This window comes from Melanerpes formicivorus, unplaced genomic scaffold, assembly GCF_026170545.1.
Source record: "Melanerpes formicivorus ecotype bairdi unplaced genomic scaffold, bMelFor1.0.p_v2 SCAF_18, whole genome shotgun sequence".
In the NCBI taxonomy this organism is placed as follows: domain Eukaryota; kingdom Metazoa; phylum Chordata; class Aves; order Piciformes; family Picidae; genus Melanerpes; species Melanerpes formicivorus.
The window spans coordinates 7,437,676-7,509,764 of record NW_027142370.1 but is presented as its reverse complement, the minus strand read 5'-3'; the positions used below and the strand labels follow the sequence as shown (position 1 = coordinate 7,509,764).

Genomic DNA, 72,089 nt, shown 5'->3' with positions numbered 1-72,089 from the left:
CTCAAAACGACTGAGGCTCAGGGGTCGTAAATCCTGCCATAAAGAGATCTTTCAATTACCTTCTGTTCAGTGAATCAGAGGAGAGGAACCCGTTCTCTGGCTTTTTCATGCAGAACAAATTTGACTCCCAAACAAATATCAATCACCATAACACACTTTATATTTTGGCCTCTATGCAGACCTAACTCCAACCTGGTTTATATGGGGGTTTCTTTTAAGATGGTGTCAACCCAAAACCTTGCGTCTTTAGTGTGACTGGAATCTGAACACAGTCTTGAATGGCTCCTCCCTTTGTGAGCTGCGCCAAAACTCCAGAGTAGAGGATGTTTGAAACCTGGAGCCAGATCTAGATCTTATTTAAGAATTATTTGCTTTCCTTTGAAATTTTCTTTCTTCCTCAGTTCTTCCCTGTCATTCATTCCAAGCATCCACACTACAACTACAATGTATGACTGCTTTCTCCCCAGTGTTTCCACAGCATGACTTTTTCTAATAGCTACATTTCTCTTCACCTCCTTGCTTGACTTCTGGCTTTTCTAACATGCAGTTTCTTCTCCTCCTTTGCTGTCCCCAGCTGTTTCAGTCTGCTCTATAAACCATCTGCCCATTCAAAACACTATTGCTTTGCTTGTAATCCACAGTATTGACCATGGTATCAATCACAGGCACCTTGAATCCTTTTCATTAGTTACTCTCATTCCATTGCATGAAATTCACACTTTATTCCCCTCATGATGCCTTGAACCAGTCTCCTCAGCAGCCAGATTTTGTGTTACCATCCTTGAGTTTTGTTGCACAAAACACTGGGAAATTTTTTCTGTCTGCTTCTGCTTTGATCTTCTGAACAGATATAAGAGCAGACAGGAACAACATCTCTTTTCACAGTTCTTTAAAACTTGTGTGAACTCCTGTGTCCACAGACCATGCCTTGGCTGAGAGTGTTTGTAGCCAGCATAAGGCTTCAGGCAGTACAGCTGTTGGAACATATATCCACTCTTTGCATAATCTGTAGGACATCTCAGTTTTCTCACTGCACACTGGTGATTGTATAAGTGGTGTTTTAAAGTTTCTGTATGACGCAAATGAAAGGAAAGAAACATCTCCTCAGGTATAAAAAAGCCATTGCCCCAAAAAATCCCTATTTCTCTGACATGGAAAAATCCTTAGGTCCATATTGAAATATTATTTGAGTCCATATTTATAACAATACATATTCCAGCAACATTTTATGCAAGTATTTATCATACAATCATAGAATAGTCTGAGTTGGAAGGGCCCTCCAAACGTCATCTAGTCCAACCTCCTCTGCAGCAAGCAAGGGCATCCTCAACTATATAGTTTATTGTGTATAAGTTCAATGAAACAACATTTAAAATGTAACTTCTCAGCAAAACTTGCAAGTAAAGTCCACAGTAATCAGATTAAATCCTTGGTTTATTCCTCAAGTTAAGTATTTGGTTGCATTCTAATTGTAGACATGCATTTTAGCACAGAATAAATGGACTGCTCTAGTTTCTAGTGCATTTAAATGGGAATGTGCTTTTCAAAAACAATGGTGTGACTGCAGTGCCAGTGAAAGGTGCCAAATAACTATTTTCAGAGACTGCAATTTTCTGTGGGTTTCATCTAGAGACTACTACTTTGCACCAGTTATTATAGAAGAAGCACAGGTCCTGTGGTTAGGGACTAGAAGTGTGTGGCAAGAGGTCAGGTCTCCATTCCCCATCCTGCTGGACCTGCTGCTTCACCTCAGGCCAGTCACCTGATCGCTTTGTATCTTGGTTTGCCCATCCATAAGGAGAGCTTAATCTCTCCTGCCTACACTGTGGGAGAGCTACAGGGCTCATTTTGCCAACGTTCATGAAGTACTTTAAAATATTTAGCTTGAAAGCAGAGCGTATCTCTTCTGATGGGGCTCTTATCCATAGAACTGGTACTACAGTCCTGGTACTAGCTCTCCAACACCACTAATAAAACAAAGTTCTGGTGGAAAAAGAGACTCCTACATTGTAACTTTCTCATTTTTTCTTTTCTGTTTCCAGTTTTCCTCCCAGTGCAGGTTATCTATTTTTTAGTTTTTAAATTGGCTTTTTTTTTTCCAGACTAAACCCAAAAGGGTTCAAAAGCCAACAACATACTTTTCAGGCTACTTCTCCCCATTTCAAAAGAAACAGACAGACAAACACCAAACAAAATCCCAAAATATTTGGACTACATACATTTAAATGTATTTGTAAATTAAGCTTTATGAAGGTGTATAGCAAATAAATACAGTGGAAGCAACCACATTGCCATAGCTTAAAGGATAATGTCATTGGTTCTTGAGTTTGTGCAGGCCTACTTAGGTCGTTATCTGTGATTCCACTATCTAAACAAAAGCTTATCTTTCTTTTGGTCTCCTTATCTTGTTCGTCAGTTGATTGTTTGCTAAGTATCTCAGTGAACAAGACCCACATGAAAATGGCTGTTCATGTATAATTTGTTTGGATCAGATTAAATTGGGAGGAGGGTAAAAGTGAGAGACAGAGAAAGTAGAGTGGACCTTTGTAGGTCAAAATTAATTAGCAAACATTATGCTTTTCTCTTTGTCTTGTCTGACTTTTCTCTCTACTTTCTGTGACAGGCTAGCTATAACAGCATGTCCATGGAAATTCTTTAGGTCTTGTGAATTTGCAATGTCTCTTATTACTGCAAAGTAAGAAAATGTCTTGGGAAGAATAAAGTAATTTAACACAATTAAACTAGTTAGCTCCTTTTGTCACACTACTGCCTGCTGACAATTCTTCTAGTGGCTGCTGTTACCTTTCTGTTCTACTGTGCATTGCTCATACTGATTTATTTTAACTGTTGTATCAGTGAAAGTCTTTGAATGTGATCCTACATTTCTCACAATAAGACTCAAAAGTGTGACTGGGATGTGATTTGAAAGGGAGAAGATAGCTACACTGAAGTCCTTTGTTGTTGTTTTGGTTTTGTATTGCAGTAATACCTGTATCTGAGACTGGGTGATTGGGACTCTGTTTTGTTCAGAAGCAGCACTATTTTATGACTTTGTTTCAAATAGATAAGGTAATCAAAGGATGCCAGGGGAATTAAAAGCCTTGCAGGACATCATGACTTGCCAAAGGCACAGCAGGCCAACAAAAGCAGGGCCAAGATTCTGGAGACCTGTTGTGCTTCAACTGCATCTGCAAGCCACTAGTATATGTATCTTTCCCACATCTCACTCTCTCCTCAGCTCCTCTTTACTTCACAATCTCATAGGTATAGATATAAATATAGAGGAAAAAAACACACTACATTTTCTAGTTAATGCTTCTTCATTCTACAAGTTAGATAAGTTTGTTATGGTGTCCTTCTTTCATTCTTTTTGGTCTATTTTTAATTAAGACAGACCCAGAAAGAAAGCCACAACTCCCTTATGTAACCTTGCACAACCTCCTCCAATTTTCTGAAATGGGTGATTTACTTTTATTGTGAATTTGTCAGGTTTTGGTTTCCAGACGCTGATCCTTGTTAAGCAGTTGTCTGATAAGTTAAAATCTCCCAACTAAATGGATGGATTAGAAAGCTCTTAAGCTTCTTTTAGATAAATTAAATAGATTAGTATACTTAGTCTTTCATATAGATCTTTCTAGCCCTTTTCTGTACTTCTACCTTGTTAGTATTTTCTTTTGGGAGAACGAGTATCCAAACTTGGTACAATAGACTGCTGCTGCAGTAGTTCCAGAAAGACCATGTACAGTTGCAATATTTTCTGGCTAGTTTTCTGCTGACACATCTAGAGATTTTTCCAGCCAGTGATGATTACAAGTAGATAACCTGCACATGCTTCAGACCACACAGTACTGCTGGTCTCTCACTGACACAAGAGACTAATATTGCTGGATGACTCAACCACCCCATTTAACTGAATCCCATCCTCCATCGAGTTACCTTCCCTCCTATGCCTAACCTCACAACTCCCTGTCATCCTAATTCTGTCCTTGTTTGGTCTTTCATTGAACCCCACAAACTCCACAGAGCATCCTGCATCCCTGTCGTGAGCATGTCCAGCAAGATGTTATCAGTGCTAGCAGTAAGAAAATAATTTATGTCAGAGATCTTAAAATGAAAAGTCCTAAATCACAATATTAAACAGCTCTCAGTCCACAAAATGCTACCTCTGAAAGGACCTCCTCTGAAACTCCAGGACAGTTAGTAGCCTGACGTTTCCAACAGCACACCCTGATCATCTCTTTCTAACTCCAGTAAAAACTGGACCCAGAAGGCTCATTTCAGTAAGACTCCTTCTCTGAGAACTTTAAACAGTCAGTAGCTCTCACCTTAGCACCTTTCAGGAGAAAGTGATGGAGCACATCCTTTTCCCGAATACTATGGTGCACATTCGAACATGAATTCGACCTTCTCTTCCTTGTTTACTGTGAGCCTCATGCAGATTTCAAAATGCTGCCAGGCAGGCTATTCCTACAGGGAGTATTGTACCGTGAGAGAGTGTATAGAGGAGAACAGCTCATCCCGTTGCAGTGGAGAACCAGCAAGCGTGCCTCTGCTTTGCCTCGGTGTTGATAGACTTATTCTGGCAGAAGGCTGTGGCACTGCATAAAAAGCAGCATTTATAACTGTGTTGGAAACGTGAAGAGTTGTTTAGCAGGACGTTAGAGGTGAGGGCTAGCCCGGGTGGGTGCAGTTTTGCCACTGTATCTCCCGTACAGAGTAGGCTGGGGTCCTTAGCAGCAGCTCAGCCTTGTCCCACGACAGCTCCTCCCGTCGGACACAACCCCGGGGACGGTCCGGGCTGGCTGAGCTGAGCTGCACCAGGCTCCTCTGCCCCTGAAACCCGGCATTCTTCACTTGAAAAGCAGACTTGCACAAACAAATATTTTGTGTAACTGTTATGATTATTGTCAGTAACTGTTCCCATTGTTCAGGCGCAGGAATTCCTTTGGTCTCATAAATGCTAAACCGAGTCCTCCCCTCCCCCCTTTAACTGTCAGATAATTACACAGTTGGCTTTAGAGTTTAACTTGTCAAAGGAGTTTCATTACTTTGTTCCTTTTGGGCAGCTTCCACTATTGTGCTTTCTGAACACTAAACAGAACCTATATTAACTGTCAGTTAATTACACACCGTTTTTCTTCAGTATTTACCAGTCAAAGGGGCAGGTAGGCTGCAATCCTATCATCTCAATCACTGTCTCTGCTCACAAAAGAATCAATAAAGATGAGTCACTTAGTGTCACCCAGTGTCTGATACTCAAAGCCACCCATTCCTAATTGCCTTTAGAGATGGATGATAATACAAACTTTGAAGTGATAATCAGCCTAATGAGTGGCCTTGCTGAGAGGGTAGATCATGTGTCAGAACAGTTTGCAGATGCTTACAGGCAAACAAAGCCAGCTTTCCTTTTAGACCTGAGAGGACCATGGCAAGTCTGGTACCCAGAGCCCAGCACAATGGCAGAGACTGGAGCACAGCAGGACGCTGTAGCCTGCTGATCACAACTGACTCCATCCATCTTGCTCTTTGCCTTTAATCAGCACAGTCAGAACAAGTCCTCCAGATCTCTGCATGTTTATGCTGGATGTTTAGGCAATAACTGTGTAAAAGATAAATTCTCTGATTCTGAGTCATTGGATTTAAATAATAGTGATTGGACTTGATAGGTAATGGCCGGGGATCCCGGCTGAAACTACTGAGTAAATGTAATTAAATACAATCGGGTGCAGTCAGCCAGGCAAAGGCAGAGACCATAAAAGGCTCATTCAGACAGCAATGAAAACAAACAACGTCAGCAACAAAAACAAAACCAGTGTTTGGTTTGCTAATAAGAGCATGATCTGTGGTCTGATCTACACTCATTTTTTTTTTTTTGCACCCAACAATTCGAGCAAATCAATAATTTGAAAAAAGCCAGCAGCAAACAAACAAACAAAAAGACAAATTAAATGGTTATAATCCCTTAGTCTGGCTGCAGTTATATTGTCATAAAGATATTTTCCTTTCAAAATGCTAAGCTGCCATAATTGCAGTTAAGAGTGAACAAAAAAGTTTTGTCCATGTTTGTGCTGTTATAACTGTCTCAATTTAAAATAGTTTTGATTCAACAATCCTTTATTATTTTAGCTAAATTTTGACAAGAGCTAACTGTGGACATGGCTTCAAGATCACCTCACACAAATGCTCAGAATCTGTAGGATTGCACCAATTTGATTACAAAGTGTAAGTGAAACGTGAGTATAAATCAACTGAGGGTGTATAGATGGAGTGGTTAATGTGTTTAGCCGTTCAGATGTAGCAGTTTAAAACTGGTTTTGGGGGGAAATGCTAAAAATCTGTATTCACTTTTGTTTTTAGGACTAGTTTTCAGTGATTGTCTGAGAGTCAGGGAGAGAAAGGTGGTGGAAAAGCTGGACAAGTGAGTTCAGGATTCAACACTTTTAATTAGAAGCTGCCATGAGTGTTACTATTTTGCAGTCACTATTTTGCTTGTAAAACCTGTGCAAATAAGGGAGAAATAAACAAAACCCAAGAATTGTCATAAAAGCAAATGAAGCATTTACAATGAAAAACAAGATTATTGCTGACTTCTAAAAAACTACAGAATGAGACCCATTTCAGATAAAACCAATCACATTTATCTATTTTTTTTTATACCAGCTTTACATTTGATTTTCTTCCTATCTTCAAGTAAAATGCAGTGTTTAGGAAATGAATAGACAGAAAAGCAGACTTCTTTTTTCTTTGTTTTAATTCATGTATGAATATAACAGAAGTGACAGTGGAAAGGTTTTACAGCTGTCTGATTGCATTGAAGCTTTCATTTTGAGCCAGTGCTCCCTAATAAGTGATGTCTATTAATACCTGATGTATGATCATACAGAAACCTACACCTTCAAGGTCTCTGTCATAATTAGTACCAGTAACTAGCCCAACTTAGCACTATCTGAAACTGAACTCGTAATAGGGAGTTTCATGTTCAGTGAAGAACATGAGAAAGAAAACCCTTTACTGAACTCTTCAGTGGGCTCCAGAAATATGTGTCCATCAGAGGTCATGGGCTGCCAGTGATTATGCAGGACACCTAAGATTCCTGAATTCACAGAGCTGAAAGCACATATGACTGCTTGCCAGCCTGTGCTCTTGGGCCTATGGCAGATAAGCTAACCCAGCTCTGCTGAGTCCACTCAGTAGCAGCTGTGAATGACATAAGAATTTTCCACAAGTTGAGGCTGAGAGTTTGTCTCCTGCAGACCAACAGCACCTTGACCCTGCTTACAAAGCAATGCAGAAAACCAGATTTTTCTAACAATGCCACCACAGAATTTTGAGCAAGTGATTCACCTTCCTTCTTGCCTGTGGAATCAGCTGGGAAAGACCATGCTGGCCATACTAACATAATATATTGTTCTCCAAGGCAAATTCTAACCTGCTCTTATAGTTCTCACACAGATAATATTCCTTTCAAATCATTCCCATTTCTATGTTATATGATTCAAGTTATTTTTTTCAGTAATAAAGTTACTAAAATAAAAAAAAAAAAAAAAAAAAAAGAACGAAGAAGAAGAAGAAGAAGAAGAAGAAGAAGAAGAAGAAGAAGAAGAAGAAGAAGAAAAGAAGTAAATATCACTGGTTAGGCCACACCTTGAGTACTGTGTCCATTTAGGGGCCCCTCAATTTAAGAAGGACATTGAGACACTTGAACGTGTCCAGAGAAGGGCAACGAGGCTGGGGAGAGGCCTCGAGCACAAGCCCTATGAGGAGAGGCTGAGGGAGCTGGGGTTGTTTAGCCTGGAGAAGAGGAGGCTCAGGGGAGACCTTATTGCTGTCTACAACTATCTGAAAGGAGGTTGTAGCCAGGAGGGGGTTGGTCTCTTCTTCCAGGCAACCAGCACCAGAACAAGAGCACACAGTCTCAAGCTGCACCAGGGGAAGTTTAGGCTGGAGGTGAGGAGAAAGTTCTTCCCAGAGAGAGTTGTTAGCCATTGGAATGTGCTGCCCAGGGAGGTGGTGGGGTCACCATCTCTGGAGGTGTTCAAGAGGGGATTGGCGTGGCACTTGGTGCCATGGTTTAGTAGTCATGAGGTCTTGGGTGACAGGTAGGACTTGATGATCTTTGAGGTCTCTTCCAACCTTATTGATTCTATGATCACTGCATATGCATTGAACTGGATGAGTTCATAGGACAATGCTCCTTTAGTTACACACAAGCACATTCACAAGCATGCAAATCTGAAAATGCCCTTTCAAGCACAAAATGCTGCTATCATTACATATCTTATCACTTATAATCATATTCAAAGTCCCCACCTGAACCCCAGAGTGTGTTGGACAAAAGGAAAACTTACCTGTGGTCAGACCTATAGAACTGAAGTTGATAATTTGTGATTAGTTAATGGAAATGTGTTGACATATGAATTACAGTTGCAAGTTTAAGCACGTATGTTACAGGCAGCTGTGGGATGGAAATGAAAAGGGGCAATGAATTGAACAAATAAATGGGTTTGATGATGCATGACAGCTGATACCCACTCACATAATCTTGCTCCAAAATTTGGATTGTAGGTACAGATGTTAAAATCCATGTGACAGGATACATTGCAAGGAATTTGCTAAGTCTTTTTTCACACAAAACAAACAGGACTTTTAATGAATCTTTGAAACCCACTCTGTTGATACTAACCTTTGGATGTGAGTTTAGTATTGGTTTCATGTCCCCCATTTGTATTATTGTGTCTCATATTCATAAAAGAGGGGGATTTGCTGCTCAGCTCTGTACAGGTAACAGCCATGTTTGAAAGATTTCCCTAAATATAAAGTCCTAAGAAAGAGAATTTTAGCTCTGACATTTTTATCTGTTTTTCTTTTTCTTTTCTTGGATGATCTCACTTTGAGCACCTTGAAGGATGTAGTTATGAAGTACATGTAGTTCCAAACATGCCTTAAATTAGATACCCATAAACAGAGGCAGCCATAATCACTAGTGGTCCTCAAAGATCACAGGTGTGGTTTCTCTACCAGTTTGTGTCACTCTTACACAGAGTCATTGCTGATAAGGGAATCCTCACCTCCCCTTTGCCTCTGGTTATGCACTCTCACTGCATTCAATATGCCTGCACTCATGGTCATGAGCAAGCCAATCTGATGGAAATATAAGCCTACAGAAAATGCAAGGTGATCTGGTTGACTGAGCAGCCACACAAGTGGTAATGACAGCACATGGGCACAGGCTACCAGGGCTGGCAACAGGCAGGACAGGTCTTTCAGCACCAGCCTGAATTTACATTATCTTAAGAGGGGATGTAACTGCACCCTGAGTCTGTGAGCATTTGCTTCTTGTAGTAGGTAAGCAATCTGCTGGTTCTTTGCCAATAAGCAATGAAATGCAAACAGAACCTCTATTAAAACAAATATTCACTTCATATTAAATTGAAAGAAGAGGCAAAAAGAAAAAGACTGGAAAGCTTACAAAAGAATGTAGAGAAAGTATCCCCTTGATTTAAGCTTTTGATTTACATATTGAGATTTACAACAATTATGAGTTTATACCATCATCTCCAAGGTCTTTTTCAAGCAAGTACCTCTAAGTGTTTCATAAATGCCTTCCACCTGCCAGTGGATTGGAAGTACATCTTGAGGAGAACACAGCGAGGGAAGTAAAACCAATCAACACTAAATAATGGAAATTGTGGGAAGAAATAAAAGAGCTTAAAAATAGTTATTGAAGATGAAGTTTGTCCAGCCTTAATCCTATTAAAAAGTGCCACAAGACTGGTAATGACAATCAGGAATCAGAAGCTCCTTTTGTCTCATCTGAGATGCAAAGTATAGAGCTTGCTTTTAAAATAGTTAGCCCTGTGTGCATTCCCTTTGAGCCAGTGTAAATTTTATCAATGGTTTTAATTGGACCAGATCCTTAGTGTGTGTGTATGTTACTGAAGAGATTACCAGACCCAATTCCTACTTTTCTTGTAAATGTCTCCATTTCCCATACTTAGTCCAGCTCTTCATTGAGCTGCAACTCTGTCAAAGTCTTACAGACAACTAGGGGCAGGAGAGAACTGCACTGTGGTACTCTGTAGCAAATTTTGGACATTTTCTTTGCCACATGCTGTGTGGTAGCGTAGTTTTAGGCAGCTAAACTATACAGCAAAAGTCACACCCACAGAATCAAATGTGGCTTTTGTGAAGGCTTTTCTTATTTTTTAAAGAAAATACAATATATGGTTGCTGTTATGTTCAAATGCAGCTTGATTCAGCACTGAGCTGTATTGCCTTTCCTCCCATTGACTTCAAAATGAATAAGCTCAGCCCGGGTATTTGAGAATTCATCGCTGCTAAGACATATTCTGGCAGGTCAACACAAGCATTATTCACAGGCCTCAATTCAGTCTGTCATCTGAAATGAAAGAGAGCCTTTCTTTAAAAGGCTAAAATCCATCTTTAATTTGTTCTCCTAGGAACTGTATCAAAACCTGTTTTAAAATAAATATTAAACATGAGAGCAAGCTGATGAGCAATTGAAACACAGTGAAACAAATCTGGAAATGACTGCAGGGCCACCAAGCTCATGCTCCAGCTATTGCAGGCAGCTAGTTCACAAGACTCTTTTTCATAAATATATCAAGCTTTGTCTTAAAAGCAGCTAGTTTCATTTCTTCAGTTACTGCCCTTGCACAATTATTTGTATTTCCTCCAGTTAGAGTTACAGAGGTATAGATTATGTGCCATGGGAGACCACTGTGATCATCAAGTTTGACCTCCTCTATAACATAATCTCTAGGATTGCCCTAAGCTTGTTTAAGAAGCCAGTGATTTTGCAGCCATGAGGTTACTGGATAAAGGGCACAAAAGCCATGGTATCAGTGTTAGACTGATGGGATTAATCAGCTCATGTTAACACACTGATTATCATATAGTAAAGGGAAATGTTTCAAAAGAATACTCCGGTCTGAAATGTAAAGTGAAATCATTTGGACTTCCAGAGAGGTCACGGTTGAAATATCACAAAATTCTCTTTACTCAAAGCAGATGCTTATTAAGATTAATTTAGTGTGAAAAGTGAACCAGAATGCATATAAAAGACAATGCCTCCTCAATTATGTAATAGGACACCTCTTCATTATATTGTGTTCACTGAAGATGATGGTATTTTCCTGGGGGATGTATAACTACAGTTTGCCAAAGTCCCTCTCCCTCATTTTAGATTAAGTACCAGACTGCAGAGCATGAAGCTGAGTGAACAGAAACAAGAGAACTCCAGTAAACATCAATTTAAATTTAAAAAGAAAAGGCCTGTTATGTGTGTTTTTTAAAGTCTGTGTGTTCAAAATAAAAAAAACAACTTATAGTGATGCCAGGATACAAATATAAAGAAACAAAAAAAACCCTCTTTCCTGCATTTGTACATGCATGGAAATAAAATGCACTCTATAGGTGCAAATATTTACACAACTTTTCACATAACTGGAACAACTCTTTCTTGCTACCTTTCCTATTTTTTGCTTTTCCTGTCTCTTTCTGTGAGCTCCCTCCAGTGTTCTCAAGGAAGTACTGAATCATTTCATTTTGATATATTCCATTTGTATCACAGGAAGTACCAGGCCAAGAAAGATTGCCTTCATCTAACCTAAAATCATCTGCATCAAAACCAGATGTCCAGTTTAAGATGGAACTTTAAACTAGATTGTGAAAACAGGCACATCAAGAAGAGGATGCATCTCACCAACCACAGGTGTCCCCTAGAAGGTGTCCCCTAGTCTAAAGGACTACTGGCTGTAGAGGTGGCTAGAGAATGAGCTGGGACTGTGTACCAGCTGTGAGGTTATTTAGAGTTAAAGAGTATCAGTTCTTTCCTTCTTTCCCCCTTAGAGACTAAGAAGAATTTCTGCTCTAAACTGGAAGTTCATCAGGTGGAAAAGACAGATGACCAGGAAGGCCTGGACACCGACTCTCAGTCATTGACATGAAAAGAACAAGTTGTCTGTAAGACCCCACCAGGTAAGGTACATTTTGTATAGCAATAATAATGCCTTTGTACAAGTCTCAACTGAAAAGCTAAGGGGATATGATTACACTCTGGCAGAAAGCACTCACACACTGAATCCTGTATGCTGGGGACATCCTAGCCTGCTTGGAGCCTGCTCAGGGATCTCTATACAGCGCTGCCATGCAGACTGTAAACATGCCACAAGTGCTCTACAACTCTACATCAGTTTAAATCCTGCTTCTATCAAGATAAGCAAGAATAGAGTCAGACACTACATGTTCTATGCCTCTTCCACTGGCTTTGTGAAGTTACTAAACTGAACTGACAAAAATACAAATAAGAATAAAATTATTCTCTATAAAGCTAGTCTGCCTGCTTACTTCTGCTGGACTGGGTTATTTTTTTTGGGGGGTGGTGTCTGTTTACTAAGAGAATAAACCAATACAAGCTGGAACTGTTGCAGTCCCTTTCTTTTCTTTCTTCCTCAAGCTGTGTGTTCCTATCCCTTCCCTTGTACCCACACTAGTGCTTTGTGCATCTCAGCCCTGAAGAACTCAGGGAGCTTAGCAGCAGTTAAACTAGGCAGTATTGTGAGAACATGCAGAAACATAAAGTCATGAGCAATAGAACTAAAGAGAACTTAATTTTGAGTACTGCAGCGTCAATTAATTTGGTGTCTTTACTGCTGCTTTAGTTATTGTGAAAGCCACTACGACAAGCCACGGTACTACTAATCTGTATGATACTCAGCAGATAGCAAGCCATTGCCTAACCTCAGAAATGTCAGAATGGAGCTATGGAATTACTCCAGTCTTTTGTGGCTTTGGCAAAGACTTTGTAAAATCTCTGGTGATGTATGTTGGGCCTGATTCAAATCCCACCAACGGAAGTGTCTTTGATTTGGCTTATTGTTATTGCTGACCCTATAAATGTGGGAAGCACTCAGGCATTAAGAAAGATATTGTTTCCCTGACATATCAGCTGGTCATTGCAGAGAACATCAAATGAAAAAGAATGAAAATCCAGGTTTGTCTTTTCCACTTTTATTTCTAAAGCACTAATAACATAAATACAACGCTTGTTCAGCCTTTGTAGTTTGTTATATACACACAAGATTCAAATTGAACAAAAATGGTCCATACTTCACAATTTTCTTTCTTAGACAAATGTCTGTAAATAACTCCAGAGAAGCTCTTTGCTTTTCCTCTCCTCTTCTCCCTTAAAATAGTTCTTTAAATAGGTTATTTTCCCATTTTAATTTTTTTACCCATTTTGCATTTCTACCCCACCACCACTTCTGCCTGTTGGTAACATGGACTTGATAGAAGACTTCATTTAAACACAATTCCTCTTTGGAATCAGTGGCTTTGGAAGGTCATTTTTCATTCACAAAGCATTTTTCTTACAAATATGTGTAATGTGCATGCTACCCCCAGAGATGAAAGGTTTTCAAGGGACAAGAATAACAGCAGGTCTATGAGGTAATTTGTTTCTTTCTCACTTGGAATTTCACCTGCTTTTTACCTCCAAAGGGAGGCACAGTGTTTCCATTTATGTGAGGAAGAATCAGCATGCCTGAAAATTATTCTTGCATGCAGTAGCCAGTTGTTTAACATTTCTATAGTTTAACTGCATTGAACACACAAACACTTCTTTGACAATGTGGTTTGGATAGCATGTATCATGTTAGAAGTTATATTATAAACCACTAGAGAATGGTTTTATACATGATATCTCTAAAAATTGAACATACTTCTGAACAACTGGAAAATCAAGTGTTTTTTTTTCCCCTTAATTTCTATTGCTAGACATCATACATACATACATATACCTCAAGACAAAAATACATTCTACATTACAGATTTCCATTTCCTAGTTATTTTTGGTGTGATGATCTAGTTTCAATAGCAGAACCCTGATGTTACTGCCAATTGAACTGGTTTCTAGTGGTCAATATTTGTTGCCACAGCTTATAGCTGTGCAGTTCACATCCATTTTTGCCACAATATTTTGTTGCATTGTACCCAGGGACCATATTTCCTTTGCACAGGTTGTACTGTCTTCCAGTTCTGCTTGTACATGCCAAATATTTCGTTCCACATCCACAAAGTCATTGTGTTTACTTTAAGCCAACAAGCCTGGATGTGATTTTTCTTAAAAGTTTAAACAGTCATCAAATAGAGCTTCTCCCTGTCTGATTTGTCTTGATTACCAATGCATGCTGCAGGCAAACTGCCTTCCTTTTGATATTTTGTTCAGGAAGTTGCTGGGTTTATGCCAGGGGGTGGGGAGGTGTGTGTGTGAAAGGACAACAAACAAACAAAACATAAAAAAGCCTAAATGCACCACATGTATTGTCTGTGACCAATTAGGACCCATTCAAGAGATTTATCCCTTTTGTTTACCTCTCACACAAAAGAGAAGCACAATTTGAGAAGTTACCTGTGTGTGGGTGGAGATGAACTGGCTCCCGAATGTGGGCATGTTGGTTGATAACCACAGGGTAATATTAACTTCTTCCCACTGACAAGTTTGTCCAAGATATTTTACTGGACATGCCTGTTAAGCAGGTACACCCAGACCTGGTGATTACCATGCTGTTCTCACACTGCACAGACACAAAAATGTTGTAGTTTACAAACTCTTAATTCTTCCTCTCCCTCAGACACAACTGAGTGCACAGTGCATGCTTTCTCGCAGACTTACCTGTGTTGCCTGTGGTGGGACTGTAGTCCTTTGTATGTGTTCAGGAATTTTACTCCAAATCTTACATTTCAAGGTTAGTGTTTTTAGCAAATTACAGGAAGTTCCAGCATGTGCTATGGAAACCTATCTGCTACAAAGTAAGCTTTAAGCTTTCAAAACAAGATGGCTGTGGAAGTGCAAATGACAACTGAGCAGATGCAGTTACTGTATACAGGAAGCTAGGATCAAGTTCAAATAAAAGCTTTGGGCACCAGTTCTTAGCAAATGATTTTAAAGTTGGTAATCTTCAAAGCTATCTATGTATCTCTACAGCAGAGGCCCTGGGTATTATATACCTAATGAATTAGACCATTTGAGCAAACTTCTTTCACATTGAAAAGGTACTTTAACTTTTTGCTTTGCCAGATTAACACTTTAGCTCATTTCTGACAGATGAGATCAGCTATATAGAATTTTGATAGTGCTTCTTTGAAAATGTGCTCCTGTCTAATTCCTGGTGCCCAATTCGAAGTTTTAAGATTGCTGAGGCTCAGAAATGGTGTAGTAATATTACTGTTACTGTTTTGGGGTGATTTGCAGTAACTACTAGATGCACACATAAAGCACAACTAAATAAAAGTAGAAATAAAGACATGATGGTGAGCCCAAAGAATTCCCAGTTAAGGTCCTGATCCAGTACAAGGGTTCTGTGCTTAACTGTAGGTGCCATGTGCAGTTCCATCAACCTCATTTAATGAACTGCAGTTGCTTTTTTGCAACCAAAAACATATAGAGTATTCCAGTTATCTTAAAGTACCTAAATTTCACTAGGAAATCAATAAACTCTAACATCACAAAGGCAGCAACAGGGCTTTCTTTTCTCTAAAAGCAGGAAGGGAAGATTAAAATTTCAAAACAACTTTCACATTTCTACAGTCTAAATGTAGAAAAGCAGCACTCTCATAGTAAAAATCAACAGATTCTTATCCAATGCCAACATAAATGAGAATACTTAAAGGGAGTGTAAATGTTAGCTTCATTAAATGTTGAAACAAGCTATATACCTGAATATGCACAAAACCAGCAGTTAATTCCATCACCTGCACTGTCAGGAGCAAACTACATGGGCCAAGATGTGAATTTCTTATTTGTATTGGCAAGAGGTTACCTGTGCAAGTGCCTATGGAAAAATATTTGTGGAGTGAGGGGTTAATTACTGTAAGGATGGCAGAGCCACAGCAAATGAAAACTACCCAAACATCTAGCATTGGTGAACATGTCTTCAGGTAGATTCAGACTAAGCATGTTGGTGTGATCAATATGTTCCTGGAATTTTATTAAGTGTGTTTACTTTGGGTTTGGTAATAGAAAGAAAACCAACCAATTTTAGGAGACATGCCTGAAAGTGTCTTATTTACTATGTGTGAATGCCACACAGGTTTATTAAACACGTCCTTTGCCAAAGTCCCTTTATACTGACTTTTTTAATCTTGAAAGAAGAAAGGCATTTGGATTGAGGCTCAGGAAAACACTACTGGCATTCCTGGAGTGAAAAGTTTCATTTCCTTTGTTGTCCAGTTTTATAATACCTTAAATGTATTTTGATGGTAAATCCAGCACCGAGGACAGGGACTTAAACCAGGCCATTCCTCTCCTTAGAACCACACATCCCTACCACAGCAAACCCACAATTTAAAATAGAACAATAATAACAAAGTATGAATGAATGCTAATCACAATACAACTATGAGGTAACCACTAATCTGTAGCTAAGGCTGAGCTGATGAGAATTGAACTTAAAACACACTACTAATCAACAAGGGAAGAAAGCTTGATACTCTGGAGCAGATACAAAAAATAGCTGTGGTTGACTAAGTTCCATTCCACTAGGGAGAGATAGAATTTTGAAATTGTGTTCTTTGGAGACCATCTCAGGAAACATGCTTTGGGCCAGTGAGACCACAGTTTAAAACTACATTGTGTCTACTCTGTCCCAGAGTATTATATGGCACATATATACACGTGTGTGTATATATATATACAAAAGTTTTCCCCTCTGTGCCACACAGTTTCACATAGTATACTGCACTGAACATGACAATAAAGTTGCCTCAGAAACAAAGATTATTTCAGAAAGCACAATCAGTTAGATCACAGAGCTCTGTATTTTAACTCACTGTGTGGTACCTCTTCTAGGCACCGGGGTGATACTGTCCCATTGTCGGATGGCAGCAGACTGGAGCATCTCAGAGGATAGGTTCCATTAGATGTCTGGATGAGGTGCTTAGGGACATGGTGTGACAGTTGTGTACACAGAGTTGTTAGGCTATGATTTGATGCAATGATCTTAAGGTGTTTTCCAACCAGGCAACTGTATGATTGTGTGATTCCTGGTGGAGGAGAATTCATTGCTGCATTTCCCAGGCATAAGCAGCTTGCTCCACCTATACAGCTCAGGGACACGTAATGAGGGAACATACACGTGTGAGCACCTCGCAAGGGAATCTCTCCCCAGCGCTAACCCCAGATCCCAGTGCAGATCTGATAACGTGCATGGATCAGCTGTAATTAACCTGGCTTCCCATGATCAAGCTTCCAAGCTCAGACTCAGGAGCCCGCGTCTCACAGCACCACCTGGCGACACCTGCCACCAGGCCGTACCGGGGGTGCTCGGGACCCCGACCTTTCGTTGGACCTTTTACTCCACAACGTTGCTATGGGATAGGAGGAGGCAGCAGACAAGGGGCAGGGGGACAGCGCTTCCTTCTCGGAGATGGGTTGCGGAGGCAGGAGGCAAACGTTTCTTTCAAATTCCAGCTCCAGCTACCCGTAGCTGCCTGAATTCGGCCTTGCACCGCGGTATCTGACGAGGAGTTCGGCCCCGCTGCAGGACGGCAGCCATGGCTTAGACCAGGGCGGAACGCGCCGCGCGGGGCCGCGTTGCGCAGGGAAGGGTGCGCGGCGGCACCGGCGCCGGCCGGCGGCGAGGGGCGGGCCGCCATGGCGGTGGACATCACCCTGCTCTTCAAGGCTAGCGTGAAGACTGTGAAGACCCGCAACAAGGCGCTAGGGGTAGCGGCGGGGGACAGCGCCAGGGATGAACTGCTGAAGCGAAGCATCGCCCGCTCCAAGAGCGATTTCACCAGCCGAGCCCGAGAGGTGGTGAGTGCGGCGTCTGGCGCGCAGGCCCCACGGGGCGGACGAGTGGCAGTCGGGCCGGCAGGCGGCCTGCGCTGGACGGTGCCTCGGCAGCGGCTCCGCCTGAGCGCCGCCGTTTGGGCAGCCCGCCCCCTTCACCCCCGCCTCGGAGCTTTCCCCGGGGACCCTGGGCGAGCGGGCCTCCCCCGGAGTCGCCCGCAAACAACTCTGGGGCAGCTCTTTCCCACACGGGTGTGGGCTAGAAGGGCGGGAGCGCAGCGTGAGAGCCGGGATCCCGGCGGCAGATCAGCGGCTCCGAGCCCGCCTGTCGCCCGCGTTCCCCCCGGGCTGGGGGCCGCAGGGCCGTCCCGAGGGGGGCTTTGCTGGCTGCAGCCCCTTTCTCTGAGGGCTGACGCTTCTGATCGTGCAAAACGCTGCGGTCCTACGTGCACTCACATTACTATTTCCGCATGCTAGTTGCCACGTAAGAGAACTGACATAGCGAGTATGAGAGTTTGCCACGTTGCATCGTATATGCTGTCTTTAGTTTTGTTTCTTTACCCTGTCATCCAGCGTTTAGACTGCGTTATGAGTTTGTCTAAAACATTTGTGATGTTAGTTGCAGAGAGTGCCGGCGATCTTGTTAAATCGTGACAACTGATCCATTTGCCTGGGGATGCTCTTCTAAATCAGGTGCTATGGTCATGAACTTAGGTGAAGATTTTCTCAGCCCCAGCAGTGACCATCACTGTTTATGTAGTTTGGGTATTTTTGGTCTGCAGCTCCATTGTACAATGGAGTTGTCTGGTATGCAATGGAAAATGACTAACGTCCTAAATATGGTGAGTGTTTTTGCATCTCTCCACCTGTTTGCCAGTTGCATATTGACTAGGACCAGGTAAGAAATGATTGTTGAGGGGTTCCTTAGAAGACAAAACTGTAGGCCCAGTTTGTGACACTTGCTTGTAGCTTTACCATGGTCTTAAACTTGCAGATTTGGATATTTGGATATTAAAGGATCTATAGTTTGGGGAGTTGCTTGGCACTATTTTAGGCCAATCTTAGAAAAACTGAGTGTTTAAGGCTTTCCTATTAACTTCCTGTATCATCTCTCAAATATCCTTGCTTCTTAGTTATTTACAAATCTTGAAGGAATGAGAACTTTTTATCCCTGCTGACTGTTCAGTGTATATTGGAGAAATGGAATAAGGGCTGGTACAGCCTATGAACAGAAATAAAGCTATTTTAATGGCCAAGCAAAATTTTGTGGTGGGCTTGATTACAGCCATAAATGAAATTTTGTGTTTGCTAGGGAGATGGTTTTCTGTGAAGTTTTGCAAAGAGCTAAAAAACAAAGTGCTGGAGCATGAATTCTTCATAAAGCAATACTGAACATATCTGGAAACGTATCTTTGAGAATGGAAAATTTGAAAGGTTAAATGTTTCTAAGTCTTTAAATGCCAAATTTCAAAATGATCAAATGTCTGTGTTTGAAGCTGTTGAACACATAAGGATGCCAGATTCATGGGGCTACAACATCTGTTATTCATATAACCTCTGTGTATGGATTCTGTAGGATGATTAACTGATTCTTCAAAAATTTGGTATGATAGGCCAATATTCACATCAAAACTATCTAATGAGGAGGAAAAATCTCTGCATAAAACTTGTCTACAAAACTAGTTCTTGTGACAGAAGAAATGACACTGAATATAACTTTTGAGCAAACTTGTTAGTTACAAGGGCACCTGACTATCATAGTACGCTGCTCTGGTTACACATGGGTGAGTGGTGGCCTTTTTGTCTGTTGTGTTTTTGTGGCTTTTTGTTTGATTTTGTGTGCTGTGAGTAAAACAGATTCTCATTCATAGCTGCATAAATCCAACGTATCTCATTGTTCGGATGCGGCCCATGGGGTATTTCAAAAGAGCATTGCTATTAGAAGAGATGGAGAGCCGGTGCGTTCGGCCTTGTCCTCAAAGATGGGATCTTCATGTATGTCTTTGTACATTTTGTTATTTGATAAGAGAATTCTTGTAGGACAGAAAGTGGGGGTACCAGTCTGCAGGGAGCAACATCATCCCTGTCTTAAAATAAAAAACTGTATGAATAAAAAGGCCAAGTATGAAATGTCTCATTGGAATATGGCAATAATTATGATGATGTTGGTTCTGACTTTGGTTCAATTTGGTGTCCCCAGAATGTATCAAATAATAGCTAAGCTTTTTAAAATACTAAGAAATAGCCAAAATCATGAAATAGCCAAAATCATGCAGTAGCCAAAATCATGCAATAGCCATCTTGCTATATTAACTTCTATAGGATGGGACATCCATGTGCCAAGTCTAGAGTAGCCCTGAATGGGGCTTAACCCTGAAAACTTCCGTATCGAAGAGTGGCACCGTTAAATTCCATGGCAGAACACAGGCAACGCACTAAAGATTGCACGACCTAAATATGACTGAATAGCTGATATGAACCAGTGCTGTAAGGGAAATGGCCAGAAATGGTTAAAATGGTGTTCTTTAATGGTTTTGGGTTTATACTCAAAAAATTCTGATTTACTAAGGTAGGTTCATGCTATTGATTTCACTCTGCTGACTGCGTAACAGTAACCCCCATGAGAGAATATTTGGATGCAAAGGGAAATATATACTGCTTGTGGTATAGCCAGTTATAGTCTTCATTAGAGATTAATGGCTATGCCAAATTTTGGATGGCAAGTGATATTTCAGTTTACTTAACTTTTAATGAGAAGTAAGTTCTAGTAAATTAGGTCTATAGCTGAGGTAGTTAGAACTAATTCTGACTTCTTCCATGTACAGCTATGAAAAGCCATTTTTTTCTTCAAAGTTCACCAGTGATGCTACCTTTTGTACTTGCTTACATGCACATGGGTTGCCCTTCTCCTTTTTCTAGGCAGAAAATAGGATTCTGAATTACACATTTTCGAATGAGGATTAGGTGTTCTGCTTTGTGATGTTTCAGATTTATCTCTTTCCCTCTGCAAACTATGGTTAATGTTAGGTTCTTACCATGAGCATTTATTGGTTTTACTTCTCATTTCCTTCACCTTTGTTAGAGAAGAAATTTAGCCTCAGAGATGGAAGGGAAAGATGTAGATGATTTTAGTAAGTAGAGGAGAAACACATAGAAAGTTAGTTGTGGCAAATGTTGTTTTAATTTTGGTTTTTTTTTTTGGGGGGGTGGTGATGAATGAGATGCTGACCTTGCTTAATGCAATAGGATTAAATGTCAAATCACTAATGTTCCCTGTGCAATGCAGAACTCACACCAGTAACAGTTGTGAGGGTATAGGCTCACCTGGAGGGAAGAAGGAAGAGCTTACATTTTGGGAAATGTCTGTGCAAATGTCTGTCCTTGTCCCTCCTGCGCTGATTGTTTGGTTTTAAGTACATTCTTAATTCCATGGGAATTGTTTTGTGAATATAATTCAGCAGCAGGATTGAAAGTTTGCTATTAGTTTTCTTTTGACTAACTGCACCTTGTGTGGTGCTGAGAGTCCAAAAGTACCTAATGCTCCAGTTCCTATTCTGAGGACTTTGATTTCATCCTTTCCTCAGCTGTCACGGCTGGTTGTGGGAGTTTCTTTCCTGACTTACAATTGTTGGAGTAACTGTTTTGCCATATACATGGTCACTATGAATTATTTCCTGACTATGGTTGTCCATTAAACTGACACCTCCTGTGAATTCTTATTTGTTTCCTTCTCTGTTTCGCTTAACAAACAATTTCTGAGTCATCACATGTTGATTACTTTGAACTCTGAAGTGTACTGAAATATAAAGTGGGGAGCTAGTGCCATTGAGCGTGCTTGCTGCGCTTCACAGGTATGATCAGCAGGGAAAGTTTCAATTCTCTTAATCTCAGGGAACAGTTATTTCAAAGCATAAAGACTTCAGCTTCTCACAAAGATCAGTTACAAATCTTTGCTTTCAACAAGTAGCATTGATGCTTGTGTTTTTGCTAATTAGGATGGGGTTTGCTCATCAGGATTAGTTATCGCTGTAATGCTGAGCTGATTCCTTGTGATTTTTGGTAATGAGTGGATTGTGTTGTGTGTTTCACCATGGACACAATGGTATAATTTTTCAGTGAAGTATTACGTAACTGTACTCTCTTTGCAATGTCACACCACTGTGCTTGGAAGTCTTTCAGGCGGGCAAACATTAAAAGCTGATAGCTGAGATGATCGCTTCAGCAGTGAAAGCAATTAAAGGGTGAAAATTGGACTGGTGAATAATTTCTAGCAATTTTAGGATTGAAAGTACTCCAATGTGATGTAACTGCACAGAATTGTAAATGATGGGTACTTCTTGAAAATGCAAAATTCCTGACTTCAGGGTGGTGTGTCAAAGCTTTGTCTACCAAAAACCTACATTTTTATAGTGACAAGGTATCAGCTTCTAGGTGTGTGTTTGTCCCTTTTTACCCTTTCATTCTGACTCTGCTCTCCTTTTTTCAGGGAGCATGGTGAGAGCAGTAGAAAAGCTGAGGTACTGCATCGGCTCCAGTTTAAATCTATTCCATTTCCATAGGTATTGTCTAGCATTTGAGAAACAAACAAGCAAAACAAAAACCAGATACAGTTAAATGTAATCCAGCTTCTTTTCCCTCTTTGCCTTTCTACTATTAATAGTTTGCTTGATGTTTCCCACTGGAGATTTCCTTTTTTGGTTTATATTTAAACAGTTTTGAATCTGGGTGCAATCTCACTGATTCTAAGTTGAATATTTCATTTCTGTAGTACAAATGCAGCTGTCTGGTGTTTCCCACCTCTCCATGTCTCAGCTGGCTAGCAAGGGTGAAAGTGATAGAAGGTTTTCAACTGAATGTTCAGTGGGGTTCATGATAATTCTGTGGGGATATCTGTCAGCTCTTAATGTGATTTTGGTCTGTGGTTGAAAATAAGAGAAGGGGTCTTGGTTTGACTCAGTTTATTCGAGCTCCAATGTGGAATCATATTTTAGTGTTCTAATAAAGATTATAATGTGGTCATTCAATGATTTTATTTTTCTTAAAGTGTATTTAAATAATACCAAAAATAGCTTGAGTCCTCAAACAGCGTCCAGAGAAGGGGACAGGAGAGCAGGGGAGCTTGTCAGACACGTGTTGAAATCAAGGTGTATTGGTAGAGTATTGGTAGTTTGGGGAGAAAAAGGGACTTTTGGAGTTCTAAGTTGCTCTAGAAGTTTTACGTTTGTAAAGTACAGATGTAATTGCATTATGTTTGGGGTTTTTCTTGCCTATTTTCGGGTAGTTTGGGGGTTTTCTTGCCTATTTTCAGGTAGTTTGGGTGTTCTTGCAGTATAGAAACATTTTGAAATCTTAGGCTTTTTGAGACTTCTTTCTTGAAGAAGTTCCAGGTTTCCTTTGAGAATTATTGACTGAACTAATGGTCTCTTTTTTTTGCTCCTACCTTATCTCCCCTTTAACAAATACTGTGTTTGGTGGTTTCTTTTTTGTCTTTTTACCCCCCCCCCCCCCCTTTTTAGTCTTACTCTTTCCTGGGAAAGAAGGAAAAACATGTGCAGAGGAACATACTGCTTGCTCTTGTGACACTTGATGTATAACATAAGGCATGTTCTATATTATATCTGCTTTTTTTTATATCTGCTTCACTTTTATTAAAAAGAAATGCTGATAGGGAGCTGACATGTGGAAGACAAACATGTAATGGTGATGAAAACCATTAGCAGGGAAACAAATATTTATTGAAAATAAAAACCATGTCTAAAGGCTCTAATGCTGACTTTTGGAAACACTATCATGTTATGGCGTTTGCAGTATTGTATGTTCTGTACAGTAGATACTGTTTAAAATTGCTTGGGAACCGGAGCTTGCAATTGTGAGCTTGGAATGTCCTGCAGATAATTATGTTGTGGTCAGGCTTTAGGAAAAAAAAGAGAAAGTTCTCGAACTATGATTTTATAAACATGCTACAATAACATTTCCTTATATTTAACAGTTCCTTATAGAAAGTTGATACTCTCACAAGGCACTGACCAAAGGTAAAACATCAAGAAAGAAAAAATATTAAATTAAAACTTCACTTAGGATGTTGACAGTTGGCTTGTAATATTAAACAGATGTGTGTGTTCTTGGGATATTCTTCTTTCAGAACCTTGTTCCATACCCATTCCCAAGTGACAGCTACAAATTTTTGATTAATTCAGAATTCTCCTTTATTCAGTTGTCTTTGTTATGGATACTTTCTGTGGGCCCGTTCAGCTGGACAGTGTGCTGTGTGCATACTGTAGTTTCTGCTGTGATATTCAAGGGCAAGTGTTTCTTTATGTAGGCTTAAATTGAGGCATGGCATATTCAACTGTGTGGAAAAAGTTATTGCATGTATGCAAAGGTTCTTGACTGTGGTATTGCCTTTGTATGTGTGAGTGGGGCATTTATCAGTCTGGACTGTTGACAGGACAGGGCACAATTTGAGCTCTTTGGCTCCCAGTAAATACTGCACATAGAAATCAATGGCAAAATAAACTTAACTTTTAATACTATGTAAGTTTAATGTGGCACAGAGGGGACTACCAATGAAAGGGTAGGCATATAGCACTGTGAAAAGGACAAAATGCTCTCTCCAGTTCTGCTACTGAGCTTTTTTAGAAATATGGTGGTGGAAGGTTGTCCTGGTTTTGATAGAAAAGGGCTACAAAAATATTCTAAAATCTGAAAAAAATCTACTCAGAGAATTTTTTTCTTTTCCTGTTAGGGGACATGATCACAAGAAAAAAAATCTCCAGCTGGCTCATAGGTCTTATGAAAAAGTGAAGACACAATGCTGAGAAGATTCTGCTGGTCCTTGTTTGGTGGATTCTGCATCAATTGAAATCTCAGAGTCAGGTGCATATATTGTAAAATGTACGCTGTTCTCAACTAGTACTGCAGGAGTTAATGCACAGGGGTGGCTCAGGAATTCCTTTTTACATGTGGGACACTAGGTCATACCAAAGCAATGAACTAGATACTGGTTTTCCAAATCCCAGACTACTGCCCCAGTGACCTATGACTGATCAGTCTGCCCTTAGACTGTGTGAATGTATGAATGATCTGTCTATATTTTTTAATATGAAGTGAACTTACAGGGAAATGTGTTAAAGTATTCCTTAAATGAAATACTCATGTTAGCATTCACAGGGTGCTGAATCTTAGTTATATACCACGGAATTTACTTCATGTACAGTAAGCAAGTGTCTTTTAGTATTGTGGGTTAGGTTTTTTCCTGTTTCTGATTTTTTCCTCACAAATTTCAGTGGATGAATGGATCTACAGACAGTTAATTTTTTGTTTTCAAAGACTGAGGGAGTTGCTAACCAATGTGAGGTATGCATTGGCTAAATGCTACTACATTGCTGTACTCTGCATACTCACTGATTTTATGTAACTGAAATGGACATCTCCTTACTTTGTTTTTAAAAGATTTGTGTAAAGACAATGATACAGCATAATGTGAGCAAGACCAGCTTCTTGTAAGCATGCACTTTTTCTCTTAATGATGTTGTTTCCAATTCCTAAGATTTGTAGCTCATAGTGGAAACCATTAAAGTGTAGATGTGAAATACTTCTGAGACTCAGATACTGCTTCTTACAGTTTTTAAGACAATGTGAAGGAGCATTCAGCAAATGCAGGAAAACACTTCTTTAAGATAATAAAAATATGAAGGAGAAGAAAAAAGGGGAAAACAAATCAAAGAGATAATAAGTTGGTCTAAACCAGCCTAGTATAATTTGTTAGATTTCTTTTTCTTTCGTGTCACGGCATACAGAACGCACAGCGCTGTGGTCTGGCTGTTACTTCACCATGTCTTCATAATTTATTGTCTGAAAAATTGTAGTAGTTTCAGGAGCAGTTTGTGGGTTCACACAATGCTTGAACTACTATAATTTCATTTTGTAAGGGGGAACAAGGGATGTGCATTTATTTGGAAAGAAGCTTTTTTGTGTGTGATGAAGGGAAAAAAGCCTTTCCTCTATTGCTCTTAAAGACTGGTTCTTGTTTTACTGAATTAAGCATATACACCCAATGGAAATTCTAATCTCAAGGTCATTCCAATTTAATAGAAATACACTTAAAAGCACCTATTAAAGATACAGGAAGGAAGATAATGCTAATATTACATGGATTTTAGCTTTTGAGTGTATTTGTGAGTATGTTTGTGGGTTTGAACACTAATAATCAGAAGTTACTTCACAGACCATTAAAATAATTTGTGTATATGTGGTTATTACTGATGCTTCTACATTTATAAAAGAGCTGCTGTTACAAAAAGTAACAAAAAAAAGTTTGTTTGCAGCATCTTATGGATTGAACTAATTAAAACAAATTAATTTTATGTTAATCAATTCTTAAAATATAGTGGAAGAGCTTCTTCCTTTAGCAAGGCCTGCAAGTTGTACTGGGAATTCTGAAGAGCTTGGTGATGATAGTCATAGAATCAACCAGGTTGGAACAGACCTCAAAGATCATCAAGTTCAACCTGTCACCCAAGACCTCGTGACTACTAGACCATGGCACCAAGTGCCACGTCCAGTCCCTTCTTGAACACCTCCAAGGATGGTGACTCCACTACCTCCCTGGGCAGTACATTCCAATGGCTAACAACTCTCTCTATGAAAAACTTTCTCCTTGCCTCCAGGCACCATCTTCTGCCAGAGCAGGCACCTGATTACCTCTGTTACTAGCATTCATCTTTGTGCTGGGGATTTGTGGTGGTTGATTTTGACTTTGGATTTTGTTCCTTATGGGGAGGACTTTAATATGAATAAATGTTAATGTGGAAATTACATGAGAGAACTTGCTGTGCTCTTAAGCCTCTTACATTGGCACACTTGGAAGCAAAAGATGGTAACACTAAAATATCTTCTACTGTCCTGATTACCAGTGCTTAAATACTACATCTCTGGCAGAGCAACTCTGTAGGTGTCCAATCTTGCAAAGACAATCGTTTGAGGCTGCTGTCAGTAAGATGTTGTTGTTGATTAAATGCAAATGTGTGTTGTAACAAAACATGCTTTCTTACTGGAACTTTATAAACAAGAAGATTGTTGCAATGCAAATAAAGTGAAACTTTTCAATAGCAAGTTTTTCAGAATTAAGTTTCTTACCTCTTCTAAGACTATGAACTGAACTATTGCTTTCTGATTGCATGATGTGTCTTCTGCTTTACATTGCTATTCTGGCATCTCTGAGAGCCCCTAACTGAGATCAGAGCTCCCTTTGTGGAGCATTTGAACTTTCAACTAAACAAGGCATTTTAAGTTGCAAGGTGAAATCCTGGTTGTACTGAAACAATCAGTCATCACTTTGCAGCTTTACCTAAAGGATTTTTCCAAAAAATTCTTACCAGAGTGAAAGTTTAATGCTCATTTTAGGTTGTGACAGTAAGGATGAAAGCTCAAATAAGAAATGACTGACAGGAGACTTCTCAAGTGCTTTTAAGGATTTTCTACAAAGGCATGTTCTGCCATTTACATTTATATTGTTTGTTTCTAAGAAGTGGACTGAATTCCCTGGGACTATCCATACATTGTTGCACTGGGTCCTAAAAGAGCATTCTCAGAAACTTGTGACAAATGGGAAGGAATTCTGCTTAGGGACATTTCTAATTGGTGTTGTTTATATTTCCAAAGATACTCTGTACCCTGAACCAAACCAGCTTTACAAATATTTAAGCATAGAAGCTGTTAGGTAAAACTTGCAATGTTTGAGTGTAGTTTTGAAACTATGTATGAGTTGTAGCAATTAACCTACATGCACATCTGTAATTCTAGAAAATGGACAGCGTATTACATTCAAAGACTGGATCTGATAGACCCAAATTGCTTAAAACATCAGTTATTGAAGATGTCCCCCTGGGACTCTGAGAAACCATTTAACAGATGAAAGTACATTTTGAAAAGTTTGACCTTACAGGCAATCATAAAATGAATCAAAACAGTTCTTTCCTCCCCTGAAATGTACAGAGCCCATCTGTATCTAATCCAGTAATTATAGACTGAGCTCAATTACCTTTTCAAACTTGGAGCAGACTGGAGACTAGGCAGTGAACAAACATTGGGTTTTGTCTAGACCTCGATTGACCACAGTCTAAAACTTGAATTTATATCTCATTTTATTTTTAGCTTCGTTTGATAGTTTTTAAAGGATTTATTTTGCTACCTAGTTGCTAGATCGTGAAAGTTCTTTCCTCTTGCCCTACTGTTTATAGCTGTATTTTTGCCTCAATGAAGTTAACAGAATGACACCAACTCCTAAGACTTTCCTGGATAAATAATTTCAAATCCATTAAAAAATGGCTTAACTGGCTCTTTTGAGTCTTTAATGTTGCTGCAATGAAATGATGAAATAATCTGTGCAGAATGATGTAGTAACCTCTGTGTTTGTATGCATATATTTAATATTCAGATTGAAAAAAACCCCCACAAACTTTGATATTTTCTGCTTTTCTAGAAAAATGAACCCCAAATTTTCCTGTCTGCAGTATTGCCAGTATTAGAAACTGATTAGAAACTATGTGAAAACAGGTTTTGCAGCTATTTATTTCAGTTAGAGCAAAGAGCCATACACATGAGTGTTAGAGAACATGTGCCTAGCTACAAGTTGTAGCAGCTAATATAGGTTACCTCTGACCACCAAGTAAAGCCCAGGCATGTTTAGAAACTACCCCTTGAACAAAACAAAACAAACAATACAGATCTTTCTGAGAAGTATCTGGTGCTGTGTTCCCTGTCTGACACGGTAACATTGCCAACACGATGGTCTTACTCCTGATGTGATTGCTCACTTGAAAAACATTCTTTGCTCTAAAGATCTGTGTGTTGTTTGTAGAATCCAACCACACTGTGCAAGCCTTTTGTTGCTGCAGTAGTGCATTGCCTATCTCTTGGGTTAGCAGTGGAGGAGCAATGATTAAGGACTGAATAAACATTGTATTTATATTATGACTTGCTGGAACGAGTCCAGAGAAGGGCAACAAAGTTGGTGAGGGGTTTGGAGCACAAGCCCTATGAGGAAAGACTGAGGGAGCTGGGGTTGCTCAGCCTGGAGAAGAGGACACTCAGGGGTGACCTTATCACTCTCTACAACTACCTGAAGGGAGGTTGTAGACAGGCGGATGATGGTCTCTTCTCCCAGGCAGCCAGTACCAGAACAAGAGGACACAGTCTCAGGCTGTGCCAGGGGAGGTTCAGGTTGGATGTTAGGAAGAAGTTCTATACAGAAAGAGTGATTGCCCATTGGAATGGGCTGCCTGGGGAGGTGGCGGAGTTGCCATCACTGGAGGTGTTCAGGAGGAGACTTGATGGGGTGCTTGGTGCCATGGGTTAGCTGTTTGGGTGGGTTGGATTGATTGATGGGTTGGACACGGTGATCTTGAAGGTCTCTTCCATCCTGGTTTGGTTTATTCTAAATAAAGATAAGAGAAGTTTTATTCTAAATATATTTTTAGCTTTTAATTGTGCAGTGTGCTTTTGCTAGAATGGTGTCTCTTAGCAAGTGGAGGCAATGGTAAGTGGTGCATTAGTTGAACTTAACAGTAATTTTTAGTGATTTTTTTTTTAATAGTAATCAGTATTTTGTAGCAGTTGCTGTAATTGATTAAGAATGTGGTTCCTGATGACAACACATACTCAGTGAGTAAGGCATACTGTTCCAATGAGTTGTAAATTTGATGTGACAAGCAGGGAGTTTTTGATGTTTAATTGGTTTTCCTTGTAACACTTGAGAAAAAAACTGATCTGAGGAAATGTGGCATAACTGTAAAGCTGAGAGGCCCAAGAGATTACACTGATTATTCTGAATGTATTTTGTCTCTGTATTTCATAAGCATGGGAAAAGTTCTCTAATATTTGTCCTTGGGGTTTGGGGTTTTTGGTGGGGGTTTTTGGTAGTGTATAGTAGTTTTCTGAATGAATGAGAGTGTTCTGAAAATGCAGTATGGAAATATATCAAGTTATTTTCATAATTGTAATTGAAAAGCAAAATTTGTAATAGTAGATGATGAGGAAACATAGTAGGTCTTGGTATATAACATTAGTCTGGTTTTTTTATTGCAAAAAAGGAGGACTGTCATGCAGTCAAGAAGTCAGGAAATCAGGGTTCAATTTCAGTCCTTCATCAAAATACTATTTACAAAAGCACTGAGAACTTCTTGTTTCCTTCCTTCCTTAACTCCACAGCAGGAGCTAGGACAACCTTTCGGTCGTTGCTAATGATGAATGTTGCAATCTCTTGTACAATCGTATTTGTTTTACTAGATTTATGAAAGAAGAGAGGACCATACGCTGTCTGAAAACAGTGGGCACTTCTTAGCACCGTAATAAGAAAGAGACAGTACACCTGGAAATGCTGATGGAGTTAATGTTACCATTCAGCCTACCACCAGAGTTTGTTATTGGAAGTAAGGATGGCTGATAGAAATATCTGAACTTATAATTTATGTAACACAATTGTGCTACATCTAGGACGCTGAATTGGTCACTTGTGCTCCATTTCATTTTATAAAGCTTCAGTGTTACAAAGAACTTCAGAAGGAAAACCTATATTCAGTGGGTTCTAAGACTAAACTAATGGAATGCCTTTAATCTGTAGTTACTTGAATTGAGAAGCCCAGATTTTGCCCTGTATTTAGTCTGATCTAGATAATTTTAGTCCTAAGGTGTAGTGGCATGCCTCCTCTTCACCCCAGCTGCTAAGGTCAGTAAAAGTCATAAGAGTGACACCTGCTACAACAGACAAATTGGGCTACAGCAAAAAGTAGAAAAATTACTTTCTGTAGGCTCTCTTGAGAAAAGTTTTTCATGTCCTTGCCCACTCTGTCCTGGGTGAGGATTGGTTGATACAATTCCACCTCTTTGCTCATTAGCAAGAGGACTTCGTTGTGCGGCTGTTGGAGGAAACTACCCAACTTCTTGTGGGGGGTCACATACAACCGATCCTGCCCAAGAGATTTTCTGCTTGGTGTGATCCTGCCCAAGAGATTTTCTGCTTGGTGTGTAGCACACATTTTGTATTTGTAATGGAAGAGAAAATATTTGTGCTCTGTGCCTCAGTGGATATTTTTGTGTTGACTGCTTTCAAACCAGATTCCTGAAATCAGCTCTTACAATTGTGTCCACATCCTCTGAGCTCTAAAGCAGGCGGTGAGCATGTGACTTTTAGCTGCTTCTGTTCCAGTAAATGAATTTAATTTTCCTTTTAGGATCATTTTTTTAAATCTAAAGGGAACATTAACTATATTATCATTCCTCTGGATTTGACTTTGACAAAAAGTTAATGGCTCTTCAGCAGTCACCCCATTTTCTCCTGTTTCATTTTAAAGGAATAGCTTTCTTTTGCCTTCATTTGTTACTTCCAACTCTTACCTTTTTTTGACAACATGTGCATTTATTTCTGGCTCTGTTATATTTCTGTTGAATTCTTGTTCTCACAATTTTAGTGTCACTTTTTTTCTTACTCTTGGTATTTTCTCCACTTGACTCCTTCCCTGCACATGCTTACCATCAAAAACCTATCACTATACTAAGGTGTGTGCTCCTATGAATTTGAGGCTTTGTAGAGATAGACATAATGTTCTCATAATTGGGCAGAGAAGTAGCCTGTTGCAGTAAACAGGCAAGTTAGGTAGGAGATAGGAGCAGATTTATATGGTCAAGTGTCTTGTGTGGCCTTGCAAAGTTCTCTTCATTGTCTCATCTTTCCTGTTTATATTACAGGCCAAGCTTTCTTACATCCACGTGAGCTTTGAGTTTGGCTGAGTCTCCTAGATCATGCTCCTTTATGGACTGGGGTGAGAGGAGGAGACCAGAAGCTTACATCTTTCACAGAATGATTCATACAAGGGTCTGTGTTGGAAAGGACCGTGAAGATCATCTGGTTCCAACTACCATGGGCAGGGACACCTTCCATTAGACCAGGCTGCTCAAGGCCCCACCCAGCCTGGCCCTTAGCACCTCCAGGGAGGGGGTATCCACAGCCTCTCTGGACAACCTGGTATCTCCTGTGTTAGCACTGGTTAGGATGGTGCCTATTCACATGCCCTATCTTACAAAGTTGCTTAGCTCACCCCAATCACATCCAAGTTTCTTTTCAGCTGCCTAATAATAGTAATATTGCAGTAGCAAGCATCAGTTTGGAATAGTACACCCTGGGCCCTGAATGCGTGCTATTTCTTTTAGCTGTGTTGACATATGAAAATGTTTCCCAGTTTGTGTGGGGTTTGGTTTGGTTTGGTTTGGGTTTTTTTGTCCTCTCTATTCCCAAACTTTTTGATATGAAAAGCTCCTAACATTTTTCTTTTGTGCTGTGGTCTTCTTTGCCTCACAGTGTCATAACAGTTTCTCGTGATTGCTTTTATCATTGAAAAACGTTCCTTGTGTTCAACTTCAGCTTCTTTAATCTGAAAAGTCTTCTGACATTTTTCCTTACTGATGGACATCTGTCTTGAGTGAAATTAAAATGTGCAGAAATTTAGATGCTTTGTTCAAATTGGTTAAGTGAGTGTGATTAAGCTGTGAGATTTTACTTGATGGGCCACTTTTTACGACAGCATACAAAGCTGTCTGCTGAATTAAAAAAAACCAAACCAGAAATCCAACTTTTCATTTGTAATGGTGGTGTTCTGATTTCCATTATATAAATTGTGCTTCACTCTATTTTGTTTCAGCTCAAGATTAATCCCTATGGTTACAGAAGATATAAATCTCTCGGTTGCTTTTAAAAGGGATCGTTTACTCAGAGCTGGGTTGACAGCCTTTCCTTAAGAGAAGCTATTACTTAATTTTATTTTTCCAAGTTTAAATGCTTCAAAAATATTTGTAATGGTACCCCAAAGGCATCATAAAAACCGTAAAAATAATGATGCCCCAAATTTGCCAAAATTACAGGAAATGGACATTTAAAAACTGGTACCGAGATTCGTGGCTGAGGAAAAGTGAGAAAGGAAAAGGGCCTTCCTTCACAACTTAAATCCTTGTCAGGAGGTTCTGCTTGCAGTGATTAAAAATACACTTTTGGATTGTCAGCATGACTCAGATCTGAAAGAATGGCTTTGATTTTTTTTCCTTTTAATTACAGCTGAGGTTTACTGCCCTCAGATTCTGCAAGCACTTTTGGGGGAGAAATTTCTGTGTGGCTATCAACTAGAATTTTTCAAGTAGAAGTTATTCTCCCCTTAATTGAGGGGTGACCATTTTTTTCATAGGCCAAACCAGTTGGCAGATACTCCTAAGTAGATCAAAGTAATCCAGAGGATAAATGCTGGGGTTCAGAGACACTTTTTCATGCCACCTCATACATTCATTACCTTGGGAAGCTAGTGGTCATTTGGTAGTTCACTTAAGTGCTCTGAAAGAGGGCATTCTTCTCAAATGTTACAGCTGGACTTTGGCTGCATCAGAAGATTCTTGAGTGGGGACACACTAAGGTGCCTTCATTCTCAGCGATGCTTTTAAGCCAGCCTGTGCTCTGATACAGAATCATAGAATCAATAAAGTTGGAAGACACCTCAAAGATCATCAAGTCCAACCTGTCACCCAAGACCTCATGACTACTAAACCATGCCACCAAGTCCCATGTCCAATCCTCTCTTGAACACCTCCAGGGATGGTGATTCCACCACCTCCCTGGGCAGCACATTCCAATGGTTAACAACTCTCTCTGTGAAAAACTTTCTCCTCACCTCCAGCCTAAACTTTTCCTGGTGCAGTTTGAGACTGTGTCCTCTTGTTCTGGTGCTGGTTGCCTGGGAGAAGAGACCAACCCCCTCCTGGCTACAACCACCCTTCAGGTAGTTGTAGGTGGCAATAAGGTCTCCCCTGAGCCTCCTCTTCTCCAGGCTAAACAACCCCAGCTCCCTCAGCCTCTCCTCATAGGGCTTGTGCTAGAGACCTTCTAGCCCTTTCTGTAGTTGAGAGCCTGTCATGCTTTGCCTTAATTACCACTTTATAGGACACTTCCATTACTTAGGGACAGAGTGGAGGGAATGGGATGATATTAACAGGCTGGATTTCAGACTGATTCTGTTAGTATCTTTCTGTGGTCCAAAAGTTGTTAAAAGGAATTTTTTTTTTTTAATGCTGCTGTTTTCCTCACAACAGTTTAGCCAAAACTGTGCTGTTACAAGGAGTAGTGGAGAAAGTTCACTTTCCCCAGGGATGAGGAGGGAAGGGTTTTTGCATCTACTTCCTTGGTACTATAACAGTAGCTCGCTCAGAAAACACAACATAGCAATCCATGTGAAGTGGGGGGGCAGGGAAGAGATCTGTGTCCAGATGTACCAAAGCTGTGCATAGCCTCTATCAGTGCATCATTCTCCATCAGCCATGGAAAGACACAGTTACTAACATAAAAGGCAGCTGATCCAGATCTTGGGAGTTCCTGTTATATCTAAGGGCTCTTTGTCTGATAACATAAAGCACATGTGTGTAAACATCTTAATGTGTACAGAATTGGCTTCTTTCTGGTATATTTATTTGCTTTTGTGCCTGATCTACGCATGTCCTTTAAATAAAGAATCATAAAATTCTCATTCCAACTGGGTGTTTCGTTGGTCCTGTCCAGTGTTTTAATGGAGGAGTCACTTTCTTGGCATAAATGCTAGGGCAAGTACTAAAGCAATGTTTCATCTGCATGATACAAATGCAGGTGTTGAAATACAATAAAAAGGGTTTTGTGCTGAGAACACATTGTGCCCATGATGAAAATCCAGAAAAATGCTAGCAAACCAGAATGGTGCTTGTGCCCCTGGGTTGTGTTTGACAGAGTGGCAGGATTTTGTGACACACAGCACTGTGTCATTTTGTGTTGCACCACTGTGTAGGTGTACTCCTGTACATGCACCCCAAAACCAGTGAAACTGTGAATGAAAAGGGCCTGGCAGAGAAACATGGGACTGCAGTGTGTGAGAGGGAGCGAGGGAGGCTGCATTTCAGCTGTGGCTTCAGCAAAGAGCACATTGGCACAGGCTGAGCTGCTCTGGTGCCCGTGATGGCTTCTGCTGAAGCCAGGTCAGTCTAGTCCTGAAGGGAAGTGCTTGCACACATGACTCTCATTGAACTGCGCTGCAAAAAGTTGCATCCTGAGTTTTGGGATGATGGTCAGGCAGAGTAACCTTTTTTAACTGTGTTTCTGTTAAAAGAGACTGGAAATCTCTTCATATTGCAAAAGATCTTTGAGTCAAGAAAATGGAGTAGTAAATGACTTCAGACTGTGAGAACAAGGGACAAGAAAAGTATCTCTTAAAGAAAGGCATAAGCAGAGTTGAGTGCAGTTACTGAAAGGTTGTAAATGGAGCATTTGAACAGCAATGGCAAAGGCCAATTATTGCAAATTCGTGTTTTGACCACTTCACTTTTATCTCCCAACCAAAACATTCCCCACAGTTGTTGTGGGGGTTTATATTTTAGTCAGTGAGGTTTTGGATGATTGTGTGAAAATATAAACGTTAAAGAAAGTTATGATTAGAGTTGGACAATGAACAAGAGAAAGGGAAATAGTAGCTTTTATTAACATCAGATGTTGCCTTTTTTTCCCTTTTTTAATTTTATGTTACTATTGAAAGTATTTGTTTCCACAGAGAAGAAATGAGGACTGGTTACTAAAAACAATTAGCATGAAATTACATTGTGGAAATTTTACTGTTAGTTTATTCTGGAGGTCATCTCATGTTCCTGTTCACTCTCCACAGACCCATTTACAGAAACACATCTCAATATTCTGAATCAAAATTGTGTGTTCCCACATGCCCAAGAAAACAGTGACAAGATTAACAGAGACCTCTTTATCTTTAAATCCTACATGTATTGCAGTTCTCTGGTTCAGGAGTGAAATTCAGGGTGTATAAATAATTAGCCTGTAAAATAAGACCTTTTGTCCCCCCTGCATTTATAAATGTCTGAGATATACAAAGTGCTAAAATGTTGTTAAGAATATACAGTATACTTTAGGATGGAATGGGTTGTCCAGAGAGGTGGCTGAGGTCCCGTCCCTGGAGGTGTTTTAAGATCAGGCTGGATGAGGCTCTGGCCAGCCTGATCTAGTGTGGGGTGTCCCTGCCCATGGCAGGGGGGTTGGAACTAGATGATCCTTGTGGTCCCTTCCAACCCTGACTGATATTATGATGGTTTCCATCTTAAAAAGTTCAGTGGCTTCAAAATAATTTTTCTATGCATTCATTTAGAGTTTGTTGTAGGTACCCTACACACTTCTAAAGCACACAGCAACCTCATCCCTAAATAACACATTAGTAAGACATCACCCACTGATAATATACTAGGTGCTTGCAGTCTTTGTTTTGGTCCGTGGGCACCTGGAGCTTTCAAGCTCTTAGCTCTTCTTTTACTTTTAATAAAAGAGTCTTGAACTAAAAGTAGTTTGCTGCTGTATTACAAAACTCCAAAAGTCACCATGCACTTGACCAAATCTTACACCAGCTCTGGGTGATCTTTTAAGTATGGTAAGAGGAAATGTGAGGCTTTTAGGCTTACAGCGAGTTATTTACTACCACATTTTCCACTTTGTGTAATAAATAGTGAATAAAAAAAATCAAAATTACAAAGTGGCTATCTAAGGTACTCCTCAGAGGGCAAATATTTCCAATGTGACCTGACAGTAGCCAAAATCAGTGTGTGACAGTTTGCAAACCAGAGGCAGTATTTACAATTATATGATAAGGAAATCAAGAATTTAAAAAACAAAAAATGCTTCATTTTTTGTTTCTTCTGCAAGACTGCTTTTTTCTTTTATTTTTCTTTCTCTTCCCCAGTTTGCTGTTAAGCTGCTCCAGTCCAGGTGTCTGGAAATTTGCTTTGCTTCTTCCTGCAGTTTAGAGCTTTCTTAATCGCTTTATTAATGATCACCGAATACTGCCTGCGACAGTTTGCAGGTTGTCTCTTCCACTCTCTCACAATGGCTGATGCACACTTCTGCAGTGATTCCTTAAAATTTTACTTTGCTTTTGCAAAAAAACCAAACCCAAACAACCACAAAACCGAAAAAACAATCAATCACCCCAAAACCAAAAATGCGAACAAGCGATAAAACTCAACAAAAGAATCCCAAACAAAGCCCAGAAACCAAACCAACAAAAAACTCCAAACAACCCAACACTTTTAAATTGCAAAAGTACTGACAATAATATGACACATTCTAGTTTAAAAAGACTTTGAAAAGCTTTGTACCATCTTTACCATGAAGACTCAGAATTCCTCAGACTTTAGTTTTGTGCTTATAAATTCAGTTAATTCCATATTGAATGTTCTTCTGCCCTGGACCACACACTTTATTAATCCACCACCTCCATTCTTGCTTATGTTAATTTCTTTGCTCTCAATGCAAGACTACTAATAAAATGCAATTAGAATGTTTCCCTGCTGTAATTTCTATGCTGATGTAAAGCAGAAACTGAACAAAGTCACAATTTTCCTGAGATTAGGGTAGCCAGGCTGGCTGTCTCCTTGCCTCCTGCTACCCACTTCAGGAATCAGGCCACCCCCATGCCACAGTTTAGAGATTATTTGCTCTCTTGGGTGTCAGATTACGAGAGCAATTGATCTGCGTGACCTACTTGAGAAACTTTCACGTTTGCTGGGGAAACCTAAACCAAATGTATCCCCTCAAGAGACAAATCAGCTGCAAACTGGCCAGTTGACGTTCAGAGGCGGCAGTCAGTGCTCCTCTGGAGTGACTTGTGGTAGGACAGCACCACCTCATGGCCGACCGCCTCATCACCAGCCAAACCCTTTTAACTAAGAGCTTTTCCCACTATAAAATTCAGCTCTGAAGCTTCAGCTCTGAATGTAATCTTCGTCTGATTTTAACTGTGTGATCTTTGTTGCATACCACTGTGTTAGGGAATGATATAATTTCGTCCTTGTAAAGCTGCAGTTTCTGAAACAGACTCCAGGCAGCAGTATTTTAAATGCAAAATTGTCTGTTCTCAGGCAACATCCTGCAGGAGCCTGCATGCATTCAGTGGGCTGATAGTGCTTAAAGTATAACAGAAAGGAAGCTGTGTGGCACCTGACCTTTCATCCCCTGTGTTTTTAAAAAGTAAGATAGTTCATAGTGGAAAACTTCCCCATAGTAATAACTTCTACCTCAAAACTCTTTATAACTAGTCTTTCCCAACTGTCATAGTAAGAGCTCAAGCTCTTAATGTAAGAATTTATTTACTGTAAATTTGGGTTCTCTTTATATTTTCCTTTCTGTTTGGGGTTTTTTGTTTTGTGCCCTTACACCTCCATCTTCTGCTAGTACTGAGACTGGGAGGCGGGGAGTTGGGTTTTGTTATTGGGTTTGTGTGTGGTTTTGTTTGGTTTTGGTTTGGGGGTTTTCTTTGTCTGGAAACATGCAATCCCTATACACCAGCTAATGTCTTCCTGAAATTCTTCATTTCTTCTGAAATAGGCAGTTGGCTATGTTTGGGTTGACTGGAACTGAAAACATGATAGGCCTTTAGGTATTAATATTAAACCAGTGTTAAGTTTTCTGCTTGTTGCAGCAGATTGTAAAATGTAGTCACCTTTTTGTGAGTCTGTGGATGGAATTATTTAGGTAATGCAGTTGAAGATCAGGGTATTTGAGCACACTGAAAAGTTTATTTTTGTGGTTTATAATATACTTCCATCAGCAGTGCTTGCCAGTACTGCTGAATCAACAGTAAGTGCCTCATCTCTCACTCCTTTTGCAAGAGCCTTTCTATCATGTTTTAAAGTAGCAGTGGCAGTGTAGCAGTTTTATGTGGTAAGGAGTAGCTGCTCATTGTTCTGATGGAGGAGTAAACTTGATAAAGCCCTAGGTTTGTTCAATGAAAATGACTATTCAGCGCCGTTGACTTCTCCCCACAATCTGTCACGGGAGCCTACTCCAATCATTTTAACCGTAAACAATGCTGCTGCTCCTTGCAGTGGGTTAAACGTATGCAAATTGGAACCTACTGTTTCATGAGTGATCAGTTCTTTGTGGGGAGTGGAAAGAGATGTTGTGTATATTGCTAAGATACTGGAGGGAGCGTGGTCGGTGCATTTGCTCTGAAGTACACGCTTCCTTTGAAGATGAAGCTTCCTGTTTCTCTGATTTAAAAATACATCCTGCTCTGAAATCATAAGAAAAATCTTGAATAGAGGAACATCTACTATTTCTAGTGAAGGCCCTGAGTATAAACAGAGCTGTGCAAGCCACCTGTGGTAGCAGATGGCAGCCATTCACAGCTTCCTTTTGTGTTGGACCTGCATTATCTGCAATATTTACTTTTATGTTTTAATAGGGGTTGTTTAAAAAAAAAAACCTACAGTGACAATAAACCACAGATACAGGCATCACACAGGTAGTTAAAAAAAATTAGCTTCCTTGTAAAGTGAGGACTGGAACCTACAGCAACCTTAAAAAAGGTTGCAGGCTTTAATGTGGATTTCTAGAGTGTTTTGAATTGTGTGACATTGACCCTTTTGTTGACACCCGGCAGAAAACTGCTGCAGCCTTGAGAATAATGTGTATTTTATTGATCAGAGCTACACGTGGGAGTTTTTAAATAACACCTTGAGTCCCCAGATTGAGTTCCTGACCTTAGGAGGTTATCACATTAAGTTTCTTCAGTCATAACTAAATATACCTCCTCTGATGGTAGATGGTGCTTTTAGGACGTTCCCGACTGGTGCAGTCCAGCTTCTGCCCTTCTTTGTGTTGATGCAGGTATTTGTGGAGCTGAAACAAGATGAATGGATTCTTTGTATTTGATCACTATTGACCTCTATTTCCAGAAGAACTTTTTAAAACAGTTATTTTTATGTTTGGTATTGATCCTAAAGGGAGTGCCACTTTGAATGGGAAGAGAAGAGGAAGAGCATGGAGTTCATGTCAGAAAGTACCCAATCCTCCATATTCTGTTAGTGAGCAGAAGGGAGAGAATTTACTTTTAGAACAGTGTAACTGATGTTGGCAGTAGTGGATGGATAGGTGGACTTTTTTCCAAGTGATTCTCATAAAGTCAGTTATATCTGGAGTTCAGTAGCGTTCTTCCCCATAAGTTTAGCCCTGATGGCAATGCAAGAGTGCTGCAGCTGTGAATGGCATTTCTCTAAGCCCTCCTATCCTTTCAGGGAAAAAAGGTAATAATTTCATTATTTGAAGGAGAGGCTTCAGATTTCAGAAGAGGAGGAAGGTGATTTCCAGAAGCCAAGAATGGGAACCATGACAAGAGGCCAAAGCTCAGATTTGTTTGTGCTTCATTTTCACATCTATCCTTTTGTTGGCTGCATCAACTGGTGGTCTAATTGTTTTGGAAATGGGAGCATTCAGCAAATAGGAAGTTGCAGTTATGATGGATGGGTAAATGGGGTGGAAAAAACATGGATATGCTGAAATGCAAATGGAGTTAAAAATTGTTCTAGGTCTACTTGAAAGGTTAATGAGAGAAGGTACAAAAATTTAACCCAGAGGCAGTAAAAAACAGGGGGATATAGAGAGGTTGGCCAAGAAAACTGTTGCAGGAGGGAAGACTTTGTAGAGAGAAAGCCATATTTGGCAAAATTTACTGAGTTAGCTAATGGTATTAAACCTCCCCAAAGTTAAAACATTGCTTAGCTGTGTAAATAAAAAGAGAATTAGCAAAAAAGTGGATTTGTCATGCAACTGGAGAATAAGTTAAGAGTAGTTTAGGCATGGTCCCTAGGCTAAATTAGTCAGGGACAAAGCCACAGACCAAGCAGGCTTTTAAAAGCAAGATACCTACAGGGAACCAGAGCATGGAATTGGGAATTTGTACAAAATCTCAGGACTTTATTGCAGTCTGATTGTGGTTTTCAGATAATCTCTGGGTTGAGTTCAGACACTGTGGATTTGAAAAATTCCAGATTCTGAAGGCACCTATTTTCAATGAAAATACATCGAACCAAAGATGATACTGTGTGATCAGAGCAAAGCAAATTTAATGCCTCTAATTATGTCAGTGGAGGAAAACTGATAATAGCTTGACCCAGAAACTGTCCAGGATTCAGAAGAGATTTTAAGGGGAAAAAGATAAGTAGAAAGTCAGATGCAATGCAGTATAATTTGCTCTGTTACTAAAAACACCCAATCAACTAGATACTTAAAGAAAATCTGCTTTTCCTTCATTAGGATGATCTGGTGTCCAATGATAAAGTGTCTGATAAAGTGCCCATTGGAAGTCTAGAGGAGATTAGCAGAGAAAAGGCCAGCTGAGTAAGATGAATAAACAGGAGCAATGCTTCCATGCTGAAAGAAGTGTTTGGCTGAGGAGAGGCATGGTTGTATTTTGCAGTCCCCAAAATCAGAACAATACTAAATAAGGCTTTAAAATCAATCCCAGAGTAAGATGGATCAGTAAACCCTAATGATGAGGGAATGTGAGAGGGAAAAGCCTGGTGCATTGCAGCAAGTCCTGAATGATTCTGGGGTCTGCAGTTGTGAGAAGAAGAAATTAAGCAGTAGGATACCTATTTGGAGACAGGAACAAAGAATAAACTTGAAACTAAGCAATGAAAATAGTGGGAGAAAGGGTATCTACACTGAGTTACAGACACCACTGAATATCCTTCTGTTAAACTGCCTTGGAAAAGGATGGATACAAACCAGAGCAAATGTAAAGCTTGTGGGTTAGGCAACTTCAGAACTGCCTTGTGAGAAGGAATGAAAAGCTTGAGGTCTTTTTTCCCTGGGGCCACAGAAGTTAGAGGTAGATAGGCTTATTGGCAGTAAACTCAAACACATGCAAGCAGAAATTTTAAAGGAATGGATAGTTGTGGAGCAAGAACAGTTTAATGGTTCTTATTCATTATAAGAGCACTGGGATTCTAATAAAGCCATTCACTTGGAACAGGGAAATGCTTTATTACCTTTAGGCTGGAGCTTGATAACTTGGTAAAGAGTGTATGGTGTGCCTCTGATAACCCAAAAGTAATTGCAGGTTCATGACCCTGGAGATATCTTTGGGATTTATATTTGTATGACCAGGGATATTTTGTGCCTGCAGAATATTAAAGCATTGTACCACAAACCCTTTTTTTTGCCCCAATAAATAAAATTCACATTCCCTTTAATGCTAGTGAGACCACCTTTTTTGTTGCAAAAATGGCTGAATTTTGTTGATACAGCAATGATAAACTGCATTCAAAACTCTGCCTGTAGCACACAGTAAGGAAAGGCAAAAGAGAAATAGCAGTGCAGGATCACAGGAGATGCTGTTAGAATTTGAGGGAAAGTAGAACAAGAAGTCTCACTTCTGATGCAAATCTTGGGAACTAAGAGCTTGATGTGAGTATGGGCATAATGGTGTCATTCTAAATTCATGAAAATAGCTTCACAAATGAAGGAGAGGCAAAGTGGGGTCAGCGCAATTCAAACACACGATGACAATTTTAGCCTAAATAGAATGCTCTTTGTGGCTAGATGAATTAATTACTGTAAGACAGTGTTCTTGCTTGTCATTCTGATTCTTTCTGCTTGTTAATCACTCCTAAATTGTAGCTATTGCAGTAATATCAAGATTGGTTACTTATAAAATGTTGCTAGTCTGTTTGGTAGTTTAGTGTTTGGCTCACCTATTAGTGTAAGTGTTTTGAAACGTGTTTCTTTAGTTTTCATTTCTACTTTGCCTTCTGTAGTCCTTTCTTTCTGCCTATTAAATACCATTGTTCTACTGAAACACTATCTGACCCTTTAAAATGTTTTGCTTTCATAGGCAAACTTTATTTACCTATTCAGCAGATTTCCTGACTGACCAAGTCTGAGCTGAAAGAGATTGCTGTACAAAAAAATAAGTGTTGCAGTGGCAATGAGAAGGAACATCTGCACAATGGTTTAGCTTACTCTTTGTGCCTCATTGGTCTTGTAGTGATTTCAGCATTTCCTTTCTTGCTGCACATGATGGTGCTAACATGCTTTAGGAAACTTAGAGTCTGCTGGAGGTACAAACAGAACTGGTTGTTGCGAACGGGATGAAAGTTCCCATGCATGGAAAACTTTAAACATGAACACTGGGAAAACTCTTATCTAACATGAGTTGTAGTAAAAATGAAACAGCAAATAATAATAGGGCAATGCATGCATATTTATTTGCACAAGGAAACACTTGGGTTTAGGTATAAACAAAATCACCATGGTCTCACTAAGTACATTTCACAACCCCCCCCCCCCTCTTTTTTTTCCAATAGCTGCTGATCTTAGAAGATTAATTCCTTCTATTATGTATTTCAATTTATCCAATCTTTTCTCTGTTCTTTTTTGATGTTTTGTTATTGTTTGTTTAATTGCAAGGAACATTTGCATGAAAATGGGATTTAAGACTTGAACAGCTTCTGATGCTCCCCCCCTCTAGATACCCTGAGCAAACCATCTACTTTGATTGTAAACTAAACCAACTATCATTTTGTCAAATTCCTTGCATGCCTTCTTACACTGAATTATTAAGGAATATTTAAGAATATGCTTTAGAGAGATTCCCCTTACCCCTCCCCTCTGAAGATATATACCACTAACATATATATTTCTCCCCCTCCTCTCCATCAAGTTTCCTTCAAGACCTGCCAAGAAAGTCATCCTGGCAGTCTCCTCATTTCCATGGCCAATTAGACTAGATTTCTGGAGTTCCTTCATTTTCTGAAATAGGCAGCATCCTAGGCTACACCAAAAGTTGTTCTGTGATTAGAGTAATACAATTTCACAAATTCATGTGTGAAGTGTAGAATACTGAGCTTTTGAACATAAAAATAATCAGTTGTCTGACTGAAGTTTAATTTTGATTTCTCTTTATTTAGATTTCTCACATTGGAAAGCTGAAAGATTTTCTTCTGCAACACAGAAAGGATTACATTAATGCTTACAGGTAACTGCACTGGGTTTTAAATGTTTGTTTTCAGAGTCATAAAGTGGAACTGCTCAAGAATCTATAGGCATAATGACTAAAACCAAAACAGAGATAATGGGGTGAACTCTTCTTAAAGATGCCAATGAACTTCTTCTACCAAGTGAAGTTTCCACTTCAATGCCATCAAGTTGGTTTTGAGGTGACTAAGCTGGATCATCAAGACAATGCCCTTTGGAGGTTCCCATTCCATGATTCTAGGTTCAAATGAAACAGTGTAGCTTGCTCTTTTAAAGGATCCTCTGAAACCTCCCAATGTCCTGTGCTGAGTTTCTCTAGTCCCTCAACATAACTGCAGTATTGCATGGGGTGAGGCAGCCCTGTCTCATAACCCTGGGTGAAGCTAAGCTGGTGCTGCAGTCATGCTAGAGGAAGTGCAGTCCAAAGTGATAGTGGGTTGAATACAGAGGTCCAATATCCTTCTCCAGAAGGCTTCACAAGTGTTACTCAGATACCCACCCACCAGGGGAAGGCATGGATGAGCCATCTGCTGATCTGTAGGCTTGGTCCATACTGGAGGAGCAGTCTTTCTGAGAAAGAAGTCATAGGCCTGAAAGGCTAAGTCACAATAACAGCAATGTTATCCAGTCAGTAGTATCAAAAATGGGCACCTAAGCAAATTGCCAGAGGACTTCTGGCACCTTTGTCTCCCTGAGATTTTTTTAAACCAGTATTTTGTTGTTTCAACAAGATTTTTGGCATGTTTGTAAGTGTAAGGCCCTGAGAGCTATTTGTAGTCAGTGGCAGTGAAAGTGAGCTTGGAGCTATGAGTGGCAATTCTATCTGCAAGGTGTGTGAGGAACTGCTTTTCAAGCAGTGAGCAGCTGTATGTTATGAGTAGCTCTCTGCTTTTCAATTCCTCGTGGAATGGGTCATAAACAACACTAGGTGGAGCTCCCAATTTAATACAGAAATAGCTGAGTTTACTGTGATGAAAGCTTCATGTGAAATCACTGGCTGACAAACTAAATTACTGCAGTAAAAGCAAACAGCAAATAGTGGTTACATTTTGGGTATTTACTCCTTGTATTTTACTGACACTATTGTGCAAAAAAATTAAAAGGAGTAAAAATAATGGTTTCTAAAAGTCTTTAACATTCCTTCCATAAACTTTTAAACAGTTATCACAGATAATTCCCAGTGGGTTTTTTCCCTTCTTTTTTTAACCTCCCCACACCTCAGGTATTAACTGAGGCAAAAAAAAGGAAGTCATTTCCTTTATTAATCCATAAAATAATCCTCCAGCTCTTATCTGTGATTGCAGTTGATCCTGTTCTTCATGATGAAACTTAAAATAGATAAGACTCTCAAATTCCATACTAGGTTGCTTGTGCAGTTTCACTTTGTGGATGCAGAGTGGACCACAGATAGGACCCATGCTGTCAGTCTCAGCAAATGCCCCACTTGCTCAAGTCAGCAGTTTTAATAACTTTTCAGTGCCTAAGCTATGAGTAGAATCTTAAAATAATGTAATATTAACAGGTTGTGCTGGAATTTGTGTAGGAGGTTTAGTTTTGTTCATGAAATTTAATGACTTTGTATTCTGTTGGTCTGGTCCTTCTATTTTTTTTCCTCCACCAATTATAGCATAATGGTGAAATTCAGCTTTTGAGTTACCAAGTCAAGTTATTGTAAGCTTTTCAAACTTCAGAATGTGTTACATCCAGGCTCTTAATTGCTTCTTTGACCTTACTTTTGTAGGCTATAAATTCTTTAATAATGGAGCTTACATAAAATACTCTGCTACAGAGAGGATGTCTTTAATTCAATTTCAGAGGAAGATCTCTAGCAGTGAGACAGACAACTAGGAGAAGGGTTAATTGAAACTAAGGCCCTGACCCATTTTACCAAACTTTAAATATTTCACTGACTTACCTGAGTCCAAAAAGCTGAAGAATTAGTGATTGCTTATTCACCTTCTTTCTACTTGGTATGACTGTTAGCTCTAAAGTAGTTTAATGGCCAAACACATAAAACCAATGATGCAGTGGTCTGCCCTTGCTGACTTACAGCCCATTGCACATTTAGCCTCTCTGTTTACCTGGATACATTTGCTTTCTCTTTCCCCTTGATTTTCAGCTTTTTGCTTTGCATCTTACCTGTTGTATCCTGCCTACCAGGTTTCACTCTGCAGGATAGAACTTCTGAAAGCTTTAACTGTACCAGAGATGTGGTTTCATCTTCCACTGACAGCAGGAGTTAGAATGGAAAGAAAGTTTAAACTGGTCCAGTTTTTTCCCCTCTGCATTTACCACCATGAAACATAACCACAGAAGATGCACTCTTCTTCTGCCTGCTCTTTATGAAATTTGACTTGTGATTCATAAGCAGTGGTCCTCACTTTCCAACCTGCCCCTCTTCCTGCAGGCTTGCTGTTCAGAGTTGATTGATAAGTGAATGCATTTTCCAGAAATGCTTTCTTGCCTTTTCCCCCCCATCCTTTCCTTCCTTATTTCTGAAAGTCAGCAGTGAGGGGGACAAAATGGTCTGTAAATGGGGCACAAAAGCAGAGATCTACTGAATGATGGGAGCAGACTCAAGGGGCCTCCAGGTAAAAATAGTGTCATTAGCATAATATCATTATGACTAAACTGCTCCTGCTCCACCACCACCATTTTTGCACCCATCCCAGAGCCAGGGGCAAGACCCTCACCAGCCAAGATACCACCCAGAGGAGCTCAGCCCCAGTAAGGAGGCCCAGCCAGCACCCGTGGATGATACAGGAGAGAATATCAACATTGTTCCTAACTAACCGGGGGGCCACCAGGCCCCCCGGCCTTTGTTGTCACCACCACCATCACCCAGTGTGCTCCAGGGGCACTCACCAGAGATGAGATGAGGATCCTCCAGCCCAGATGGGCTCAGCTTAGGGCTTCTGGCTTTCCTGGCAGGGCTTAAATAGGGGAGTGGGTGGGGAGGACCAAGTGGCCACACCTGGGGTGGGAGGAGACTCCAACAGAGCCCAGGTGCTCTGGGTTTTGAATGGAAAAAGGTGGGAAAATTGGGCAGGTGAGGGACATTTGAGGTGTCAGGTAATGACAGGACTAGGGGGAATGGAAAAAAATAGAGATGGGTAGATTCAGATTGGATGATAGGAAGGAATTCTTCCCCATGAGGGTGGTGAGACACTGGAACAGGTTGCCCAGGGAGGTGGTAGAAGCTTCATCCCTGGGAGTTGTTTTAAGGCCAGGCTGGATATGGCTGTGAGCAACCTGATCTAGTGTGAGGGGTTCCTGCCCATGGCAGGGTAGTTGGAACTGGATGATCCTTGAGGTCCCCTCCAGCCCCAACAATTCTATGATTCTAAAACAATTTTGCAGTTTAGGCTGGATGTTAGGAAGAAATTCTTCACAGAAAGAGAGATTGGCCATTGGAATGGGCTGCCCAGGGTGGTGGTGGAGTCACTATCCCTGGAAGTATTTAAAATAGGACTGGATGAGGCACTTAGTGCCATGGTTTAGTTGATTAGATGGTGTTGGGTGATAGGTTGGACTTGATGATCTTGAAGGTCTTTTCCAACCAGGTTAATTCTGTGATTCTGTGAAAGACTTATTTACAGAGGAGCACATACAGAAGCTCCTCTTTCAACCCTCTCTCCAGCTGTTTTTATTTCTTGTCATTTGACTTAAAACTTGGGAGTTGTATTGGTAATAATAGTGAGAACTTGGAAAAGGAAAAAATCATAAAAACACTGAGCAAGTAGTAAAGACTATGGGTGGCTCAAGTTCTTAGTGATTACACTTACTAAGGGAGGGAATAATAAGTTTATGTAGCAGCCCTTTTACTTAACATTTGAGCCTTGCCTTAAAGAGTAGGATCTTAAATAATTTAAATTGTTTTCCTGCCAAGGGTTAAATATATTTTCTAGTTGTACATTGTCCTTCCCTGCTAGGTATTTGCTTATGCCCAAGATGATAGCATATATTGATTTATATAAATCTTTTACTAGTCTAAAAAAGATGTTTTAAGTTATGTTATCAGTGATGGGCTTTGTACTTCTTAGCTTCCTTTTCTGTGGAAGCCAATGGTGCAGAAAAGCTTCTGTGGAGATAGTGATTGAGAAGGTCTAAAATGTGTACTTGTAGATTTTTTTTTACTGTTGGGGATTTCTTAAGTGACAGTTTGCCTTGTTCCTCAGCCATATTATGTCTGAGTATGTGAGGATGACAGATACAGAGCGTGACCAGATAGATCAAGATGCTCAGATATTTATGAGGACGTGTGCTGACGCCATTCATCAGTTGAGAACAGAAGGTAAATTGAGCAGCTCTTAAATGCTTTTTTTCTTACTTACTGATTTTGATTGATAAAGGTTTATTGTTGCTAAAACCTAATACAATGGTGAATATTGGATGGTGAATCTGAAAAGCTTTTGGAAAGAATGGTGAAAACTCATTGCCTTTTTGTTTGCATCTATGTAATCCCTCTGGCTGATTGGTACTGTACTTAACCTTTGTCGACTGTACATGTGGATGTAATCCCTATAATTAGGGGTGCCCTGCCTCCTGCCAGGGGGAGAAGAAGGATAAAAAATGTAAAGGCATAGCCTAAAACTACCAGAACCTTCTTTAATGTTAGTGGAAGGAGAAGGCAGAGCATAACATTTTATTGGTTTAAATACAGCAATTACCAAGTGTAAAAAGGATAGACTTAAATATTTGCTACTTGAACAGTAATTTGGGACTGGAGCACAGAGGCCTGAACCAAAGCTCACTAATTTAAATGGTTGTCTCTTTCTAGCTTGTCCACCTGCAAGGTATTACAAATATGATCCTTCCAAGTTTGAATAATTACACCTTTAACAGAATTGTGGTAAAGGAACAGTGGTTTTGAGAACTTGAGTATGGGATCATACTGTATCTTACGGCAGTTGCAGAGAAAGCTTCTGCTTTGCCATTTTTCAGGTTGACTAGCTCTATGTGTGTGTTTTATCAATATACCAAAGATTTTCATCAGCTTTGAAATGCTATCTAAACAGTTGTAGCATTATTCAGAATCACTGAAAAGTCATGCATGCATAAGAGCTACCTAGTAACAAAACAAGAAACATTAATATATGTGAATTAAAAGAAAGCTCGACACAGTAAATCCCAAAGGTTTCCACATAGTATATACACTGTTCAATATTTTAAGCAAGTTAAATCTCTTGCTCTGTTTTACTGTGCTGAGCTTGGTGGTGTCTGTTCTTGTTTAGAAATTTAGTTGACACAATATGACTCAGTGGGATGTAAAACAAATCAATAACATAAATGTTGTATGACACGAGTTGTTGCCAGCTTGTGGTTTGTTGTGATGATTCGGTGTTGTACAGAACCTATATTTAAATATAGCTATGTTTAAAATGCATAACATCTGTAAAATGGTGATAGGCTCTGGAATGTAACTTGCATATCAACTGAAAATGCCAACTTTGTGCAGCTGAGTAAAAAGTTTGTGTAATACATTTCTGTTTGTATTTCAGCACACAAGGGTGTCCAGTCCACTCAGGTGAAGGAGCACAGAACAGCTGTCCTGGACTTCATTGAAGATTACTTAAAAAGTACTTAGCAGTTATTGAATGGTTAAAAATGACTGGTTGTATATTCCAAGAAACAAATCATGCTCTTCTCACCTGAATTGTGTTTCTTGCTGTCCTGAACAGGAGTCTGTAAGCTGTATTCTGAACAAAGAGCCATCCGAGTTAAGCGAGTGATAGATAAGAAGAGACTGTGAGTAGTGGCACAACCCCAGCTGAACTGTGCCTTTCCTTTGTAGAACATTCAACCAAACTATTATTTGTGTTTTAGATTCTAGGGAGATACTTTTAATGGAAATCTGTAGTTGGATGAGTGACTTCTGCTGTCAGCAGGTGCATTCTAGGGCTCTTTTACACTTCTGGCCTGTGAAATTACTCCTGTATGTGGCTGAGTGCCAGTACAGTGCTGTACTCCTCATTTTTCCAAATCACCAAGTCAGGAAAATGTGGGTTAATGAAACTACTAGGCTTCTACAAATGCAACTAAATATTTTTGAGTGTCCCACTACCTAATATTCTGCAGAAACTAAAAGTCCTTCCTATTAGTAATATGTCTCCAAGAAATATCTCCCCTGTGAAATCCAGATTCAAGATTTCTCAGACCAAATAGAGAAAACAGCTCAACTCAATGTACTCTAAAGATGGAGCAGTGAAAGAGCTGTTTCAGAAGTTAGAGTACCACTTAGAGCAATGAGGCATTAAACAATCACCCAGATGATGCAGTCCTTTTATATGATACTAGAGGATACCTCTGCCTCTTTCTATGGATATAAGAATTAGAGAACAGATGTTGACCAGGTGGACGCTCTGTGCATTGCAGCTGTGATGTAATGGCTAAATTGTCATTTAAATTAAAATGCAATTTAAATGAATCACAGGGCATAAACAAATCTTATGATGACTTGCAGAGAAATGGTCTTTTTTCATATGCCTGCACCTAGCTGCTTTGTAACTTCCCTGAGGATTTCAGCAGACGCTGGATGTGATAATAAGATGTTCCATCACCTCAGTGTACTCAGCATTCTTTCAGTAGTGCAGCTCAGGCATTTTGTTCATTGTTAATTGAAAACTTTGTACATTAGCATACTCTGCAAAGGGAGCACAAGAGAATGAAGGATTGTAGAAGTAAATTCACCCTAATGCAGCTCTTCTTTATTGCAGTTTAGTCAACTTAAAATGTGCCTATCAGACAATACTGAAAGGTTTGCAGTAGAAATGTGCTTCTCCACGTTTCCTTCTATGTAGATAAACATCTTAAGCTCTTCTACAAGTTGCTTGTTATAATTTTCTCATATAAGTTGCCTTTATGTATTAATTCACAATTTTTTTTGATGAAAAACTTCTGCCAATTGCAAAGGCCTAATTCCCCAGAACGAAAAGCTGAGAAATAGTAACACAAGCAGCTTTTTTCTGGGAAGGTTGTGCTTCAGGTTTCATGTTTATTGCTATTCAAACCTGCATTTCATTGCAATTTAAAACTTCTTTTTTCCATTACATTATCTTCTGAATTATGCATGCAATTATTCAAATCGACCTGCTACTTTTATTATGTGGGGAGCTGGTGTTTTATTAGCAGCAGAACTATTATTTGAATTGCATGGAGATCCAGATAAGTCTTTTTTTTTTTTTTGTCTTTCTCATTATTAGGCAAATTTGGGACTTGAGAGGGAGGAGATGAGAGAAGAAGGGTTCTTTTTCTGTGAAATCACTAAAAGCCCAGTACTTGGCAGAGTTTTTACAACTAAGAAAGGTTCTCTCTTCCTCTTTTTTTTCTTCTTTAAATTACATAGTCCCTCGATGGTGACTAATTCATCATACTCTCTTTTTCTCAGAATTTTCTAATTATGGGTTAGAATTTGGACACAATATAAAGGAGGAAAAGAACACAAAATGCAACACGTTCTGGTAGGCAGCAGGGGAAGATTGCAGATCATAATGAGATTAACTGTTGATTATATTTAAGAGAGGAGGAAGTGATGAAGGTGGCACAGCAGGTGATTCAGCACGTTGATTTTTAGTTTTTACATTGTTCTTTAGCTTCTTTAACAGTGTAATTTGTAGGCATTTAACTGTCTGTCATGAAGCAGTTGCAGAATTCATTTTAGAAAACAAGAAACCACAGAACTTTACTGGGAAAAAAAAATATGTCTCTGTTACTCAATTTAAGAAGGACACTGAGACTCTTGAACGTGTCCAGAGAAGGGCAACGAGGCTGGGGAGAGGCCTTGAGCACAGCCCTGTGAGGAGAGGCTGAGGGAGCTGGGGTTGTTTAGCCTGGAGAAGAGGAGGCTCAGGGGAGACCTTATTGCTGTCTACAACTACCTGAAGGGAGGTCGTAGCCAGAAGAGGATTGGTCTCTTCCCCCAGGCAACCAGCACCAGAACAAGAGGACACAGTCTCAGACTGCCCCAGGGAAGTTTAGGCTGGAGGTGAGGAGAAAGTTCTTCACAGAGAGAGTAATTGGCCATTGGGATGTGCTGCCCAGGGAGGTGGTGGAGTCACCATCCCTGGAAGTGTTCAAGAGGGGACTGGACGTGGCACTTGGTGCCATGGTTTAGTAGTCATGAGGTGTTGGGTGACAGGTTGGACTTGATCTTTGAGGTCTTTTCCAACCTTATTGATTCTATGATACTTGTAAACTTTTTTGGTGGCACAGTGAACCGTACTTGCCAAGTACTCAATATCATCTCTGAATATGCTTCTCCTCTCTTGCATTGCCTTTGTATTAAAATTTCACTACAGGGATTTAAATGTAGTAGTAGCTATCTAGTGGTGGAGTATATATAAAGTAGTGGTGCTGGCTAGTGGTGCTAGAAAGAATTTTCAGTATGACCAAAATGTCAGTGTGGGGTTTTTAAAACACATGTATTGTAATAGACTGCATTTTTTAAAGGGAGTTTAATTCAATATCTCTGGTTCTATGCAGTAGAGTTCTCAGCCCTGAACATTGGAATGCTATCCATGCTTTCTTGGCCTTTGTAGTACATATGTCAGTAGAAGTACATTTTGTGTCTTGACTGGGAAATCTTCAACATGAAGTTAGCAAGGGTTAACAACAAGTGAACTGGTTGTCCTTGGTCTAGACAAATTCAACTGTGTACCATCAGTTAATGTAAACCTTCTGCTTCTAGGTCAAGACTTGAACCTGAGCAGAGCAACGTGTCCAAAACCCCTTTTTCTTCTGATAAACCTTCACAGAATCCTTTGGATGATTCTGAAGAAAAACTTTCTGCTGAGGAGAACAAAGGTAAGAATAAAACACAGCTATATTTCACTTTCTGTGGCAAGGCCTGTCAGACAGTTCAGTAGTATTTTCTTCACCTTACAAGGGACTGTTCCTGTGACTTGCACCTTTTCTATTTTCATCTTGCCTGAGTTGTCAGGCTTTTGTGAAGTACATTGTGAGACTGAGGAAGCAAAATCTCAAAACTTCTTCAGTTGTTTATTTCAAGCAGTTAAAAAAGTCTTATGCCAGCTAAAAAAGGCTTGTGCCTTGCTGGATTCTTCATCCTCTCCATGTACTCTGTGTGAACTCTGTCCTTTTAATGTATTTTTATCAGTGTCCATCAGCTTGCATATCTGCTGAGATCTGGCTGATTTTTTTTCCACTTTCCTTTTACTCCTGGCAAGAAGTTGGAAAGTAGTTTTAACAGCTTTCTGGGAACATTTTCTAGTTTGTAGCTAAGCACAGAGACACTGAGCTGGGCAATTCTACAGTAACAATTCAAAGGCAGAATGTGCTCATAAAGGGAATGGCCAGATCCATTCCACCAGTTTTGTGCATGGTGTTCTCCACAGCACTGAGTTGCCCCACTGGAAGGACTTCATCTCATCTTTCAGTGGGCAAGGAGGTAACCAGAAATCCAAAGCAATATCTCTGCCCCTGGGATCATTTTGACCAGTGCTGTTCTTGATAGGACTTGAGAACATTGCTTCTGATTCCTTGTTGGCTTGCTTTTGAGGCTGGGGCATTTAAGTCTCTTCTCTTCAGTCTGTCCTGGGACGTGTCCTTTAGCAGAACTTAGTTGCAGAGTGCCTTTCACCCTAACACCACTGTGCAGATGTCAAGTTTCATACCCAAAGAGAAATCTCATCTGCCATTCTGAACTTGCTTTCTCTGGCCTGAGTTCTGCTTGTGCTGTCTGGAGGAGTCCAAAGTACTCTGTGATATAGTGTGACATTTCTGATTTGGGTTTTGCTGTTTGAGAGAAACACTAGGCTAATGCATCAAGACAGAAAATATGCACTGCATGGCCATGTTATGCTGAGAATTAGTTATTGTTTCTTGGTGATTTTTCCTGGAAGAGTAAAGTTCCTCAGGCTGGCAGCTCTAGGGCCATGGATTCATGTGAGGTGGGTACTCCATTTCTAGATGAAGTCTCTAATGCTGAATTACCTCACAGCATTCTCAGGGTTTCATGTTCTGATGGGGCACTGCTTATCTTCCTAACTAGTTTGTACTTCTGCAGCCCTGTCAGGATGCTTTTATTTCCCCCTGACACTGAATTTATTGTAAGTCAAGGATTTGATTATGTGTCATTTCTAGTGCTTACTACATTTTTATAGTGGCCAACACAGATGAGTTTCACCTCCACACGTTATCAGTGTTTTGCAGCTGTGCCAGCAGAGAAGCAGCAGCAGCAGCAGCATCTTCACTGCCCTGTGCTCCTGCCTTGTTACTGATGTCTCTGCAATCTCTGAAAGCCTGTGCTCACACCATATAGTGTCATTACAGTTTTCAGCTCCAAAAGTCTGTGACATACCATGGAAAATGCTGTTCTTTGGTTGCCTTGGACACACCAAACCATTGCAGTAAACAGAAGTTAAGCTTTGTTTATTGTACTTCAGTTGTGATTGCTCCAGTTTTCAGGTTTATTAGTTTATGCTTTTTTAGTAAGAATACAGGGGGTCTGTCACATAAGTGACACTGATGCAGTGCTTAAAAGGAATTGCTGACTGGACTTTGAGAAAACCATGACACTTGTGTATCACAATCAATCTATCTGAAACAGTTTAATGCACACAGTCTGTGATTCCTCACATAAGGGCAAGTGTTGGTTGCTACTGCTTTTAGAAATCAGCCTTGTGACTTGGCTGGTAGGTGGTTGTCAAGAGTATGGAAATAGCAAGAACAAGATGACTAGGAAACAAGAAGTTCACTTTAAATCTTACAGCTTTTGAGTTCTGGGTGGGTTTTTTTCCCAAGTAACTTTTGAAATATTTAAGAAAGTGGAGAAATTGCCATGTTTAGGAATAAACTATTTCATCCTCAGGATGTTGATGGTTTAGAGAATGGTGATCATTTGTATTGTATGTATGAATTAGCCATCCTCAGCATGCCTGGGGCCCTCCTGTTAAAATATCTCAGCTGTAAAGTTAGTTCTTCTGAGAGCAGCTTGTGGTCCTGTCCTTAATTTGAATGTCCTGATGAGCAGCTGAAGGTCCTGCTTGGTGTGCTGAAGCACAACTTGGGTTTTGTCTGGTGTTTTGGCAGAAACCAAATACAATGTGATTACTTTTGTTTGGAGGCAAAGCACCTGCTTACATTAGAATTATGCTGGACATGCCTCACGGTAGGAAATTAGTCTGTCTGGAGATTGCTTTTATTATGCTGACAGTATTTATTTACATATTACAGATTTGACATTTAGTTTATGGAAATAGATGTAAACAATGAGTAGCTTTTGAACTGGGCCACAAGCTGAGCAGCTGTGTCCTTTCAGCATGGAAAATGGTTCAGAGGAATTGATCATCACTGTCATGCCTCAACTACTTCGCTTTCTGCACAAGAAATGTAGTTTGGCTTTTGCTGGATGATCTGTGGAAAAGTTTTAATGTTGGCTCCATGGAAGCTGCAGGACAACTTTCTCAGCACCCAGAAACACACCATAGTGACAGGAGGAACTCTGGGGAGATGGGTGTGTTCCTCACTTACCTCTTACCACGAGTGCATTTGCTTATTAACAGTCATGTTGGCTACAGCTGCTGTGGTTTTGCCCATGCCTGAAAGTAATTGGCCCCTCTGGGATAAACCAGGAATGTATTTATCATTTTTGTGTGTGTCTGTGTCAACTAATGATCTTATTTTCTTTGAATCCAGTAAATAATTCATTGTCATTTGGCTATCATGTAAATACCTTGATTACCTAAACAAATAAGTTTTGTATTTCTGTGAAACAGACTTGAAATACTGATGATACCCCTTGGAAAGCAAAGTGAATCCCTTCTATCTTTAGAGATATTCATGGATTTATTTCTACTACTTGTAAGAAAGAACAAATCTATTTGGGGGTTGGATTTTGGCTGTGGTTTTGACTTGTTTGTGATGATTTCCCATTTTTCTTTAACTATATTCCTTACCCACACCCTTAATTTGTAAGATTGTCCATCCTGGTTTGGCTGGTGGGAAGCACAGGAATACACTTTTATAATGTTTAGTTTTCAAGTGTTGTCACAGGTACCTCAGTGAAGGATAAAGAGGAAAGCTCCTTCTAATGCATTTCATGTATTGGTTTATGAATAGGACTACTTTCAGAGGCTTCCCAAATCAAGTCAGTATCTGATTGTTGATGCATCAGTGCTGCTTATGCAATTGGAAGGCATTAGGTTTGAAGGTTATAACAAAACAAATGAAAATACTTTAAAGTGCCTGAATAAAAATGGCATAAAGGGGAAGTCTGAAGTCTATGAACAAGTCAAACCAAAACCTTTCTGTACTTTTAATTTGTAGGCTGCATCTGGTAAGTCAAAGCAGGTTCAGCTGGGATCCATTGTGGGGTGGTGCAAATCTGTCTTTTGGGTTTTGTGCAAGCGTCACAGCTTGTGGGGAGGAGAGGCCTCAGGAGAGCAGTCTTGTTGTTAGGATGTGAAACACTGATGCTGGAACAGCTTCAGCTGCAGTATGTTCCTGTAGCATGCTCTCTTTTCTTTCCCATTCTAACTTCTTAGTCTATAATCAGAAGTATATAATTAAGCCTAAAAATAAATCTTCCAGAAGGGAATATCCCAGAAATAGCCCTTCAAGATCTTTTATGCCCAGCTCCTGCTAAAATTTATGCAGATGATTAGCTTTAATCAAAGGGAAGTACATCTGAAATCAATGGAGCAGCTATGATGTGTAAGGGTTAGTTTGTGGGATCAGATCCGATTCCTGTGACTCGCAGGGAGACCCCTTAGCCAGTATGCTGCAGGATTTGCAGCCTGGTAAGCAGCTTGAACTGAGAGAGACAATCACAGATCCACAGACTCAAAGGTCATCCTGTCCAACCCCCTCTGCCGTTGGCTGGGACACCTCCAGCTAGATGAGGCTGCCCATGGCCGCATCAAATCTGATTTTGAATGTCTCCAGGGACAGGGCATCAACCACATCCCTGGGCAACCTTTTCCACTATCTCACCACTCTCATTGTGCAGAACTTCTTCCTGATGCCCAACCTGAATCTGCCCTGCTCCAGTTTCAAACCATTGCCCCTCGTCCTATTGCTACAAGCCCTTCTAAATAGTCCCCAGCCTTCTTGTAGGTCCCCTTCAGATACTGAAATGCGGGTCTCACACTTCCTCTTTCTTCTCTCCCTACTCCCATGAGAGATGCTTTCCTATCTGGTAATGGTGGGGGAGTATCTCAAGGCCTCTTAGGCCTGGCTAGGCTTAATGCCAGGAGGAGAATTGGGGGGGGGGCAGTCTCAGACCTGGCCAGTCTTGAGACTAGCCTAGCAGTGGAGGGGGAAGAAAGAGCCCTGGGGGTTTTGAGTGTACCCTCAGGTAGGGAGAAGGGAAATGTTTTGGCAGGCTTTTGGGTATGCTGCAAGGGACTCTGTATGCTTTGGGTTTGTCACTGTGCATGTAGCTTTACTGCTTTTCCATTTAAATTTTCCATCACTTCTGCAATCCATTTGTGTGAGTCTCATTTTTCTGCCCCAGTGGGAGGCAAGAGAGGATCTGCCTGGCCCCCCCAAACCGGGACAAGAAGTTAAAGGCCATTGGTGTCATTTTGTGCTGTAGATCCAGGGTGAATCTCGGCTCCTGCCAAATGAGAAGCAACAATTTCGTTGGCATTTAAAATGGGTGAAAATTGTTTTCACTTTGCTGTTTAGTGTCCTGCATTGTCTCAGGTGCTTGGTGGTTCTTTTACAGACAGGAATTTGCCTGATGCCCAGAGTAACCTTGGGTTATGGGGGGATGGCAAAGGCGAGGATGAGCTGTCACCTGAAGAAATACAGATGGTAAGTGTGTCGTGTGCATTGTCGTCCGTTGTGTTGCATCTTCTGCTGTCTGCACGTGTGTTAAAAAAGGGCAGCTCTTCCCACGTTCATTTTCAGCTTTTATTTTATGCAGAATAATGCCATATCAAGATACACCTTTTGCACAGGACTTCTTGGTTCTTCTAGTAGCTGCTAACATTTTAACTGGCTACAAAATACTTGCACGGAGCTGTGAAATCGGTAGCAACTATTTTTCAACAACTGCAAGTAGAATTGTTATTAAAATCAAAATTGTTGACTGCATTTTTAGTCAGGAAACAACAGAAGTTAAGGCAACATCAGCAAAAGCATTGTGAAACTTCTCAAAGGCTAAAGTGTTGGCTGTTTTATACTTGGACTACTTCTAGAACATACCTCAAATAGTTGCACTCCTTAAGAAGAACATCTATGAAGTTACACTTCTTCTTGTTCCTCTCTATCCTGATTATCCACATCAGATTGGTTTACCAGAAGGACCAGCTACAAGTTGTCTGTCCCAACAGAATCTCATGAATTTGACCTTTTCTGCATTTCCCTGTTAGGAGCATGTTTGTTTTGATCCAATTCTGCAGGCAGTTGAACTGCTCTAGTACAAAATTTCAGACATGGTCGTGAATGCAGACAACCTGTCTGTCAGGCCTGGGCATATTCCTGAAACCTGTCCTTTTGGACATGGCTCCAAATCCTTCCAAAACCTACAGTAGCTGCCTTTTGCATAAAGAAAGAAAAACTGATTTGTAACTAGGCAGCAGTTGTGCAGTTTTCCAAATGGTGAGCTTTTACTGAGGCAGAGGGCTGCTGCAGCATGCATATGTGAAGTTTCCTTGGCAGTCATCAGAGATGTTCCCAAACACAATTTGCATCACTCTTCCCATCAGGGATGAGTAAGTTGCACATAATTAGGGTATGGTTTGTCAAAGAGAAAAGGTTCTTTAGAGGCTGCTTTTGATGCTCTCATGCTGTTACTGAGTGCCAGCCTGAATGATAAAGTCTTACTCCTGCTTTCTGTGTCTTTTTAAAGAGAATTCTTTACATACTCTGCCTAAATACAGACCAAAAATATTGGTAGCCCTCTTGCTCCGAGCTTCCAGAGGAGCCGGAGGAAGCAAGCATCAGAGGTGATGGCTCGGACAGGACTTATTAGTAACCTGACTACTGAATGTTGGGTTGCTTTTGGTAGGCCTCCCACTGTACACCCCTTGCCATGGTACTCTGGGAATGAATAAATACATTTTTTTTACCATGAAATCCTTTTTACTTTTTCGAGTAAGGCCCTAGATACCTCATGACTCAGATGAGTTGCCAAAGTCTGTGAGGAAATAATTTGAGTGTTTGACTGCAGATTGCTTTTTTTCATTGCTCACATGAACTCTTCACACTGACTTGCTGCTTTTAATGTAGGAATCAAAGGCTCTTTACAGACACCTAATAAGCCCTCACAGCTCTAGTGAATTTATTCAAAGGACAGTTATTATTACTTCTCTTTTGCATTATGTGCTGCTAGAGAGAAGGCAATTTCTTCTTTTTGAACAGTTGATCTGTGAAGCGTGGACCAACTGCATTTAGGTTAGTCAGAAAATCCAGCAGCACTTAGAAGAGGGTAGGATACAGTGTAGAAAGTGCTGTGCTGGTTTTAAATTGGAATGTGTTGTGTCAGATCATACTTAACATTTCTCAGTCATGGTTCTGTGATCCTTCCTGTGGGGAAAATAATGATTCAAAGCCCTATCACATTGTTACAGCAGCAATTGCTGTCAGTGATTTGCCCACAGGAGAGAGCTTTTGCGTTGCTCAAAGTGGTTGCAGGCAATTGTATGATTTGCACAATAAACTTCAGTTTAGAAGCCTGAGTACAGGTATATTAATGGCTTTTACAGTTATTGTGAGCAGATGTCTTGTGGTTGCATTGAGTGGGAAAAAAATCTGGCTGTGCTCTTTGAAGTTGTGAAAATACCTCATTTCCCCTGACTTTATCTCAGGGCTTCTTTGTCTTATATTCAAGTACAGTAGATATGACTTATCTCATGGGATAGCATAAAAGAAGTGATTCTTTTTAGATGCATCTTAAGCAGTTTGTCACTTCATGCCATACTTTAGTGACAGAGTATTTCACTGTCAGGAAAGAGCCTGCTTCAGTAAGCCACAAATCACTGAGCTATGCTGATTGCTGGAGTTCCCATCGTGTAAATCCCTCTGTGTGTCACACTGCTCAGTGCTGTGTTCTGGGCTCTAACCTTTGGTTCAGCTGACTGTTTTAGCACAATCTTAGCACTGTCTGTGCCATCATTTCAAACTGCAGAGCTCAGTTAGCGGTTTAAAAGCAATCTGTGCCAGTGAAGGGCTTTAAATATCAAAGGGGTTTTGTAAAGAATACTTTCTGGAGTGGATTTGTGCCATTTGTAAGGGATTAAAATCATTCACTGTTTCTTTGTTGAAAATTGGCCTTCTAAATTAGTTATCTGTTTTACTAAGGCAGCAAAGTAGAGAATGTTTGCAGTTGAGTATTTATGCAGAAATCCTTGCAGAAGTCAGAAAAACAATTATTGCTGGCTGGCCCCATTTAGCCACTTAGGGACCAACCAGTCAACTCAGGACTAAATCTTGTGGCTTTGGTTCGTTTCTCTCTTCCTTGGCTTTGTTCTGAGGTGATTCCACTGAAAGCAGAGATGTACAATGGATGAATGTAAAGGAGTGCAGTGATGGAACACCTTTAACCACCTGCCACTGTGAAGTAGCATTAATCAATGGTACTTCAGCAAATGCTCTGCTCTGTAGGAGGAGGCACTACAGACAGCAGTGAAAATGACACCTGAATGCTTTGCAACATGCTTTTATTTAACAAAACCATAGAGTATTTAAGGGTGGAAATCAGGACTTCAGGGAGCTGTGTGGTATGTTCCTCCTCCACCCATAGGGCTATGCTCCTTCCCCAAGGCCTCTACCCTGCAGTGAAGGTGACTGTGCCTGACAGCTCTCCTCCTTGTCTGTGATCTTGGACTCTCTGGAGTCCTATAACCAAGGAGAGAAAGCTGTTCTTGCCAACCAGGTAGACAGTGAACCTCTAATACCAAAAGAAAGTTGTGTTTTGAAAGAAAAAATAACTTTTCATTTTTCTTCATGACATAGATCACCAATGTCAGAAGACTGAACCTTGTCCTGTGAGATTCACTGTTCCTCTTGAAGCATACCTGTCATTTCACACTCACTTCTGCCAAATGGAACCTACAAAATTGTGGTTACCATTCCCCCCATCAGTCTGACATTTAATTTACTGTAGGCAGAGAGTCAGGTACTGTTCCTCTGAGATCCTGATGTGCCTGATGAAAAATGTTACAGCAGAAGAGTGGGGGACAGCAGCGATGGAGAGGGGTGTGATACTGGAGGGGATGCGGGCGAAGGGTGGGAAGGGTGGTTGCCCTTCTGTTGTCTTGCCTTTCTGTGATGAGCTGTGGCTCAGCTCCTGCTCTCCACTCTTCCTTTAAGCCAGCCCTCTCACCTGCTCTTCTGGTGGCATTCAGTTTAATAATCTAGCAGAAAGTTCAAGAGGGCAAAGTGGTTAGTTAACCAAGATGTCAGAGTGTGAAATCGGGCGAGCAGCAGCACTTGCTTAGGACTCTGTATCTGGGGAGAGAGAGGAGCAGAACAAACTCCTCAGTGGCTGCACTGGATCTCTCTCCCCTGACCCTGAGTAATACACACACATCATTTCTTCTCTCTCCTGGTATTCTGAAAGTACTTTGTGTGACACCCTGGATCATTTCCAGGGACATATGCATCAGCATCTGAAGTGATATGCATAAGGAGTTGGCACAAGTTCTGTAAGGAAGATCTGAACAGCTCTGGGATAGTGACCCTGGTGGCATGATTGGGGCACAGTGAGCATCACAGTGGTGAGCTGATCACCAGATGTAGCAGCACAGTTACTGTGCTTTGGCTGTGCAGATTTTGCTTCAGCAAATTGTACTCGCTGCATGATCACTCCTTCTGTGATGAATCCCAAATGGTCTGACCATCAAGTCAAAGCTTATTTTCCTGTATAGCCTTCTATTTGTGCTCGTATGCGAAAATGCAGCACCAGAAGCGTATGGAACTGTGTCACTCATTACTTACAAACTGTAAATGGAAGCAGTCTGCTGGAATAACTAAAGCCAGTGCATTTGTGAAGTATGAAATAAGAGCTAGGAAAATATTTCATACTGCAGCAAAATGTAAAAGCTCTTCACTTCATGCCATGGGCAGCACATGAATAATATGAAGGACAGTGCAAAGATGTGACAAGGAGAAGCACGCTTTTGCAAGCATGAGAGCTTTCCTCACTCCCATTTCTCAGATAATAAGGGCAGATTTCATGCACTCAGTTTTTCCCTACTGCAAAAGGAACTGGAGCAAAATCTTGCCATTATTTTGGGGTTTGTTTCCTTAATGGAGGACTTGAGAAGTGTTGCAGTGACTGGCTGCAGATTAGCAGTTTGTGTCGTTCATGCAGGTCAGGATTAGTAACTCTTGGAAGATCTTTCCAGTTGAGACATACTGCAAATAGATGCAAGGAAGGGCAGAAGTTGGTTGATCAGGAGTGGAGGGACTGAAGAAAGCTCCCTGAGGCTTAGCATGTGAACTCATGTGTGATGTCTGTCTTTCCTTCTTCCAGTTTGAACAAGAGAACCAGAGGCTCGTTGGTGAAATGAACAATCTCTTTGATGAAGTCAGGTAAGAGTTTTGTGTTCCTTGACAGAGTGCTGTGCACACCAGTCCTGTAACACAGATAGCCACCCCAAGGGACTTTGCTGCAGGACACCTGACTGACTTTGTGAACTGTAGTGCTGTGGTAGAAGGAGGGACAAATAGAGGAGTGTGCAGGAAACACTGTGCAAGCTTACACATTGTGCTGCCCCGTGGTGTAAGGAATGGCTCTGAGTGACACACAGACTACCTGTAGTAGCACTGGTTCCATTTGGGATGCCTCACTTAGCTAAGTTTCAGAAGATGAAGATTCCATCCGTACCCTGTTGTCCTGTGCATACATGGACAGCAGTGGGGAGGTGCAGTCACAGACCCCCATGCAGAGACCAGGCAAGGTGAAGGACACACTTCCTAGTAGCATAAACAGTTCACTACTAAGGGTCCAGCATGGATTCTGTTAGGCTAGACAAAAAATGGAAAGTAGGTGCAGCTCTGGCAGGGGCTGCTGTCTGCACCTCACTGGGGGCCTTTCCCAGAGCTTCACTGCAGGCTGGTTGTTTTCCAGCCAGGAATAGTCAGAGCTAATCCCAGGCCATTGCTGCCTAGCAGACTGCTGACACAACAGGTCTGCTGTTTGAACAGCCCCTATTCTGGGCTGGAGAACCTGAGTCTGCAGAAGCAAAAACTGTTGCACTAGTTTCTAATGAAGCGTTTCTGTTCTTTGCCAAGACAAATTGAAGGAAAAGTGGTGGAAATCTCCAGATTACAAGAGATATTCACTGAAAAAGTCCTGCAGCAGGTCAGTATGATTTAATACTACAGCAGGTGAGGACTTTCTTGGGGGTATTTTGGTTTTGGTTTCATGCAGGATGTAAACATAGAGAACCTTTTGACTTCAATGTGAAGGAAACGATATGTCTGTTTATCTTTCAAATGCGACATCAAGACATCTACTCTTGTTACTTATTAATACATACTAGCAATGGAATGTTCTCTCTGCCTCAGGATTAGTGTCCTGTTATGTGTATTATTTAATAGCATCTGTCCTGGAAATGGTGGCACCTCTTCCAAAAGAGCTGGCAAAAGTTTGACAGGTTAGATTTGAGCTGAGCTAAATCAGACACTTTCAGTTGATTATGGTGGTCTCCCTCCAGGCTGATAGAATCACAGGTATAGAAATGACAACTTAATTGCCTTAAACCTTTGTATCACTCAAACTAAGCTGTTAGTAACACCAGATTTTAGGGGTTTTGCTTGCTCCTCAAGTCCTTGGAAGTACATTTTCCTGACATTCCTCACTGATTCTCAATTTCATGTTTTTTAACAGGAAACTGATATTGACAATATCCATCAACTAGTTGTGGGTGCAACAGAGAATATCAAAGAAGGCAACGAAGACATACGAGAGGTGATGAGGTTTAACTTGTGTCTTAAACTCAGTTGTTTCTCTCTCAGTTTTACCCAAGTTCTGCTTAAAACAGCAGGGGTGAGCTTACCCCAGTATGGGTGTGTTTGGTGTCAGGATATGATGGTGGTAAAACTGCACAGGTCAGCTGAGGTTCTGCAGTCAGCACTGCCTGTCTTGCCCCCATGCCTGAACAGCTATGCAGGCTGCAGCAATCCACTGGGTTTGAAACCTGAAGGTCACTTGTTAGGTATTTAAGCACCTGTGAAGCTGATTTAAAACCAAAAGAAAGCTGCTGAGTAGGAATAAAAGGCAGTGCTGAAATTGCTGAAACTGGAGCTAAATGCTGAGCATTAGCAGAAGAGTCTCTTTACCATGCTGAATGCTTCTTACCTTCTCCTAGTCAACAAAACTATCCTATTGTCTTACTAATTAGAGTGCATTGATGTTTTCTTTTGGGAACTGAGATTTCAGTAAAACCAGAGTCCCTATGTTAAGCTTTTTGAGTAAACAGCTCAGGGTTTTTCTTCCTTATTTTCTCACCCTCCTGAAAGCACACAGAATATGGAACTCAAGGATGAGTTATGTGGTGCTCAGCTCTCCCAAGAAATGCATCAAACATGGCAGGAGAGTTTTTTTGCTTCATTTGTAGGTAGAACAAAGTTTCCTAAAGCATGCTGAGAAACAGGAAAGAAAGGTGGTGAATACAAAACTGTCACTCACAGTCACGTTTGTATCACAAAAAAATCATCTATTCTATGTGTAAATATGAAAAATGAGAGCAGACCAGGTCCCTGGGATCTACAAGTCTCACTTTTGGGCAGGAGAATCCAAGCACAAAGCTTGCTCCTTGCTCCCAGACTGCAACACTGACAGTGCTCTCTCAGCCTCCAGAAGGAGCTGTCAGGTTTTGGGGTGGGTATTTCTTTTATCAGTCAGGTGCTGTTTATTTAAATGACAAAAGTTCTTTCTAACCACAGAATTTCAGTGTTGAAACTTAAAAAATAGCTTTTAAGGCTGTCCCTTTTGCCATAGCTGTTGATGGTTTCTTTCCCCTCTGGGGGGGTCTTGGGACTTTTGGGTTTTTTTAATTTAAATGACCCATTTTAAGATGTTGAGAGAAAGTTCAGTGTGATAAATCTAAAGAAGTATAACTGACCTGACTTCTCTTCACCTGAAAGTAAGGGCAAGTTTTGTTCTTTCTTCTGTGGGAGGGAAGAATGAAACCACCAATGGTCACCCTGGGATGCCATTGTTGAAGTTCTACTGTGTGTTTAGTGGTGGTGGTGGTAATGGAGATAACTTTTTCCTGACAGGCAATCAAAAACAACGCTGGCTTTAGAGTATGGATCCTGTTCTTCCTCGTGATGTGTTCATTTTCCTTGCTTTTCCTGGACTGGTATGATAATTAATTAAAAAGACAGATTATCTACATTGGAGAACTTCTGCCATTTTTTCAGTGGGGTGGGGGTACAGGGGCCTTCCTCTCTAGCTCATGCATTTGTTGTTCATGCTGCCATGATGGGATTTTTCCCAGTAACTACGCCACTGTGTCCATCCAGTAGTGCAGAGGGAGCTGGGAGCATCCATTTGAAACCCCTTCACCAAACACAAACCCAGACCTAATCCTGCAAAGAACACAGAAACCTTTGAGACAGCTGGGAGGAGAGCTACAAGCTGGAGCACAGCTGCCAGGGTTTCAGCAGCTTCACTCATGTTTCTGTGATGTTTGATGTCCAGCTCCCAGCCTGCAGACCCGATGGAGAGAAAACTGCTCCTGTGCAGAAGCAGCTACGCTGTCTCAGGCTTTTATTTAATCACACCACTTCAGTACACAGTGATCATTTTGCACATGTATGACCTCTACTTCTAACTCTTTCAAACGACTCGAGCTGGAGACCAGGTTGATTTCAGCGATGATAATAATGGTAAGAAGTCAACTGAAGAGCTTTACTTGGAGGTGAGGAGAGAGAATACAACACAGACTGTGCAGTGAAACATGGCAACACAGCCAAAGGATAGACAACATTAAAAGGCAGACTCTTCCAAGTATTAAAATTGGGAGCAGTTTGTTTACTTAAAACAAAAGAAGCCTTAAAACCAACTAGATCAGAGTCCATAAAGTCCCCCCTGCTAATTTAGGGGAAGAAAAAGGGTTCTGCTTTCAAGAAGCATCAGCAATCTGTTTCTCTCAGATGATAAAGCTTAGGGGTTTTTTTATGTTTATTGTTAGGAGAGACAGAAATAAGTTGTTTCTTGTCAGTATTTACTTGTGCATTAAAGTTTTTATTGTCCTAAATTTAAGGGGAAGAGATGTATCACGAATCATTTCTGCGTAGGACAGCCTTGGGGGAAACAGATCTTTCCAGCTTGTAGAATCTGAATGTCCTCTGTAAATATGTCGATACAAAACGTGGTTTGCTATCTCTCTTCTGCAATGTACATTTCTATACCTTACCTGCACCCAGCAGCCACAGCCTTATTCTTTACTCTGCCTGAGTGAAAATGCCAAAAGTTACACGGGACTCAAAGTCTTTGTCTGTTGGAGGCTACAAACATGGTAGGGTTTGACCATCTCAACATAAGCTTGAAAAGTGTAAGGGGCAAAGAAAAATTTGGCACGTGATTTATTGCTTTGTATGCATTCCACAAACCATGACTTAATAAAAGCTTTTCCCAGCTCTGCTGTGTAACACACACTTCATACCAAACCCAGAGAATTAAGTACTAAGGATTATTTTTACTGGAGGGAGAAGGAAGCTTGGTGATAGAGCAGTTCTACTAGAGAAAAATACAAGTAGAGCTGACCACGTTTGTTCTTGGGGAACAGCCCAAAGTGGTATTTCCCCTTCAGTTGTGTAGCCTCTACCAAATAAAAGAACTTTTGACATGTCCACTCCCCCCTTGTCACATTCAAGTTATATGAACGAAAAGGTGACTTGCTTGCCCAGCTGCTTCACACACTTTTGCCTGTTAAATTAATAAGGTGTCATGTTTGTAATATATATTTAAGATTTGTAATAAAAATGAAAACATGGTTTCACACAAAGAAGAGGCAAGTCTGTAATTACAATGGAACTTTAACGTGCATCCACAACACTACCTTTCTTCTACAGCTCTCCCCCCTCCCAGGCCACACACAAACAGTTCTACTCTCCCCTCTGCTTCACATGGAGCTGGAAACAGCCAGTTGTGTTACACCGGTGGTTCACTTAACGATGCTCTGTGGTTTAAAAAGTGTCAAACTGCAAACCATACATAAAGTGGAAGATCTAATTAAGAAAAAAGGCAAAATATTAACAAAGCAAGAGAGATTTTTGACACACTGCTCCCTCAGTTGTATCCAACATATGACATAGTGGACTACAGCTACCGTGAATAGGCTTTCTGCCTCCTAAGTATGGTCGGAAGATGTCAGCGTTCATTAGAACATCCCTAACTGTCTATTATTTTTACACTACCATCAACACCCACCACTACAACTGCCTGTGTTTTCCATAATGCCTATCTAGCTTGTGTTTCAGTGCACACCCTTACCAAGATGCTAAAGCCACAGTGGAAATGCAGTTAAATTCTGTTGACAGCAATAATAAAACATTGAGCATGCCTTGTTGCAGAGAACTTCATTATCACTTACAAATAAACAGCAGTAAAGAAAAGGTAAGAAAAATGCTACCTGACAGCTTCTTTCTCCATACAAGTCATTACATTATGCCCTTGACATCCATGCTGACTACCATTCTTGCTTGAGCCAAAATGAAACATTAAATACAGCTTTCAGCTAAGGAAGAGATCACTCTAGTTATGGCTGGGGTGTTTCAGTTTGCAAAATGGCAAAGAACTTTAAAAAGGTCAATAAATGAAGTCATCAGTTCGGACAACAAACCACATGATTTCTCTAAGGTCCTGAAAATCCAGTGAAGAAATCTGTCAGTATCCAATGAACTGCAAGAACATAGCTAACATTGGCTTTTAACATTGAAAATGGTGTCCAAGCTCTACAGCAATGCTGATATGCACCTCGGTTTACGCCCATGAATGTTAGTTCTGCAGCACGGTTTTGGTTTGGTTTGGTTTTGCAAAGCAGTATCAGCAAACAGAAGCAATTGCACCATAAACATGAGTAACCTCTAAATTATCCATAATTATATTTAATGAAAAGTTCCTTAAAGTCCCTTAGTTACCCTTCAAATGACATAGTGTTACTAATTAGCTTATCATACTAAGCTGATTTCTCAGCAGCTTCAGTCTCCTGCTCAGACAGTTTCTCTTCTGACAGTACCGTCATCCAGGGGGACACTGAGCGCGTGATGGTTTGCTTGGCCAGGTTGTAGTGGTTTATGACTGTGTAAAACTTCCCCCGGGTGCTGGAGTCTTGTTCAGAGTAGTAGTTTTCCAACCCAGCTGGAATACACTGGTTATTCTGGAAAGAAAAATCCATCACTTAGATGACAGACACAGCCCCGGATGCACCAAAAAGAGGTTTGTTTTCTTTTCCTTTTAGTCTAAGCCAGCCCTTGCTTTCTGTGAGTCAAGATGCACAGCAATTAGCTCCAGTGTTGTCCTACTGTGTTCAAAATGTTCTCCCCTGCAATCCTTAAACTACTGTGCATGTGCCAGGAAGACCAGTCTGGGTCTGTCTGCCAGAATAATTCACATACAAGAAACATGCTTGCCCAAAATGTTTAAAAGCATTTGAGCTCTACTTCCAGCTGTATTTTCCTGCTTTTTCCTCCCCACCCACTTCCAGCTCTTTGGTCTACAATTACAGCTGTCTGCATTCTACCAGTCGATCCCCACACACTTCAACAGGCTGTTTCCAGTCTGAGGGACAATTGGTGCCAAGGTGTGCCCAGTTTAACAACCCAGTAAATAAGACCTTCAGGGTAAACACCGTGGGTGGCCAAGCTTCTGTGCAAGTGTGTACAAACATTCGAGATGCTTCACTCTTAGAAAGATAGAGCCAACAGCAGGCACTCTTCAGCCCTGGGACTACATTATTTCCCAGAAGTGTTAAGAGCACTACACAGAAATTGCTGGCTGCTTAGAGCTTTTGAAAGTCAAACACCTGGTTTAGAGTTAAATACCAAGTTAGAGCCCCAACTTGCTGTCATAATAAAGCTATCGTGCCTGTGCAGGGCATTAGTCAGCAGGTACCACCCAGCCACCATCCCAGTGATGATGCAGTAAAAGCCTACAAAGCAGCTGTCTGCACCGAAGGAAAAGGTAACTTAAACATATCCTGTGAATCCCAGGTTTTGCTCCAGAAGGTGACAGGTCTGTCTGCAGGCACACCTGCCAGCTCAGGCAGCCTTGCCCAGTACCTCAGTGTTAGGGCAGCCCCCTAGGCAACTGAGTTGACCCTCTATAAAATACAGGCTATGAGAAGCTGCAGCTTGAGGGAAAACAAGTGTAATCATTTCTACTCTGTTTTAAAACAGAACAGGCTGGTTGGTCTTCCTGCCTCCAACACCAGCAGTGTAAAATGTCTAACACCACAGCACAGCAACTTTGAACTGCTACAGTTCTCCCAGAACTTTGCAAACCAAACTGAATGGGGGCAATTTTGGAGCACAAAAAGACAGGCAAAAAAGTGACTGCCTTTAGGACCAGATGCTGTCTCAAATGCATCCACATTTTAACTTTTGGGTTGACCTGTCAGAAAACACCAAAAAACCAACAGCAAAGTGGCATAAATAAGCACCAATTACAACAGTTTCAAATGGTTTAAATCATAAAGCACAAAATGTCTGAGGAAAATTCAGCAGACAGCATTAGCTTGATTTAAATTTTGTACCCTAAAAATGATAGAGTGTTGGGGTTGGGGGAAAAGGATCAAAAGGAATGACAGAAAAAAGGAAGACTTCACAGAACAGGCCTAAAGGTAGTCTGATGAACCTGCCTGCTGCTGATAGCAGGGTCTTGTGGCAGGTTTAGTGCTGAAAGAAAAGTGGCTGCCACAGGACTAACAGCCCTCCCACGGTGTTAGCACACCATCAGTTCTAACCTGCTTGTGTGACAGAAGCCTCAGATGTGTGTCAGACTGGCAAGAGTGCTCCAAGTTACCACATCCACCCAGGTTCCCCCTATTTGTCATCTTTTGTCAGTGTAGCAGCCAGAGCAAGCCTTCCCTCACAGCTTGCTTTGAAGTAGCACTACAAAGCAGATGGGATTCAACCCTGGCCAAGCAGGCACTTGTGTCTCTCCAGCACTGTTCAAGCCAACAGAGGTTTCCCTGTGGTTGCAGTCACCGTTATCTGCCAGCCGCAAGACTGGGACCTAGATTAGAAACAATCATCTGGAGCAGAACTATTTGATAGGCATGTTCATCCACATCACCCATGCCATCTCCTGGAACCATTATCCCCACTTCCTCTGGGATAACTGACACTGCTGCTGATGTGGTAAAATGACTGGGAAGCAGGCAGACATCTTTGTGGTGGTGATCTCACCCAGTCAGGGGATGTAGTCACAGTCCTAAATATTTAACATGGGGGAAGGAGCACAATCTAATGAAATCTGCCAGGGAAATTCAAGCAGATATAATGATTAGTGCTGAAGACAAGCCAAGACTGCTGCCAGTCTGAAAAAATGCCTCAGAATCTTGCGCTGCTTTTAGAAGCAATTTGCTTTGCAACAGGCAAAATGACTCAGTAGTTAATTTTTGTTGTGTTTTGTAGTCATAAACATGCACAACATCTGACAGAAGAGCCTAAAGAAACACACTGCAGAGTTTTCATCTTGACTGCTTTTTTTTGCTCCTGGGATTTCATGCTTCTAGAAAAGACAGGAAAAACCTCCTCTTTTAGTCGCTGCTCTTTCTGTAGTGCCCAAGGATAGCCCCCTTTGCTTAGCTCCCAATCAAGGCAAGGTATGCAGCACTCAAGAGTGACTCAGTGAATGGAACTGGGGCAGATTCTCACCCTGCTGCTTGCCTGAGACCGTCAGCTTAAGCAGAACATTTCTCTCCATCCTTTTTATTTGTTTCCATGCTTCCCAGGTAAGAGAAGCAATAAGGGAGACCATGAGGAGAAACTGAGATGCTCCAGAGTGAGTTGGTTTCTGGTTTCTTTCACAACTCTTCTATTTGAGAAGTAAGTTGGGGTAAAAGGCCTTTGATGCCAGAGAAACTCCTGGTTTCCAGCCTGGCCATATGAAGATGACTCCTTTTGTTGCAATGACATAAAGCCCCCAGTGGCAATCACTCGCAGATAGCCTAACTTTGTTGGGTCAGTAATTCCAAACCTATTAAAGATGGCATTGTTTTTAATGCACTGAAATAACCATGTTGTCCATGGGCTGACAGAATGCAGGTGCCTTGGCAACAAAAGCTGAAGGGTAACAGATGCAGCATGGAGCATCCTGAGGCCCTGGAGAAATTCCTACAGGATGTAGTACACTCGGGTCTTTGAGGGAAACTCCGGTGAGTCATACCAACAGCCAGCAAAGGCTGCTTCACAGGAGTGGGGCTGTGTTGGAAAGCTTGAGCAAGCACAAAATTGAGGCTCAAGCAGTTTAAGATTGCTGTACAGAGGAAAATTAGCAGGTTTTTAAGCACACCTTCAAACCCTAGATGCGTAGGATAGCAGAAAGGCTGAAAACACCAAAACCTTTGGAACTGCTCCATGTATGAGAGCATAAAGCAGAGAAGGGCAAGTCTGACTCACAGCTGCGGTAGCTCAGCCTTTATGCAGAGATTCCCATGGTACCAGGCTTCCTGAGACACAGGACATCTCTGCCCTTAACCAAGAAGTCACATCAGCATCCAGAGCTTGGGGATATCCAGGCCAGAGAATGTAACTGACTCCACCTGGAGCCCAAAGCCAGCCCACAGAGGTATCGGTCACAAGGTGACAGACTTCATCTCTTGGGACACCTGCACCAAGCTATGCCATGATGCATTATGGACTTTCTCAAAAGCAAAGATACAAAGGCAAATACAAATCCATGTCAACACTGCTAGTTTCAGGTCTTGTGTCATTTGTTAACATGAGTTTATCCTGTAAAGCTCTTAGGAGTTACATGACCAAAGCTGCTCTGTGTCCTGGCATTATAACATCAAGCAGCTAGGAAACAGCCTCCACAAAACCCAGCGCTGGGAGAGAGCAACAGTAGCACAGCCCTCTGTGTGTGCTGCACCTTCAAACAAATGACCTCTGGGACATTCTGCCCAACTTCTGTTTCAAACATAAAGCCCTAAGGAGAGAAATGCAACCAGATTCTGTTCACAGTGTAACTGAAATCCAGCTAAGAAACTCAGCTCTTCTTAAGTCTTTGTGACACTCAGGAAAAAAAATGAGAAGCCAGAAGGTTGCAACTAAAAGGAAGGGACAATGTGCTATGAAAGGGAGCAGAAGCAGCAGACTGTGACAGCACTTAACTGACCATTCCTGTCAAGTCAGGCTCACATCAAGACAGGCTCAGTAGGAACATACAGTCCATATCCCAAGTTGTGCAAAGCCAAGAGAAAGCTCAGAAAGACAAGGCTATCTTCCCACCAGACATGAGCACAGCAGGGTTGCAGTGCT

At 40.7% G+C, this 72,089-nt stretch overlaps 2 protein-coding genes across 4 annotated transcripts in view; one reads left to right on the top strand and one right to left on the bottom strand.

The window, feature by feature from the left end:
* Nucleotides 1-17,635: 17,635 nt before the first annotated feature.
* On the top strand, nucleotides 17,636-64,995 carry STX18 (syntaxin 18). Its single transcript, XM_068149489.1, has 11 exons — nucleotides 17,636-17,836; nucleotides 43,616-43,683; nucleotides 47,861-47,976; nucleotides 49,184-49,261; nucleotides 49,364-49,430; nucleotides 52,369-52,484; nucleotides 57,370-57,458; nucleotides 62,125-62,183; nucleotides 62,886-62,955; nucleotides 63,484-63,564; nucleotides 64,878-64,995. Exons 1-11 carry the CDS (start codon nucleotides 17,675-17,677, stop codon nucleotides 64,971-64,973), a joined length of 1,002 nt encoding a protein of 333 aa, XP_068005590.1. The 5' UTR covers nucleotides 17,636-17,674; the 3' UTR covers nucleotides 64,974-64,995.
* Nucleotides 64,996-66,611: 1,616 nt separating this feature from the next.
* Nucleotides 66,612-72,089, bottom strand: part of NSG1 (neuronal vesicle trafficking associated 1) — a 22,949-nt gene continuing 17,471 nt past the window's right edge. For all 3 annotated transcript variants that reach the window (XM_068149492.1, XM_068149490.1, XM_068149491.1), the window contains exon 5: nucleotides 66,612-67,984. In XM_068149492.1, the coding sequence (XP_068005593.1) occupies nucleotides 67,784-67,984 (201 nt within the window). In that variant the 3' untranslated portion in view covers nucleotides 66,612-67,783. The remainder of the gene's footprint in view (nucleotides 67,985-72,089) is intronic.

Coding starts and splice junctions, on each gene's coding strand:
- STX18 (XM_068149489.1), top strand. CDS start 17,675: ATGGCGGTGGACATCACCCTGCTCTTCAAGGCTAGCGTGAAGACTGTG. Junction 17,837..43,615: donor CCAGCCGAGCCCGAGAGGTG/GTGAGTGCGGCG, acceptor CTCTTTATTTAG/ATTTCTCACATTGGAAAGCT. Junction 57,459..62,124: donor CACCTGAAGAAATACAGATG/GTAAGTGTGTCG, acceptor TCCTTCTTCCAG/TTTGAACAAGAGAACCAGAG.